The sequence below is a fragment of the Acartia tonsa genome, chromosome 5 (assembly GCF_053477335.1).
Source record: "Acartia tonsa isolate MP-2025a chromosome 5, ASM5347733v1, whole genome shotgun sequence".
In the NCBI taxonomy this organism is placed as follows: domain Eukaryota; kingdom Metazoa; phylum Arthropoda; class Copepoda; order Calanoida; family Acartiidae; genus Acartia; species Acartia tonsa.
The window spans coordinates 674,517-746,605 of record NC_137264.1 but is presented as its reverse complement, the minus strand read 5'-3'; the positions used below and the strand labels follow the sequence as shown (position 1 = coordinate 746,605).

At 36.3% G+C, this 72,089-nt stretch overlaps 3 protein-coding genes and 2 long non-coding RNA genes across 5 annotated transcripts in view; all 5 read right to left on the bottom strand.

The window, feature by feature from the left end:
* LOC145319884 (uncharacterized) overlaps nucleotides 1–3,898 on the bottom strand; it is a 5,100-nt gene extending 1,202 nt beyond the window's left edge. The window contains exons 1-4 of the mRNA XM_080162289.1: nucleotides 3,790–3,898; nucleotides 3,305–3,491; nucleotides 2,745–2,997; nucleotides 2,389–2,523 (exon numbers count right to left, since the gene is read on the bottom strand). Coding sequence (XP_080018415.1) covers nucleotides 2,389–2,523; nucleotides 2,745–2,997; nucleotides 3,305–3,491; nucleotides 3,790–3,898 — 684 coding nt within the window. The remainder of the gene's footprint in view (nucleotides 1–2,388; nucleotides 2,524–2,744; nucleotides 2,998–3,304; nucleotides 3,492–3,789) is intronic.
* Nucleotides 3,899–10,595: 6,697 nt separating this feature from the next.
* LOC145319883 (uncharacterized) lies at nucleotides 10,596–12,025 on the bottom strand. The gene is made up of 3 exons (XR_013880051.1): nucleotides 11,959–12,025; nucleotides 11,103–11,291; nucleotides 10,596–10,682 (listed from the first exon to the last, which is right to left on the bottom strand). It is a non-coding gene; the product is annotated as an uncharacterized LOC145319883 (long non-coding RNA).
* Nucleotides 12,026–29,499: 17,474 nt separating this feature from the next.
* On the bottom strand, nucleotides 29,500–32,466 carry LOC145319882 (uncharacterized). Its single transcript, XM_080162288.1, has 7 exons — nucleotides 32,371–32,466; nucleotides 31,997–32,059; nucleotides 31,530–31,621; nucleotides 30,721–30,806; nucleotides 30,530–30,622; nucleotides 30,144–30,228; nucleotides 29,500–29,625 (listed from the first exon to the last, which is right to left on the bottom strand). Exons 1-7 carry the CDS (start codon nucleotides 32,405–32,407, stop codon nucleotides 29,500–29,502), a joined length of 582 nt encoding a protein of 193 aa, XP_080018414.1. The 5' UTR covers nucleotides 32,408–32,466.
* A 2,001-nt stretch (nucleotides 32,467–34,467) lies between these two features.
* Nucleotides 34,468–36,599, bottom strand: LOC145319881 (uncharacterized). The gene is made up of 4 exons (XR_013880050.1): nucleotides 36,536–36,599; nucleotides 35,441–35,528; nucleotides 35,014–35,074; nucleotides 34,468–34,555 (listed from the first exon to the last, which is right to left on the bottom strand). It is a non-coding gene; the product is annotated as an uncharacterized LOC145319881 (long non-coding RNA).
* Nucleotides 36,600–37,740: 1,141 nt separating this feature from the next.
* On the bottom strand, nucleotides 37,741–61,447 carry LOC145319880 (uncharacterized). Its single transcript, XM_080162286.1, has 19 exons — nucleotides 61,333–61,447; nucleotides 54,719–54,785; nucleotides 51,297–51,372; nucleotides 49,247–49,289; nucleotides 48,877–48,963; nucleotides 48,574–48,679; nucleotides 47,977–48,035; nucleotides 46,986–47,018; nucleotides 46,411–46,486; nucleotides 44,368–44,444; nucleotides 43,485–43,581; nucleotides 42,594–42,645; nucleotides 42,190–42,243; nucleotides 41,645–41,716; nucleotides 40,846–40,905; nucleotides 40,400–40,448; nucleotides 39,215–39,285; nucleotides 38,381–38,467; nucleotides 37,741–37,908 (listed from the first exon to the last, which is right to left on the bottom strand). Exons 1-19 carry the CDS (start codon nucleotides 61,445–61,447, stop codon nucleotides 37,741–37,743), a joined length of 1,449 nt encoding a protein of 482 aa, XP_080018412.1.
* Nucleotides 61,448–72,089: the final 10,642 nt, after the last annotated feature.

Genomic DNA, 72,089 nt, shown 5'->3' with positions numbered 1-72,089 from the left:
GTTCTAGTATCTCTACCAATACTCATACTCTTGTTGTCTCGATATATAAATAGATGGATACCTGTGCAGAACTAGTTCTAGTATCTCTACCAATACTCATACTCTTGTTGTCTCGATATATAAATTGATGGATACCTGTGCAAAACTAGTTCTAGTATATCTACCAATACTCATACTCTTGTTGTCTGGATATATAAATAGATGGATACCTGTGCAGAACTAGTTCTAGTATCTCTACCAATTCTCATACTCTTGTTGTCTGGATATATAAATAGATGGATACCTGTGCAGAACTAGTTCTGGTATATCTACCAATACTAATACTCTTGTTGTCTGGATATATAAATAGATGGATACCTGTGCAGAACTAGTTCTAGTATATCTACCAATACTCATACTCTTGTTGTCTGGATATATAAATATATGGATACCTGTGCAGAACTAGTTCTAGTATCTCTACCAATACTCATACTCTTGTTGTCTGGATATATAAATTGATGGATACCTGTGCAGAACTAGTTCTAGTATCTCTACCAATACTCATACTCTTGTTGTCTCGATATATAAATTGATGGATACCTGTGCAAAACTAGTTCTAGTATATCTACCAATACTCATACTCTTGTTGTCTGGATATATAAATAGATGGATACCTGTGCAGAACTAGTTCTAGTATCTCTACCAATACTCATACTCTTGTTGTCTGGATATATAAATAGATGGATACCTGTGCATAACTAGTTCTATTATCTCTACCAATACTCATACTCTTGTTGTCTGGATATATAAATAGATGGATACCTGTGCAGAGCTAGTTCTAGTATCTCTACCAATACTAATACTCTTGTTGTCTCGATATATAAATTGATGGATACCTGTGCAGAACTAGTTCTAGTATATCTACCAATACTAATATACTATTCTTGTTGTCTGGATATATAAATAGATGGATACCTGTGCAGAAATAGTTCTAGTATATCTACCAATACTCATACTCTTGTTGTCTGGATATATAAATATATGGATACCTGTGCAGAACTAGTTCTAGTATCTCTACCAATACTCATACTCTTGTTGTCTGGATATATAAATTGATGGATACCTGTGCAGAACTAGTTCTAGTATCTCTACCAATACTCATACTCTTGTTGTCTCGATATATAAATTGATGGATACCTGTGCAAAACTAGTTCTAGTATATCTACCAATACTCATACTCTTGTTGTCTGGATATATAAATAGATGGATACCTGTGCAGAACTAGTTCTAGTATCTCTACCAATACTCATACTCTTGTTGTCTGGATATATAAATAGATGGATACCTGTGCATAACTAGTTCTATTATCTCTACCAATACTCATACTCTTGTTGTCTGGATATATAAATAGATGGATACCTGTGCAGAGCTAGTTCTAGTATCTCTACCAATACTAATACTCTTGTTGTCTCGATATATAAATTGATGGATACCTGTGCAAAACTAGTTCTAGTATATCTACCAATATTCATACCCTTGTTGTCTGGATATAATTATATAAATATGGAAACCTGTGCAAAACTAGTTCTGGTATATATACCAATACTCATATTCTTGTTGTCTGGATATATAAATAGATGGATATCTGGCCAGAACTATTTCTAGTATCTCTACCAATAATAATATTCTTGTTGTCTGGATATATAAATAGATGAATACCTGTGCAGAACTAGTTCTAGTATCTCTACCAATACTAATACTCTTGTTGTCTGGATATATAAATAGATGAATACCTGTTCAGAACTAGTTCTAGTATCTCTACCAATACTCATACTCTGGTTGTCTGGATATATAAATAGATGGATACCTGTGCAGAACTAGTTCTAGTATATCTACCAATACTAATACTCATACTCTTGTTGTCTGGATATATAAATAGATGGATACCTGTGCAGAACTGGTTCTAGTATATCTACCAATACTAATATTCTTGTTGTCTGGATATATAAATAGATGAATACCTGTTCAGAACTAGTTCTAGTATCTCTACCAATACTCATACTCTGGTTGTCTGGATATATAAATAGATGGATACCTGTGCAGAACTAGTTCTAGTATATCTACCAATACTAATACTCATACTCTTGTTGCCTGGATATATAAATAGATGGATACCTGTGCAGAACTGGTTCTAGTATATCTACCAATACTAATATTCTTGTTGTCTGGATATATAAATTGATGGATACCTGTGCAGAACTAGTTCTAGTATATCTACCAATACTAATACTAATACTCTTGTTGTCTGGATATATAAATAGATGGATACCTGTGCAGAACTAGTTCTAGTATATCTACCAATACTAATACTAATACTCTTGTTGTCTGGATATATAAATAGATGGATACCTGTGCAGAACTAGTTCTGGTTTCTCTACCAATACTCACACTCCTGCCCCTGTGGTCTGGACAAAATTCTCTGCCAGATTTGCTGGAGAAAGATTCTCTCAGCAGGGACACACTCCGCTTTCTCTCAAAGGGGGTCTAAAGAGTGTATATTTAGATATATTTTGTTGTACCACAACCATCTAATTATTTTAGTATGCTTTAAATTAAAAAAAGCTTATTAAACAGTTTTGAAAGTTTTCCAAATAGCTTAAGATAAAAATGTTTAAAGTCAAAAGTTTGTAAAAATATGGTTTACTAGTGGAAATAAAAAGAAATTTCCATTGTCCTATCTTTGGCCAAATCTTGTAAATCCTAACCTTAATCTTGGGCAGACCATAGATATCCACATCCTTGTCTGGTGTAGCTGACTTGCCCCTGGTGTCTCTAGTGTGGAGACAATGGTCAATAGCTGACTTGCTCCTGGTGTCTCTAGTGTGGAGACAATGGTCAATAGCTGACTTGCCCCTGGTGTCTCTAGTGTGGAGACAATGGTCAATAGCTGACTTGCCCCTGGTGTCTCTTGTGTACAAACATTGGTCACTTAATGAATCTCTTCTGTTTAGTGTGGACCTGTAAGAAAATATAGTTCTCTGTTAAAAAAACACATGAAATTTAATTTATAATTTTTTTAAAAAATTTTTTAGACAAATGTTACTAGTAATAATTTGTAGTTTGTAGTAAGTAAAAAAATCAAGAAAATTCCTAACCCTTGCAGACCTAACCCTAATGGACCTATACCTTTTGTACTCTAACCATTTGGCACAATCCTTTACCCAATATAACTTTACCTAATCTAAACACAAACACTCAATAATCTATCCCCAACTAATTTTAATTTACTTCTATGCTTTTTAACCATTTTGATTGAAACTGTTACCTCTTATTCATAGACCTCCTGGAACCAACAGACTTTTTAGCCTTGGGTGGCTTCTCATTTGAAGGAACTTTGAGAGTATTTGATTTGTTATCATGTTGATGCCCATGAGTATTATTTGTATGATTATTTGTAATAGTTTCATGATGAGAGTTATTTTTGGTAACTGAACTTTCTTTGGATTTTCCTGATCCATACCAAAAAATAAATTTTTTTTTAATATACTACCAGGAGATGATTGGTCAATAAGAAAACAATGGAGGAACAAGATGGCCATAGAATGGGTTAGACAGTGTACAGATTTTGGTTTAAAAAACTCTAACTATCTTCTCCTAGGATAGAGACAACATTTGTAAAATTTTGTCTTTTGTAATATTGTAATGGTTTATATATAATAAAAAGGGTTCTGTTTTTAAATATATCTGACTATGGAGCTATGTAAGCCATAGAGATATTCTATATGCAATATTTTTTGTATTTGGTTCCTGTTTTCATTGGAATTCCATAGGAAGAATGTCCTTCAAGGTTATTAACATCATCATTATCATTTGTTGAGTCTCTAGTTTTTACTTCTTCTGCATTAACATAATTATCCATACTATTATGATCCTATAAAAACACGAACAGAATATTTTCCGTCCGTCTGTGTATTGTACTCTTACAATTAAGCTTCTTATTGGTCAAGGGAAGGTTTATAACTAATTGGGATGTGATACATCCAACCTTCAAAGCAAAATCTCTAAGAAAAATATTTTAAACAAAAATGTAAAGTAGATGGTTGAACCTTTACCCCCCCCCCTCATTACTTTGAATTTGAGCCTTGGGATTTTTAAGGCTGTTTTAAAAGTTAATAATGATAGATTTTAGTTAGGTGAATTATTTGCCTGGCTTTGAACTGCTTTCTTCTCCTAGCCTATTCTCTTTACTTTGAATTGTTTTGGGTATAAAGTCATTCATAGAATATTCACTTTTATATTTGGGTTTTTCTTGGGGCTTGCTTTTGGCAACATTACTGCAGGGAGTTTAATTCAAAAAATAGAATCAATGTAAATGTCCTCATTTAAAAAAAAATTATGACAGTCTAACAGACACAAAAAAACAATTATTATCAAAATTGGTTTTGAGTGCATTGAGACTATAAAAACTACAACAACAAATAACATGACAAATCTTCAAATAAAAGTCATTGGAATTAGATTTAAAAAATAATAAATAAGGAACTGGCCTTATGTTAAAAGACATAGAAACATATTTGTATTATATGAACGAAGAAAGGAATGTATGGACTGACATTAGTTATAGAGTAGCTTGCACTACTAATAATACTTTGTACAAGTATCATGGGTCCAAGAATACAACCCTGTAGCACACCAATGTGCGACCATCATGCAAAAAGGCAGATAGACAGAAAATCTTTTTGGAGAACACTGTGTTATATACAAATGACTAGGAAGCACTTTTAAGAAGTGACAACTATTTTTTTAAAAAAGACATAAAAAGATCATCTCCGATTCTATTTTTCAAATAATCTACCCAAGGTTGCTAGTTTTATGGTTAAGTCCTGTGCGGTTAACATTGGAGTTATCTTTTACATCTATTCTACTTCCTTCATTCTTAACCTTGTCAGAAACAATAGATTTTAGGTAATAACTACAATCAATAAATTTGAAGCTTTTTATTGTGCCTATAAAAAATGACATTATACTGGCCTACCAATGGTTAATTAAAATGTATACTTGCCTGCCATTGTTATTTAAGTCTGTTTATTGGCCTATCAATAGTCATTTGTATTGTATGACGTAATTTTTTATAGGCACCATAAAGAGCTAAATTCATCTCAAAGATGATTGAACAAATAGATATTTTTAAGGCCAAGATCAAATAATTTTTTCTCATATAACTTGCACAAGTTTTATGAGAAATAATTATTGATCTTGGCCTTTATTAAAGAGATATATTTACAATATTCTGATATAGATTCAATTGAAAAAATTTTTTAAAATATTTTATTAATACTTTGCTACTTAAAAATGTTGTCATCCTAGCTTGTTTAATTCAACTTTTCTAATTCAAATCTACTATTCCTTTTTCTCCTCCTCTTTCTTTGGTATATTATTCTTCTGATTAGAAAACAGATCATGGGTTTCTTTAGCTGTTACATCTATAAGAGTTGATGTGTCACCCAGTTTGTCCATTTCTTAGTAAGTAATAGGTTCTCTTGCTGTCTGTCTGTCTGTATGTATGTCAGGTAAGATCTCAAAACTACTGGACCTCAAATTTATAAAAGTTAGATGTTAGTTTGATAAAGTAGTCTTGGGTTATGCAGTTTACTAAATTCCATTTTAAATGCAATCTTGCAACTACCCCTTTATCCCCTTTTTACAGGCACTAAAAAGAGCTTCTGAAAGTTTGGAATCGATAGAACAATTCAAACGTTCTAAACTACCCTAAACATTCAGACAGATCGACACACATAGAAAGTTAAAGAGCAGCTTTGCTACCTAATATTTGACAATTTCAAGGTGATTTACCCTTTAGATTATTATTATGGATTCTTGTTTTGTTGACTATATTCTTTTCTTTAACTGCCATGTCTTCAGCATTAACACAACTTGGTTCAGTAGAATTTCTCTCACCATCCTCAGTTTTATCTGTATGTATAATATAGATAGACACACTAACCCAGAGAGAGAGTGAGGGGGCAATGGGCTGTTTATTACAATGGTCCCCAAAGTTTTATAATAATGTTTTCTTATTTGTTGGCTCAACAACTTTAGGGAATTTTAATTAGTTAATTTATTAAGTTGAGTGTGCAAACAACTAATCTTAATATACAGAAGGGGTGATTTTGTGTATCATCATTGGGGATGTACATCAATTTAATGGCCATTTTCTTATCCCTTTAGATCCCTGCACCAACCATTGACTGTTGCGTAACACTATATATATGATAGCTCATTATCGGGCAGGTAATAGGTTTGAATCTGGGTTCAACACCAAGTCATACGTTTGTAGTTCCTTTATTTAGATGCTATATCAGATTTACGGCATTGACAATATCAATGGTTTTTAGTATGTCTTCCCTTTGGTTTGATCTATAAAAGTATAAATAACATAATGTATAGACAGACAGACAAACAGACAAAGTGTATTACAGAGTAGCTTTGCTTTTTAAAGATTTCTAGTATGTCTTACTTTGGTTTTATATATAAAAATATAAATAGCATAACGGACAGACAGACAGACAAACAGACAAAGTGTATTATAGAGAAGCTTCGCTTCTTGAAGGTTTCTAGTTTGTCTTTCCTTTGGTTTGATATATAAAAGTACTAGCGGCTTCGCCCCTAGCCTCTAGGGGCTGTGCCCCTAAGAGGTTTGATTAAACCAATTTTTTATTATTTTAGATTTGAAAGAAAAATTTTTTCAAAAAATTTCTTTGGGGGGGGGAATTTTTTTTGTTTTTTTTTTGGGGGGGGGGTAGGTATTCGACCCTACTATTTTAATTTTAGTTTTAAAAAGAAATTTTTTTTGTTGTTGGGGGGGGTATTTTCATTTTTGGGGGGGTTGGGGATTCAGAAAGACGAATTGGACGGATAGACAAATTGTAATATAGAGTAGCTTCGCTTCATAAAGATTTCAAGTATGTCTTCCCTTTATATTGACATATAAAAGTATAAAAAACATTACAAACAGACAGAAAGACGAACAGACAAAGTGTATTATAGAGTAGCTTCGCATCTTAAAGATTTCTAGAATATATAAAAGTACAGACAAAATGTACTATATTGTAGCTTCGCTTAAACATACAGACAGAGAGACTAACAGACAAAGTGTATTATAGAGTAGCCTCGCTTCTCAAAGATTTTTAGTCTTCCCTTTGGTTTGATCTATAAAAGTAGAAATAACATTACAAACAGACAGACAGACAGACAAACAGACAAAGTGTATTACAGAGTAGCTTCGCTTCTTAAAGGTTTTTAATGTGTCTTACTTTGGTTTGATATATAAAAGTATAAATAGCATTACAAACGGAAAGAAAGACTAACAGACAAAGTGTATTATAGAGTAGCTTCGCTTCTTAAAGATTTCTAGTATGTCTTTCCTTTGGACTGATCTATAAAAGTATTAATAACATTATGGACAGAAAGACAAACAGACAAAGTGTATTATATAGTAGCTTCGCTTCTTAAAGGTTGCTAGTATGTCTTTCCTTTGGTTTAATATATAAAAGTATAAATACCATTACAGACAGACAGAAAGTCGAACATACAAATTGTATTATATGGTTGCCTCGCTTCTAAAAGGACAAAAAGACGAACAGACAAAGTGTATTATATAGTAGCCTCGCTCTCAAAGATTTTTAGTATGTCTTCCCTTTGGACTGATCTATAAAAGTATGAATAGAATTACAAACAGACAGAAAGACTAACATACAAAGTGTATTATAGAGTAGCTTCGCTTCTCAAAGATTTTTAGTTAGTCTGCCCTTTGGTTTGATCTATAAAAGTATAAATAACATTGAAAACAGACAGAAAGACGAACAGACAAAGTGTATTATAGAGTAGCTTCGCTTCTTAAAGGTTGCTAGTATGTCTTTCCTTAGTTTGATCTATACAAGTATAAATAGCATTACAAACAGACAGAAAGACGAACATACAAAATGTATTATAGAGTAGCCTCGCTTCTCAAAGATTTTTAGTATGTCTTCTCTTTATATTGATCTATAAAAGTATGAATAGAATTACAAACAGACAGAAAGACTAACATACAAATTGTATTATATAGTTGCCTCGCTTCTAAAAGGACAAAAAGACGAACAGACAAAGTGTATTATAGAGTAGCTTCGCTTCATAATGATTTCAAGTATGTCTTCCCTTTATATTGATCTATAAAAGTATAGAAAGCATTACTGTAAGAATGAGAAAAGTCCAGACAAAGTGTATTATATAGTAACTTCGCTTCTTTAAGGTTTCAAGCGTGTCTTTCCTTTGGTTTGATCTATAAAAGAATAAATGCTGGATCCTTTTTTATGGGATGATCGCAGAAATTTCAATAAATCCTCATCACTTGATGATAAAATACTTTTGTAAAGTGAAGCTTTTCTATTATTATTATATATAGTAGGTCTGTATGTCTATTTAAGTCAGATCATATTGTATATTTAGGCATGTTAAAATTGTCCCATCAATTTAAAATTATTGTTCCTGTAACAGATAGGTACGATTTAGCAAGAGCAGCAACTTTATAATCATCACCAGTAAACTCCAATTATGTCCAAGTCCATTCAAAACATGATGCTTTTTTACTTACAGGACAACACATTTTACAAATTAAAATTAATTTAATTAATTAATCTACAAAAATTCTTTAACAGTATCTTGCAAAATTATATAGATCCATAATCTCTATATATATTAGTTATGGTAACTAGGGGTGTATATCAATTTATCATCCATTGTCTAATCCATGGGTTCAAAAGTGCTCATTTTGTTGTTGGTATTTTCAAGTATTTTATTCCTGCTATTATCTTCTTTTTTCTTTTCTTTCACAACTTTTGTAGGAGCCAGTATCTACAAAATACATTTTGTACTCCATTTATAAGCATGTTTCAATTGTCTTATTGGTATTTTCCCTTCATTATTTTTAAATGAAATTTAAAATAGTAGGTGGTTTTTTATCTGTGGTTCCCTAACCCAAAGATACAGATAAACCTAACCTAACTCCCTTGCCTCAATTTTCAATTTATTTCAATAAAAGGGGACGGGAATGGAGATCAGTAATTAAAGAGGATGTTTTGTGTGACAGCACCATCCAATCAATCTCAAATGTTACACAAGGATTTCTATAAAATCTTATGAATAGATTAAGAATTATAATTTTAACATTTTAAATACAATGTCTATTTTAAAATTCCAGATAATTCCTTCGATTGTTGAAATGGTGGGTCCAAAGAAAATTACAGAATAAGCTTACTTGTTGCTTATATGTAATTAAACTCAAGCATTATTTTAAGAGATGCTATGCTTATTCTGAATGGATTCACCAAACTCAAAATTCTTGAGAAATAAAAAAAAATGAAGTAAAAATATTTTTCCTTGTTTAGGTTGAGTTCAGCTGTTGAGAAATCACACTCTCTAATCAATTTTGTGCAATAAACAAGTCATAGAAGCGAGAGGGAGATGACATTGGAGTGTAAATTATATAGGTACCCAAGGTTTTTATTACCAGAGGAGAGGTCATTAGCATATCATCAAAATAGTTTCTTCCTAGGACATATGAGAAGCTACCCTGTAAAAAAGATCCACGCCGGTTCAGCGATTTGTGAGATACTTTGGTACAAACAAACATACAAACAACCTGTTACTTTATTACAAGGATATTGTATAAATTCCTGTTCTTTGCGCGAAGTATCATCATACGAGTTCTCTCCCTCAAAGCTCTCAGTTCCAATTCTTTTTGTGTCAACTGGGCCTCCTACATTTCCAGATAATAGTCATAACAAGACAGACAGACAGATGGACAGACGGACATTTTAAACTTTGTAGGAAAATTATGTAAATCTTAGTGACTAGTAAAAAATGACGACATACAATACAAATGTCCAATGATAGGTCAGTATACATTTTGTCATTGGTCAATTTACAATGTATACTGGCCTATCATTGGTCATTTGTATAGTATGACGTCATTTTTATTATGCATTAAGATTAACATATTTTTTCTCTATAATTTGAATTTTCCGCGATGCTGTGAGTATTGGTTTAAAAAATATGACGTAACAAAAAAAATTAGCCAATGAGAGTCCACTACGCATGCCGCCATTGGTCAATAACGGCCTCTCATTGGCTAATTTTTTTTGTTACGTCATATTTTTTAAACCAATACTCACAGCATCATTTTCCGCCTGTCCATCTGGAATTTGAAGCATATAGTGATTTTTGTTTGTATTTATTTACATTTAATTCAATCCCAAAATGTGCAGAGCTTAATCATATGAATTTATAGCTTACTTATTATACCCTTTTGTGCCAAAAAAATTTACACTTTCTGAGCAATAATATGAACGAATTGTTCTTACACTGTGTCCCCAGGGAGGGCTGGGAAATAGGGCTATTTATTACACAAGTCCCCAAAGTGTAATGATATCTTTTTCTCTTTCGATAGCTTAACAACCTTTGGAACTTTTATTAAATTTTGATCGGTTGGCTCATTAAATTGAGTGTTTTAACGTTTCAACCACTAATTGTATTCTACATAAGAGGTAATTTTGTGTACCATCATTGGATATTTACATTTATATTTTTATATTTATTATCTTTTCCTTTTGTTCACTTTTCTCCTTGAGAATATTCAACTTTTCTTCACGTGACATCATTTTTTCCTAGAAGTATTGATATTAAGTTTTGAATGGCTTTAATTCTTTAAGTACATGTTCTCTCATTCGTTAGTTTGAAAAATGCTTTTATAAGATCCTTAATAGATCATCAAGTGTTTTTTTTTATCATTGATTTTGATTTAAAGAAGAGGTAATTTGAAATCCTAATTTGAGGTGTATATTGCCTCTAGCTAAATTGCTTTTTCAGTATGGCTTTGAAACCGATAAATATCCGCTGGATTTGAACTGGTTCTCAGCAATACTTAAAAATCATGCACAGCACCGTATTACAGATAATTTCCACAAATATTAAAATAAAAATCATGAAATATTAACTAGTTTTAATCTCATATCTACGGAAAGCTGTCTATAATGCAATTCGATAAATAATTCTTATGAATGTTAAAATTGCTTTCATTGATTTACCTGAATTGATTTATTCTTTTCCTTAAGAGCTGTGTACTCGGGTAGAGTAGCTGCTGGCTTACCAACTTTACCATGATTAACATTCTCTTTATTACTATCTTTATTATTTTCTGTTCTTTTCATATTTTCTGTGTTGTTATTAGCTACATTTTCTATCTTCTTGATGTCTTTTATATTCTTGTTTGAATCCTTATTTCAAAGTTATTTTTAAGCAAGTTTCCAATGAACATTAGTTGGATATAGTCCCTTTCGTGACATCGCACCTTAAGGGGCGATTCTTCGTATTTTTTATAGTAGGTTTTCTCCTATTTTTAGCCCCTGCGGGGGGCTCTAACCCTGCGGGGCCAATTACCTAACCCTGTGGGGCAATCACCTAACCCAATATAACCTAATCTAACCTAAAATAAACTATAAAAAGCCATTTTAAAACTACGACAAATCGCCCCTTAAGGTGCGATTTAACGAAAGGGACTATTCCCCATTAGTTTAGTTTGTACCAGCCAATCACAATTTGATAAAAGTCCTTAAAGTGTTTAAGACAATAAATAATAGAACGTTCTTTATAAAACTTTGGGTACTAATACTATTTACAGTCCAAGGTCTCCTCCCTCCCTGAACAAAACCCAAATATGTCCTTTATACTTCCAAAGTTTTTAAACTCTAATTCCAAGAGAGAGAAATGACGTCCAAGCTTTTTATTTATTTGAATGGGGTGATTAAAATCTGGAAATTGTGGGGGAGGGGATAATTCACCTTGGGAAGGGGGATAGGGGCATTTAATCCCCCTTATAATATAAATTTATCTATTAAAATAAAACAGAATAATTTCAAATTGATAAATTTAAAACAACTTTGCCTTTAGAATTTCATTTTTAATGTTTGACTTTTTATTTTCTTCTTCAGTATTTCGTTTTTTCTTGCGATTTTCTAAGATATTATTGTTAATATGGAATATAATCAATAGTCTTCTGATTTTATTTGTAAAGAGCATTTTCTGTCCGTTCGGTCATACTGTATAAGTAAAAATAGTTTTTTAAGGTTTTGTAATTTTAAATGTTTTTTTTAATAGGACAAAAGTATTGATTAATATAACCCACTTGCAATTGACAGAAATTAATAATTTATATCTTAATTTCGTCATTAGGTTGGGACATTTTGTATAAAAATAATACATGGCAATTTTCAACAAATTATGCCTTAAAAACCGGTTTTTCAATAGTACCTATTTTTAAAAAAATGTTATGGAAATCGTTAGAATTGTCATAAACTCTAGTTTTTGGGTGTTTATGAAATATTCCTCTCCTACGTATAGTTTAGTAGCTACGTGGTAAAATGTCCCAACATACTTAAAACTTTTCAACCTTTCTCACATTTTCCAACGTAGCTTCTATACTACATATAACATGAATAAGATACATATATTTCCAAAAACTAAAGTTTATGACAATTCTAACGGTATGCGTAACATTTTTCTACTATTAACACAAGCCGCGCAATTTGATTTCTAAGAATGGGAGGAAAAACTGCTTAAAAATATTGATGTCATACAATACAAATAACCAATGATAGGCAGTATACATTTAAATTGACCAGTGGTAGGCCAGTATGTTGTCATTTTCTTAGACACTGTCATCAGTTTCGAGAAGGGATTTCAGGGAAATAATAAACAATAATTTCCTGAAGATGGTTGCTGAGAATTATTTTGATGTTGGAACAGCCTGGCCCTGTCTTGCAGAGAATCACAACTTGTTTCAACTGGACATCACACAAAATTATTTCATAATTCCCATAATCATAAACAAAATCACCCCTTTCGTAGATGAAAATAATTGGTTAAAAAGTTTGAAAAGAGGGGGGCTACGGTTATATAACTGTATATTCATGGGGGTTCGATGGGGTCTCTAAATATCAGTCAATATCTTTGGAAATATTGACACAGCCAAGTCGCTTCAAAAGAGCAGAGAACAATTTGATAGCAGACATAAAAGGTCTCCACCAATAGGCCTAGGTAGTTTTTTTTGGTGATATATGCATACACTGATGCATATATTAGATTGGAATTAATTAATCAAAGTCCATTACCAGTGATTACAGATTTTAAGCCAATGAATATGTAATTTTTGGGAACCAGCTAAAAAGGTTGATTTTAGCCAAGGAATAGGTAATTTTTGGATGCCAGTTTGATTTTATACAGTTTAAATTCTCCTTCCTTACTGGATTTACAGAGAGAGAGAGCCGACAATGAGCTGTTTATCACAACTGCCCCCAAAGTTTTAAAATAAAGTTTTCTAATTCGTTGGCTTAAAAATTTTGGGGACTTGAATTTTGATTGCTTGGTTTGTTATGATGTGTATTCCTAATTGTAATCTACAAAAAGGGCAATTTTTTTGTGCCATCATTAGGGATGTACATTAATTTATCGGCCATTGTCTTATTCCTTTAGATCCATAAGATTTTCTGCTTAAAAATTATAAATTAAAAATAATTTTTAGGTTCCTTTGTTCTTGATATCCTTCTCTATCTGTTCTCTTTGCCTAGTTATCACAGGTTCTTCTGAAGTTTATAGTTTAACTTTATATAGAACTCCCCCCCCGGCCCCCCCCTCCCGAGGTCTCTAGAGGCACTTGAGGTGGAGAAAAGGGGGGGGAGTAGGGTTTGACTTCGACCCTCCCTTTTTTAGTTTTAAAAATAAAAAGTACTTTTACAGGGAAGGAGGATAAAATATAATTTTTGCTTATAAATAAGATAACACAGTTATAAAACTTTGGGTAATAGTGTACAATGTCCCCTCCCTCCCTAGAAAACGGTTTTATAATCCAGGGATAGGGCAGTTCACGTAAAGAGGTAAGGTAAGAGTAGAGGGTGTCCCATAGAGTAGAAGTTAGCGCACTACGCTCTGGTTGGGAAAATCCGAGTTCAAGTCCCCTCAAAGATATTGCACTTGGATGACAAATGCTGTTGCAATTTGTCAGAATATAATCACGCAACCTTCCCTGTGATGCCCTTAGGTTGTAAGGAGGGAGATTTGTAGGAAGGTAGAATCCTGACTATCAAGCAACTGTAATCGTGCTTTCCCTCTTCCATGCTCCTCATTCATATGAGAGTGCCATTAATTAGGGTGGCTTAATATGGAACACCTGCCAAAACTCTAGGCCATGGTGGTGTAATAATTGAGTAGCTTCCACGAGAATTGCGGGTCAGCTTGTAATGTAACATAGAATCTAGGATTGGTCAAAGGATTCTCACCTCCAATCTTCTTGTTCATCTGAATCCTAACTTTAGAGAATTAAGGCTACATACATACATACATACAGCTAAGAGTAAAAATAAAATATTTTCATTTATTTCTAGTTAAATTTCCTTGAGTAAGGTTAGATATTCTTTCCATTAGCGATGCCTTCTTCTCCTAAAAAAGTAAAATCTAAAAAATCAATATTGCATAAAAGAATTGCACTCTAAAAAATATCCTAAAACCATCCCAAGAACTACACAAAGCTCCGAGATGGAGAACACAATTGTGGGATTGATTAAAGAGAAGCTTTACTCCTCTCTATTATAAACAGACAGCTAAATAAGAATAAGGGTTAAAGGGGTAGCTGTCATGATATTGCAAGCTGCGGCTTGCGAATAACTATGTGCAAAGCCAAGGCTTTTTGGTTGATAATTGAATCTTGCATAGCTAGGTTCGCCCCTGTAGCTGTAGGCTCGAGTCCCTTGGTGTGGACGCCACAGTTACTTTATAAATCCAACCCAGGATAAATATATATTTGAAGTATCAGTTATAATATTAATGCTTGCTTGCATTTTATATATAAACTAGAGTTGGCTTGATATAACTATCTCCCTATTGGCTAGTTTTCTATATGCATATCTATTTCTCAATAAATCTATTTTCCTCACCCGGCATTACTATCTAAAAGAAAGTAAATATTTCATAATTTAAATGATTGTATAAAGATTTTTTAAATTATATTTTTTTCTTTACATTACCATCACTAAAGGGTTAATATGATTACGATTTTAGTTTAGTATTTGAACACACAACTTGTCGCCACAATCGAATTCTTTTAAAACAGAGTTTTCTTAAATTTATTATATTATAAATCTAAATTTTCTTTTTTATGATTAGAAATTAAATACTTCAATATAATGATAATAGCAACATTAATAAAAGTCCGCTAAGTTGTTAAGCAAACGAAAAAGGAAACATTTTTATAAAACTTTGAAGACCAGTGAAATTACCTTTTTATCCGAATGTGGAGAGACAACTTGGCGTAGTGTTGGTGACATAGGTCTGAGGTAGTATCCATATTTTAGACAGAGTTTCCAATGTTTGTAAGGGATAAGGCAATTCAAAGGAGTATTAATTGATTTTTCCTAAATACCCAATAGAATGGCCCAAAAAAAACATGAAGTTGTTACCGGCACAAATGTAGACCTTTTAGTAAAAACTAGACCTCTCTACAATGAAAATTGATCTCGAAATTTCAATCTTAAGCTTTTTATCAAAAAACGGAATATTTTGATGATTTTAACAAGAAATAATTAAAGAACTGCCAACCTAAAATAATGTAACAAGAGTTTAAATATGAAGCAATTATAAAAAGTAGGCAGAACCGCCATTCCTGCCGAATAATTCCGAAAAACGTCTAAAAACATTGTTTTATTTAAATTGATAATTTGTGTAAGAAATTGAACTAAAACAGTAGCTATTAGTCTTATGAGAAGAGAAATTATGAAAAACTCTAAAAAAAAATACATGTTAAAGACATAAAATAGGAAAAAGTGTTTTTAATAAATTTCGTGGCTCAACAGACATTGTCGCCAATAAAGAGACAATTTATTTGAATAAAAAATTAAATGAAGGTAAAAAAACATGTAACATATAACGTATTCTCATATTCAACTTTTAAAAAAAGCATACTAATAAAAAAATTAATATTGCAAAAAATAATTTGATTGTTTTTTATTAAACCAGGAATAAAGAGTATGGCTTATCTTTAATTATTTTTTTTTTACATGATTTTGCAGTATGAATTAGCTTTCCCAAATTATTTTAATTGTACATAAATAAATTTTTATACTTTCTTTCTTCATATGTTTATTCCTGGTGATTTTAATATTTTATTTCAATGTTTGTAAACAAACAGACAGAAAATTTAATGTTTTGCTTTATATCTGGTGTAAGGTTATATTAATTTGGGAAGAAAGAATGAAAATAAAAATGCATTTGACGAGATAGCGATAGATTTTTTCTTAAAATCAATTATAGGGCTAAAATCGACAAACAATACATAACCTATTTTTACATTGCGCACATTGAAAAGCGATTTAGACCTTCATTTGGGCCACACTAATACCCAATGATGATATATAATTATGTTACGTCTTTTGCATATAGACAAAACAATACTGTTCAAAAACCTTGAACATTGCAGGTTTGAAGTAACCAATTAAGATTTAGTATCAAAATAGTGTTATGCCTAAAAAGTTTAAGGGTAAGACAATACATGATTAATTGATGTACATTCCCAATGCAATGATGATATATAATATTGCTTAATATACAGGTAAAAAAAAATACGGGTTGAAAAGTTTGAAAGTTATTGGACTGTCAATTTCACTGGTATCCAAAGTATTATAACTGCGTTGGCTTGAAGATTTGGGGTACTCTTATTGAATATTAATAGGTATGAGTTAAACATTTCAACCATTAATACAACAGAAGGGGAAATTTATATATCATCATAGGGGATAAACATCGAAAACAGTAAAAGTGTCTGGCTATGACGTCAGAAAAATTTACAATTAACCAATGAGAGGCCGCTATATATTTTACCATTGTGAATACTGGCTTCTCATTGGTTAATTGTTAATTTTTTCTGACGTCATAGTCAGACACTTTTATTGTTTTCATAAACATCAATTTAGCGTCCATTGTCTTATCCTTTAAGATCCCTGCTAAAGCTGCAGGTTGGATGACCCCTCTGGCATGGTTAACTCTGGGTAAAATGGAGATTCCTGAGATTTTGTTTGGCAGGAGTGGCCTCTCTGCTCTTGCTACCTGCAATATCAATTATTCCAGTATGGCTTTAAAACCGATTAATAGTCACAGGATAAGAACCGGTTCTAAGCCACACTGAAATATCATGTATTGTATTGTTTTACATCATGGTTTCCAGTAATATAATAATGTAATTCATAATATTAAAAGCAGTTTTGTTACCCAGTGCCTTTGGCATCTTGGGGCTAATAAAACTGGTTTTAATCTTAAAATTGTACATTATTATAATACACTGTGATAAATAATTATTAAAGGATGACAACATCCATAAAAGTGAAACTCAAAAATCAAACGTGAGAACAAATGCACATTAACACTTGTAAAGTGTTAGAACTTAAAAAAACAGAATATTCATCTAAATTAAATTGCATGTAAAAATGTTGCAAAATTGTATTAATACAGGTTACTGTTTATGGACATACTTACATTTTCACAAACAACTTGATTATAAAAAATCACTGCTGAAAACAATGTACCTTGTTGTAATAGGAATCATTGTTCCAAAATCCAGATGTTTTAAGAATGGACATACGGACATTCTTGTAACGATTATAGATTTACAACGCTTTCAATTACAGACAGTCGGACATTTTCAATTTTGAAAAAAAACGAAGTAGCGGGTTTCATCATATTGTCACAGTAGCTTTTGGTTATTTCAGGTTAGGTAAATGTTCATGATTGCCCTGCAGGGTTAGAGCCACCCACAGAGGCCAGAAATAGGAGAAAGGCTACTGTGAAAATACAACGAAACCCGCTACTTCGTTTTCTTTCCATGATTCGTGAAAACTTACTTTGAAATATTTGAATTAGCTTCGATGTTTCAGATATTTCTTCTTGCACCTTTACATTCAAAACAAATTTTTGAATATTTTTTTAATAAATACTAGCGGATACGCCTCCTAGATTCCTTTAACGGCACACGAAGAGGGGAGAGTTGAATTGGATAACCCATTAGAAAAAAGTAGGTAAAAAAAGTTTTAGGTCGGGAATCTTTTTGAGAGCGGAGGTATTTTTTTAATAGGGGCGATTCCTCTTGGGAGGGTTGTGGTAACATCACTCAAAGTAATTAAAAATCTTTACAGGACCTATGAGAAATTTCCTGTAAATGAGAACCATATCGGTTAGGAGATCCTTTGTTACAGATAAACAAACTACAGACATCCTGTTACTTTAATATAAGGATTCCCAATACCAATGAGCAATAAGTGTATAACTTACTTAAAGTGATTGCGAATTTAATTTTTCAAAATGCATTTTTGTTTACCTTTTCGTATTTTTAAAGTAATTTTCAAAGTATAATGCCTTAAAAGTTCAACTAAGTTAGAAAAAAATCAGTTTAAAATGCAAAGAGTATTTCCTCATGAAAATAATGTTAAAATCTGTGCAAGAATTAAATTATGAAATAATAAGCTATTTTTTCGCTCACAGATAAAAACAAAAAAAACAATACTTAGGAAATATTTTTATAATACATCTCTAATAATATTTGTCTTCAAACTTTCTTTAAAATGTAATGAAAAAGTTTGGTTTATTTTAAAAAATTATTAACCGAATTTCGGTATGCTTGAGCTGGTATAAAGACAATAGAAAAAGTGTTTAAATCTATAGAAAGAATGATATTTAAGAATTAAATTGTTTAAAAAGTAAAAATGTATTATATTTGCTATATACTTCAGCAAAAAATTCAATCATTTTATTAAAGTTTTTCCATAAAAACAAACATTATTTTTTTTGTTCCAATGAAAAGTTATTGTAATTTGTCACACACACACACACACACACGCACACACACACACATACCTTACCTATCTTGCCACACACACGCCCACACACACTATCGTAGTATAACACACACACACACTTAACGCCCCACCCACGAACCCACTTGCTACATAAAAACCAGGGAATTGGAGGCATAAGACAATGGCCGATAAATTAATGGATATCCAAAAGGAAAATATACACAAAATTACACTTTTTTAAAACTATATTTAGTGGTTTAAACATTTGGACACACAAAGTAATGAACCAACCAATAAAAATTAAATAAAAGTCCCCAGAGTTATTTATTCAATGAATAAAATGTCATTAACTTTGGGAACTAATGTAATAAACAGCTAAATATCCATTTCCTCCCTGAATACAGAATAGAAAGAATGTCGAGTTTTTAATAAAAAGATTTAACAATATCCTATTTTATAAAGTGGTAAGCTTTTTTTGTCTGTAGCGAAGGTTTTTAGGCTATTTTATTTTTATTAAAAAAGTTGCTAGTGAATTAAATAAAATTAAATATAAAATTACAAGATTAGAATGATAATCTTTTTATACATTAAATAATATTTAATTTAAAACTAACCTAGGTAGAGTTAGGTAGAGAGAGAGAAGGAGTGAGAGAAAGAGAGAGAGAGAGAGAGAGAGAGAGATAGAGATAGATAGATAGAGAGATAGAGAGAGAGAGAGAGAGAGAGAGAGATGGTTAGAGAGACAGATAGATAGAAAGAGAGGTAATAAAATGTCGTGCCGGTAAAAAACATTTAACTTTTCGAACTTCGGCTAATTTTATTTTTTGCTTTTTTTATCATTAAAATGATAATCATGTTGTGTTACTTTTAAACGACATTTAAAAAAATACACAATGCTTTATCTATTTTGAATACAATTCCCTATAAATGCACTGCAATTGTTCGTATTTAATGCATTTATTATTCAGTTTTCATAATAATGATAAGCACGGTATCGTTCTGTTTAGAAAATTTGAAAATTGTTTTTCATCTAATTAAATATTTTTCATTTTTGTAGGCAATATTTTTAAAGATTTATCTTCAATTGTTAGTTATCTACCTATATATATAACGTTATTTGCAAATTCACAGCCACTTTAAACCGTCAATGAGTCAGTCCATCCGTCTGCCTGTCTGTAATAGTGTGGTATCCGCCGAGGATAAATGGCAGACACCGGAGTTCAATTAGATTACGGCAGTGTGACAGACGTGGACACCTTACTATAGAGAAGCTACGCTTCTCTAGCTTTCACTAGATAATGATCAACATCTATTTTCAGTTGTCACTTTATTGAAGGGTTAAGAGATACTGAAGCTATATACAACAAACAATAATTACATGGATAGGAATAAATAATCATAACATGAAAGCATAAATAATACATATACAATGGTCAGTTTGGGCAATAATGATTCCCCCATCCCTGGAAAGGGTGGGGGAGAATTAAGAATACAGTTAACCATAATAAACATGACAGATTTAAATCATTAATTCTAAACGTAGGGAGGGGGTCACTAGACCCCTTTCCCAGGACTCGGGGGAGGGCCATTGACCCTCCACCGAACCCCAGATCAGGGGTGCCATAGACATGGCTCACGGTTGCCGAATACCACAACTCTCCCCTCGGAAGGCTGGGAGGTGGTTTCCCTATCAGACTTCCGACAGTGGTTGAGGCCTTCGGCCCGCTCCTTAGGGCTAAAATATATACAAACGATAATGATTCAATGGAATCCTAGTGGTGAGTATCTTCTTAGGGTTGATGGGCTCCCAATGTGGGATAGAAGGCAGAGGCTGACTTGGGTTGGATACGTTGGTCAGCGCCGGCAGGTATCAGGTTTGCTGGTGGCACAGTTGTTGCTGGAACGGTCAGCAGTGGGGCCTGCGGGTTGTTGTTGGCAGCGGCTGGGGCACTGGCTGCCAGGTTGATTGTCTGAGCAGCGGCCTGTCCTCCTGAGGGGCCGCGGGGTCTGCCAGAGGGCGGTCCTGGCCTACCTGGGCGGTCATGCCCGCTGTCAGTTGATTTCATAGACACCATTTCCTCGGCTGCTTCCCTGCCGATGGGAATGGCATCCCAGTCCACTGAAAAGTCCCGGGACTTGGCATGGTTGAGCCTGGCTCTAGCCAGCGCTTTCCTATATAAAGCTGGATGGTACAGGAACACTTGTGATATCGCATTCAGGGCTGCCCGGACTCCTCCTTGTGCTGCTGCCAGAGAAATGATGGTTAGGTCCCCCAGCAGTTTGAGGATCAGCAACAGCAAGCACAGTATGGCGGCGCCATCTCCCCACTCGTGGATGGCTTGTCTAAATCCTGCCCAGACATCCAGGGCTGCCTCTCCTTCCTCCGCCAGTCGGTCAATGTTGTAGGACACTATCCCATGGTCTCCTGTGGCCGAACAGCTGCCTTGCTGAACGCAGGAGCCATAGGATAGGCCGGTCAGCATGGCACTCTTGTATGCTGGGAACGCCAGCAGTTGTTGCCAGTCGTTCAACTCAGCCTGCGAATACAAACCACCTGAACTGAAGTCATCTAAGGGTTCTGTCAACAACTGCTTAGGCGTATCCAGCGGGGGTGGCCTCTTCTTGGGAGCAGGGGTTAACTCTATCCAGCCTTCCTCCGCGTGCACAGTCAGGGGGTAGGTGGAGGAGCAGGGAATCTTGGTGGCGTGCTCACTGTATACCCGTGTCACAGCGTCTACAAAACCTGTGGGCTCCACTGGCACTTTGTCCCAACACTCCTTGTGTTCGCGGACAACATACTTGTGCCTTTGGCAGGTCAGCTGCAGCAGGATGTCTCCCCTCAGTACCGAGAACGTGCTCCCCTGGACACGCACCGGGTGGGCCGGATCTAGTTGCTGGAGCTTCCAGCAGTTGGCCGCTACTTCTTCCGCTGCAGTGCTTCTCATGCGCGTTTCCAGGGTAAACCCAATATAACCTGCATGGATCTGTGCTTGAAGGGGAACGTCAACATCCCTGGCCGACACTCTGGGCAGCGCAGCCGCGGCTGGGTCAGCTGCCACGAACAACGCTGGGTGGTTGGTGGCATGGGCCTCGAAGTCGCAGTTCACAATTGAGGTGGGGTTGGTCATGTTGATGAAAAACTGGGCCTGATGGTCAACCAGATATGCATCCCTCACCAGGCTGGGCTGGAGGCTGCGGATCAGCCTCAAGGGGCAATCTCTTCCCAGGTGGTCCCACACGTAGGTTGCTTCCCCAGTGATACAGGACAGCTCAGAATGGGGACACTCGAGGGTCAGGTGGTCAGACTGGGACTCCACCCGTCCATCCTCCACCACGTAGGTCTCCTCCTTGACCAGCAGCCGCCGCTCCTGGAGCACTAATTCATTGCGGTATAGCTGGCCCTCAAAGTGGACGTCCTCCCCCTCGCAACCCACCCCCTCGGGGCTGTTGACGAGGGCGCCCACCATGTCGATGGTGAAGAACAGGGGGTGGTTCAGCTGGAACGTCAGTGGCTGGGTCTTGCCTGGCAACGTGTATACTCGGTTCCTGGCCAGGTCTCGGCACGCTTCTGGGTCTATCTTGGTTGGCCTCATGAGGGTGGGGACCGAGGTCACCTTGAGGTGACCCCATACCCCACACCTGAATGTCCACTGGGACACGGTGAGCTGACAGCTGAACCCAGTGGTTTCCCTCACCTTGACTTGCTGCAGGACGTGTATTTCATGGCCCAGGGGCACCTCCTGGTGTAGGGGCTCCGTGTCACACATCTTTTCTTTATTGTAAGACGTGACATGGGTGGGGTTGGCACAGTCCCACCCCACCAGGACGTAGCTGGTTGTAGGCCACACGGCTGCCAGCAGGAGGCCCCACAGGACCATCCACCAATGGGAGAGGCTTCCAGGTAACCATCTTCCTCGTACACGCGGCTGGGGATCTCCGGCTCTGGTCACGGCTGCTTCTTGGGGCTGGACACGGCTGGGCTGCTCCTGGCTAGATACAAATTTCCATTGAGCGTTATCTGTATGCGGCCGAGGCACCCCGATACCCTCCCCAATGACAGACTGGCAAGCGACTGGCACTTGCCTGGGTGTCGGCTCCCCTAGCCCTAAGTGCTCCCTTCCCTGGTCCAAGGCATGCCCAGTGGCATGGGGCTGAAGTGCATGTGGCACAGGCTCGCCCTTACTCAATGCCCTCCCCTGCCCTAGGAACTCAGGTGCATGTGGCACAGGCAAGTCCTTTTTTTCCCAAATTTCAATCTCCCCAGCCTCAGGTGCAGGGGGCACAGGCAAGGCTGGGTGTTTACCATATTTTGGATACAACACATTTAACAAATTCAACTTATCCTGATGGTGAGCAGCTGGGTTCCCTTGGCTGGTAGAGGGCTCTGGATGGCATGTAGCTGGACTCTCCCTGCAGGCTGGTGGCGCTGGCTGGCATGTAGCTGGGCTCTCCCTGCAGACTGGTGGCGCTGGCTGGCTGGGGGTGACGGGTGTCACCCCTTCCTCCGGGACCGCTGGCTCGTTCCAGGACTCAGGTCTCTCGGTGGCGGCGACGGTTGTCGCCCCGGACATCAGGTTGGAGGCTGGCTCGTTCCAGGATCCAGGTATCTCGGTGGCGGCGACGGTTGTCGCCCCAGGCACCAGGTGGGAGGCGCTGGATAGCACCCCCCCATCATCCCAGGTGGCGACGCCGGGTGGCGTCCCATACATCGATGCAGAGGTGCTGGCTAGCACCTCCTGCCTCTCTCGTTCAGCGGCTGCCAGGGCCTCCCCATACACCGTCTCAGGGACGCTGGGCAGCGCCCCTCCACTCTTGCTGGGTAGGCTCAGTCGGGCAGGTTCCATCATGTTGAGGCTGAAAGGCTGGGGCCTCAGCACCTCTGGCTCGGCTATGTTGTTGGGCTGTATCAACTCTGGCCCCAGATGGTTAAGACTGAAGCCTAGGCCAACCCGGTTGGGTTCAGCCGCGCCGCCCAGTACGTTGATCCTAGCTGGGACAGTCCCGAACTGCGGCATCCCATCGGCTCGGTCCGCAGCTCTGGGGGCGGCTGCTTGCGGTGGTGGTGCTGGGGGCGCGCTCCCTTCCATATGGGCCACTCTGCTGGGCTTCCCTGGAGGGGCACCCTTGTCGGCGGTGCGCCTGCGGCTGGCTACCTGGGCCCAGTCAGCTCTACAATCGGCCGCCGTGTGACCGTCATAGTGGCAACGCTCACACTTGGCAGAACGGTCACGGCGTGGCTGGGTGCGCCTCTCCTCTAGGCTAACTTCCACAGGCGTTGGACAGTCTCGAGCTCGGTGGCCTCTCCCCTGGCAGCGGTAGCAGCGGCCTGGAACCTTGTCATCTGGAGCGACCTTCCCCATCTGGTGGAGTCCCGGAGCCAAGGAGCCAATCTCCATTGGCTCCGACTCGTCATATTGGGGCAACTGGATGCAGGCAGATCCAGTCAGCCCGTCGGTCGAGTCCACTAAGCACACACCTTCCTTCAGCTGCTTAGTAACCATGGTCACGGTGAACATGGCCTTGCGAGTGTACTCAGGTACACTCGCAATTTCATGGTTCATCATGAGGCGTTTTACATTGGCGTTACGAATTCCACGATTTAATTCGTCCACCAACAACTCAAGATCCTCATGGTTGTAGGCGTCCCTATACAAGGCGCACTTAGTTGATATGTACGCTTGTATAGGTTCTGTCGAGTGTTGCTTGTAATCCCTAAACGCTTGTTTAAGCGTTTGGGATTCAAAAGCAGGGCGAAATAGCAATTCACACTCGGTCTTGACCTGTTCGTAGGTCAAGGCTTGGCCTGCCTCGCCAAACAGATGGGACGCCATTTCCGCCGCTTGCCCTACCAATGACAGTAGTAGGGCGTTGCGGCGGTTGAGGGAATCATGAGGTGGCACGCGGTAAGCCGCCCATGACATCTCCAGTCGGCGGATATGTGCCGACCAGGATTGCTTGGGCGGCCCTCTAAACTCCGGCAGATTGCTCAGCATCAGCTTGCGGTACTCGGCTGGAGCCGGCTGAGGGTCATCCTGGAGCCATCCTGGGGCTTGGTCACCTCCTGGGACTTGATGCTGGTCCATTGGGTCAACGGTGAAACGGCGGGCACAAAGTTATACAGTACTACAATGAATGGTTTGTCACTTGAGGCTTCCTAGCCTAACAGCCAACACTGTTTGTATCACTAGGTTGGGAGTTTAGTTGCAAAGATATAACTTAGCTGTACTTATCAATAGTTAGGTGTTGAGGTAGATAGATGTTGAGGGTCTGAACTGCTGTCAGGAACTGATTGGGTTTTCCCTTATCACACTAGAGCTAGGAGGAAAGAAACTTGCAATTCTTTATTTGCTAAAAATACCCCTGTTAAATGCTATGGAGTAGCTCCGCTCTGGTGTGAGAGTGTGTGTGTGTGTGTGTGCGTGGAATCTTCTGTCCTTGTAACGCGCGTTCGCGCCGTCAAATCCGCGCACACGGGGAAAACGCGCTCTCACCCCTCAGCTCGCTCTCTCATTGGTCCGCTTCGTCCGTTGGATTTATGATATTTTCCGCACTCTGTTGCGCTACCCGTGAATGGCGCTCTGTGTATCCGATCGCTAGCTCCACACTACAGACGGACTTAGTCTAGTGTGGGTAGGAAGGGGGAAGCGCGTGAGGGGACGGGGGTAACTCCGTCCGTTCCCCCTGTGAGGGAGGGGGGTAACTGTGTGCTGGTGTAATAGGGCCTTTTCTTCTTAATCTTAGGCTTATCTGTTATATCACCCTGATTGTATTTGCCTTCAATGGAGAGGGGCCCCTCCCCTTCCCTTGGAATAAGGGGTGTATTGTTGTTGTGCTGTGGGCTTGAGATTGTTTTGATTATATTACATCTAGCTTTTATTTTTGTCCTTATCACAATTGCATAACAGATTTGTTGACCAACTCTGTTCTATTTTTAGCTGTTATCACAATCCACAGTAATCCAAGCCTGTTCTATTCTTAGATTTATCACAACACAACAATTTGTTTGCCAAGCTTTGCTCATAAATCTATTGTTTGGCCATCACACTAGGGTGGTAATCCCTGCAAATGTGATATAATATCTGTTTTCTAGATGGGTGGCTGCGTTGTAGCTTCTCAGGATACTCGGGGTTGACGTAGTTTTTCTCTGTTCTGGTGCACTACACCCGTATGTTAGCTCGCAGCTTGCAGCTATGTGGCATGTTTCAGCCTATCGGCGGCAGGGAATGTCCCGTCCTGCTAGCGCCACTGGTTCGGATCCTGCTATTTCTTGCAGTAAAGTTGGCCTATTTTCAGCCGTCTACACGTATTTGGCTTGTTTCAGCCGGTCCGCAGGCCTGTTTCAGCCCTTTTGGCGCTCAATTCTCCGTTAGATATCAGCGCTGCTCGCGGTTATTCGTCAGATTTCGCTGTTTCGCTTCCACAACTGCCGGATGCAGAGTTAAACTTTGCTGTCCAGGGTGGGTAATTCAGGTTGCTTGCGTCAGTTTTGCCAGATTCACTGCTGGGAGTACCTTAGCCTCAGATGCGCGTCTGCTCTACACTTGTGGTTCGCCGTAATCTCACACAGCTGTCACCAAAGTTGTGGTATCCGCCGAGGATAAATGGCAGACACCGGAGTTCAATTAGATTACGGCAGTGTGACAGACGTGGACACCTTACTATAGAGAAGCTACGCTTCTCTAGCTTTCACTAGATAATGATCAACATCTATTTTCAGTTGTCACTTTATTGAAGGGTTAAGAGATACTGAAGCTATATACAACAAACAATAATTACATGGATAGGAATAAATAATCATAACATGAAAGCATAAATAATACATATACAATGGTCAGTTTGGGCAATAATGATTCCCCCATCCCTGGAAAGGGTGGGGGAGAATTAAGAATACAGTTAACCATAATAAACATGACAGATTTAAATCATTAATTCTAAACGTAGGGAGGGGGTCACTAGACCCCTTTCCCAGGACTCGGGGGAGGGCCATTGACCCTCCACCGAACCCCAGATCAGGGGTGCCATAGACATGGCTCACGGTTGCCGAATACCACAATAGTTTATCTCAAAATACTTCCTAAACTAGTACCCAAAGTTTTCGTTTTCTTATTCGTTGTTTCAATAACTTTGGGTAATTTTATTGAATTTTAATTTGGTTGTTTTAACTTTTAACCAATTACTTGAATTTACAATAGGGGTAATCTTTTATATCATGATTAATTGGGGATTTACATTAATTCATCTCTATTGTCTTATCCCTTAATATCCATGAATAATACTTGTTTCTATGTGCTTTGCTACTTATGTATATTATAATTCCTGTTTTATTGGCCCTTTTAATATTAAATATTTGTTCCTCGTGTTTGTTGTCACTATCTCCAACTTTTTCAATTTCACCAATTTTCACAATTTCCTTCTATTTCAATATTTAGAGTAAAGATTATTTTATAAGCATAAGAAACAAAGTAAAATAATGTTTGTCTGTTCGTTTGTCCTTTAAGATCTCACAAAACTTCTAAACCAAGTAGGTAGTACAAATAGGGTTTACAACTATACCCCATCATAGTCTAGTGGCTAAGCCACTATAGCTTGAACGGAAGGATGTATGTCTATATGTGATTTTATATCTAATGATCTGAAGAACCACTGGACTGATTAGGTCCTGTGAATATTACTAGGTTTTTTTTAGCAACCCTTTCCAAGAAAATTCGCTCCTTAGATACAATTAACTGAAAGTGACTGTGATAATGTAAATGATGTCACTGTGGGCTAGAATTAAATCAAGACAAAAGTAAGTGCCGAGCCCTGGGACCTATGCATGGTGAAAATAGACATAAAACCATAATGATTCCAGGTAAAACCAAAATATTTCAGCGGGGGCTTTTTGAGAAAATTAGATTTGAAAACTTCAAGTTCAATTTTCACCCCCTAGGAGTTGCCGCATAATCATGACAAGAAAAGCAAATATTATTTATTTTAAATTTTGAACAACTTTGCTTTCATAAAGTTCTTCATAAAACCACTCCTGAAGGGAGTTAATAAATGGCCATTTTTATCACTTGCTTTGCAAAGGTCACGAAAATTCAGCCTAAAATAAATCATATATAGAGAGGTTTTAAGAAGAACTTCATAAAAGCAAAGTTGTTCAAAATTTAAAATAAATAATATTTGCTTTTCTTGACATGATTATGCGGCAACTCCTAGGGGGTGAAAATTGAACTTGAAATTTTCAAATCTAATTTTCTCAAAAAGCCCCCGCTGAAATATTTTGGTTTTACCTGGAATCATCATGGTTTTAAATCTATTTTCACCATACATAGGTCCCAGGGCTCGGCACTTACTTTTGTCTTGATTTAATTCTAGCCCACAGTTATGTATGTCTGATTTTGGGTCAGGACATTCCCTGCTTTTTTTATACTACTTTTGTCAGGGTCTAGAAGATATAGCAGCAATTGTTAAAATTATGAATGTCTTTATAATTACGAATTATAATTGAATTACTAAAGAAACTAATGCAATGGGTCCGAGCAGGGATTTTAAGGAATAAGACAATTGACTACAAATTGATGTTCACACCTAATTGTGATAAACAGAATTTAAACCCTTCTGTAAATTGAAATTTTACAATTACAATTTAACAAAAGTAACCCAAAGTTTTTAAAACAACAAATAAGATAACATTGTTATAAAACTTTGGGTACCAGTGTAATTTACAGTCCAATATCACCTCCCCCAAAAGTAACTTTACAAAGTGTCTCAAAAATCAGCCATGTGACGTCATAAAAATGAGGGATTATCCATCTCTACTTTAGGGCTTTTCTTCCCACTTCTCCTCTCATCTCCCTCATTTTTATGACGTCACATGGCTGATTTTTGAGACACTTTGTAAAGTTATCCTCAAATAGCCACGGAGAGAGTTAATTGAACCAATATTACTTGGAAAGAATGTTAATTAATAATCTTTTTTTCTATTCCTGATTTTGAATACAGTCCTCTAGGTTAATTTTGTCAGATCTATCCACTTCTATAATCAAATAATTCTCAATTTAAATGATAAGTGAATGTTATCTTAGGTATAAGACAATGAATGATACATAATACATAATTCATCAATGATGATGAACAAAATTACCCCATCTGTAGATTAAACCCATCAAATTGATTATTAATATAGTGAAACTTTTAAGCACTCAAAGGGAAATCTAGGATTATCGAGCAGCTAAAATACTCAAACTACACCGCCAATTTTTTAATTTGTCCAACAACTGGTTTAAACGGATAAAAGTGGTAATTAATGTAAATCTTGAGTATTTCAGTCACCTGGTAATTCTAGTTTCCCATTCCTTTTGAGTGGTTAAAGAATCACTTTTATTGCAATAATATATTAACCAACAAACTTTACAAAATTACCCAAACCAGCCAATAAAAGCGCGTAACAATAAAACTTTGGGTACTATTATAATTCCCCTTTCAGCAAGGAGTGTCCCTAACTTTTCAGACGTAAATGTGTAGATTATACGTTCATTATATTATGCCAAATCATCTTAAGAATCACCATAGCAAACTTTAAACAGTATAATATTTTAAGATTTTCTTAATATGTTGCAGGAATAAATTTTGAGAATTTTCCTTTTTTCGGATTGATTTCGGCTGGCGGATTCATTTTTAACTCAAGTTCTTTTTCTTTTTCCAGCTCTCTTTGTTTTTCCATCGCAGTTACCTTGCATTTTTATTTATGTTTTTAATAGTCCTCATAAACAGTATTCTGTTTAAGGGTATGCTTACAATTTTTGGACTTGATTTTAGATATGCTTCGCGTATGATACTGTACTGTGTTGTCCTAGGAATTTAAATTCACAAAATAAGATGAATAGGATAATTATATAAGATAAAATGTTCAAGGAATTATAATGCAAATTTAAAAATAAACAATGACAATTCTAACATGCCCAAATAAATCAAAACAGCTATCTATTACATATGGACGTAGGGTTTGAAAAGCATTGCTTAGAAATAAGAGTTATTACAGCACCCATAACATCTATCAGCTCTGAATTTTAATTCCAGGGTTTAAATCAGAGAAACAAAATAGCCAAAAACCATCCAGGGCTGGTAAATTCAATCAGTTTTTTGATTAGTTAGATCTTATAACAAACAAATCATCACTACTTTATAAAAGTTGTAGGATGTTTTTTTGATAAAATTCTAGTTATTTCGAAAATTCAAAACACAAAAAACCTCATTTATGTCATAACCAAGGTATTTACAGATAATCATTCTCTTCACCAAATCATCAGCCTCCAAAAAGTTCAGATGTGGCTTCCTAATTGATAGATAGTTAGATAGATATATATAGGGCTAGATATACAGATAGTTAGATAGCTAGAAATATAGATTGGAGGATATATAGAAATAAATATGGGAGGATATATAGACGTATAAATAAGTAGATATATAGATAGTTTGTATACTCTTTGCAAAATCAGTTATTTCAGTTATTTAGATAGCTTGGCAGACAACCAACCATTTGATTGAAAACAACCTTTGTTTTAATGTCTTAACACCATACATAGAAACAGTAGATACTTTTATTAAAGTTTGACAAGAACTAGAAATAATGTTACCTAACATGTTTATTAAGAGCAACACAGAGAATGTTCAAGGCCTCTTGGGAGACTTCTAAACAATCAGAGCTCAGTCCAAATTCTGCTGTCCATCTATAAAAAAATTGTTGCATAACATCCATCTAAAACTTTTTTATTTCTCAATTGCTATTACAAATGGCTAAACAGTAACAAGGACAAGAGTAACTAACCTGGCGCTGTTGATTTCATCACAAATATCTTTCTTATCTCCCCATCTTACCACAAAACACAACTCTTGTTCAAAATTTGGAATCCTTAGAATTTTTAATACATTCAATAGTCATATAATATCATAGTCATAAGTAGAGATGATGGTCAAAATATCTTTGCTTTCAAAACAAAAATCTTTTATATTCCTTATTAATACCTCTGAGGGATAATTGATAATATCAATAAAATATTCTTAGTGAATAGTAATGAGATTCAAAAACCCATCACAAGTGGATGGACTGTAATTTTACACTATTAACTAATTACAGTTTCCTGAAAAGAATATCTTGTAATTGAAATATTTTCAGTATATATCTATTTTATATTGAAGGTTGTTTAGTGGTTGATTGTGGTTGATATTCACACTTATCAAATTGCTTTAACAAAAACTATGGATGAATAGTTAAGAGATGCCATTAAATATTGACAGTTAGAGATAACTGAAAACCTATTTTTTGTCGTATATATTAAACAAAAAGACAAGTATGGATATATGATTCATGCTATTAGCTATAGAAAGTTTCCTGGCAAGGATATATGTTCATAGTTCCCTAAAACCCATGTTATAGTATTTATATTATCATTAATCTACAAAACAAAAGATAAGTAGGGGTAGAATCATACTATTAACCGTTGAAAGTTTCCTGTTAAGGATATATGTTAATAGTTCCCTAAAACCCAGAGTATAATATTCATCTAATCATTCACCTATCTAAAATCAAAAGATAAGTAGTGATAGTTTCATGCTATTGACTATTGAAAGTTTCCTGGCTAGAATATCAGGAAGTTGATCTCTGACCCCCCAACTGTTGGTACACGCCAGACAGGTACAGTGGAACCAGTAACTTCGCAACAGCCTGATCTTTCAACAGCTTTTAAATTTTATTTTTCAATGTCTTTCAAAAATCACCCTCTACAGTAAGAAAAAAACAGGTGGTACTTATTACCATGCAAAGTTAGGCCTCTAATCAAAGGTTGTGCAATCAATGAATTGGTCATCTACTACATGTTATTGTGCTGGATAAAAGATGACTCTGATCTACCCTTGATTCATACACTTGACAGTGCAGTAGTAAATACTATATTTAAATTCTTTAGTATGACTTAGCTTAATGTCAAAACAAAAATCCAAAAAAAAAACAATCAAGCTTGGATCCATTACAATGTATTATTTACATCTTATATTTAATTCACTTTACAAAAGTCAACATAATCAATATTTAAAAGCATTCCTGAGCTCTCTCTGTTCCAAGGGAAGATTGTAGAACTCTGGCACATATGATATAGTAACCTCCTCACCTGAAAATTATTTGGTGCCTTCTCATAAATTTATAAAAATTAAATTGAAATAACCAGGGATAATAATATAATTGCAGTGTCAAATCCTGCAAGAATACCCATTACCCAATGTACCTTAATCTAAAGTAAAGCAAAACCAAACCAAGCACTTTTATATTTTAACTTCTGGCTCTAGTACAGACTGAGATACTATTTTTTCCCTTTATCTGACAAAATCTACTTTTGATATAAATCTCAATAGATCTTTTATTATGATGAAAAAAATAATAGGAATTTCTTTTGTACTCTACAGATCTCTAGTTAAAACAAACCTGGATTTATATGAGTGGTAGCCACCAGCAAGTTCATACCTCTGTTCAGTCATAACAATTAATACAACAAGGTTTCAAATAAAATTCAAGGCTAATGAATATGTTTAATCTCTGTCAGTATGTCTTTATGTATGTATGTCCGTCTGTCTGTAAGTGTGTATATCAGTTTATGGCTGTCTTTATGACTGTCTGTCTGCCTGTATGTGTTGTATGTCTATCTATATGTGTTTAACCCTTACAGATCGGGGGGGGGGGGGGGCTCACCCCTCTAGTTTTTTCAATCTCATTTTTTTTGTAGGTAAGATGGAGAGCTGTAACTTCATGACTTTTTAAGTTTAGTAATTATACGTCGGCAAGAGTTAATTTTATTAGGATATCTGGTCTGTGTCGGTCGTGGTGTCCGGTCAAAGTCGGTTGGGCAGCAAAAAAAATTAGAAAAAATTATAAATAAATCTTAATTTCTACATTATGACTTTTGTGTATAAGGTAGAAACCTAAAATTTTTTTGGTGAATACTTAAATATCAATGACCATCTGAGAAAAGTGGTGTTATGACCGTTTGACCGCTCCCTGACCGACTTTATGACCGATTTTTGTCCGGCTTTTACTACAGACATATATCATGAATATCGTGGCTTCTATTACAGCTAGAGACCTATAATTTTTTTTGGTAAATCCTTGAGCAATAATAAACAGATAAAAATATCAATTTGCGCCGCCAATCGCTATTTTACCGCCGTAACCGCCGAAAATGGCGGTTTCCGTTATTTGCCGTTTTTCGGCGATGATCAGAAAAAGTAATTTTTTTTGTTATGAAAAATAAAAGTTCGTCCTAAAATTTGGTCATCCTAGCTGCAAAATTGGCCGCTCTACAGCTGTTTTAAAATTTAGCGGCTGGCCGCTAAAAAGCGGCTAAGGAGCGGTCTGACTGCTATGACTAGAAAAAGTAATTTTCTCTAAAAATACACATGAACCACCAGAAAAAATTTTTACGTCTTTATCTGTACCAGGAGCCGAGATAGAGAGGGGGGCCCTTTGAGCCCCCCCCCCCCCCAATCTATTAAGGTGGGAATTGGGGCCCGATCTGTAAGGGTTAAGTATGTCTATTTATAAGTATTTAGGTATGGCTATAATTACATGTCTTTGTCTTTCTGAATGTTTGTATAATTATATGTATGAGCCCCCCCCCCCCCCCAATCTATTAAGGTGGGAATTGGGGCCCGATCTGTAAGGGTTAAGTATGTCTATTTATAAGTATTTAGGTATGGCTATAATTACATGTCTTTGTCTTTCTGAATGTTTGTATAATTATATGTATGTCGCATGGTTCTATATACATATACTGTTTTCAATAATCAGATATTCAAACAATCATATAAATAGACACAGACAGACATCCTACATTTTGAATAACAAATTCAACATATAACAAAACTATTGTTATTGCCTAACATTGAGCAACATTGCATTGGGATCACAATCATGGTTTATAAGTGAGAAATCAGTGCCTACATATAATAAATTAATTATTAGGTTCAGATTAAAACTAAAAAATATATTTTGCAGTTTACATTTAATATACAGCTAAACTGTGATAATTTTATCACAATTGTTTTTTTTCCAAAGTATATTTTAATTTTTTATACAAATTCCTTTAAAATGTCTTTCTAAATCCTTAATACACCTCCTTCTTTTACAATCAATCAGAACTGTTAAATGTTGCAAAATAGATTAAATTGTTTTTTTTCTACTTTTTAAAACTTTTTTTAAAGCTGTATTATTGAAAATAAAATTGTTACCTATTGCATCGCCACTAGTTACAAATGTCACTTTTTCATCCTGATTTTTGGTTTAATCATAAGCACTTCAAAAAACTGATTGATTGAGAAATATTGTATGTAACAGATAATATAGTAAATGCTCTTAGAGTCAAAGCTATTAAGGTATATGTATGTAAGATAACAATCCTATATATTGTTTTTAAAAGAGTTGTCTAATTTTTATAAGCAACTTAAGTTCCATTAAAGAAATAACGCCCTACATTACAAATGACCAATGATAGGCCAGTATACATAATTTATGAAGTGACAGAACAATTTAACGACTTTTGATTAATTCCTTGATAACCACATTTTTAGTCGGATGGCTGTTGCACAACATTACCAGAATTAGATGGTGTAAAATTCTGAACAAAATATAAATATACATATTTAGTTGGATGACTGTTGCACAACATTACCAGAATTAGATGGTGTAAAATTCTGAACAAAATATAAATATACATTTTTAGTTGGATGACTGTTTCACAACATTACCAGAAATAGATGGTGTAAAATTCTGAACAAAATATACTGTTAAAGGATACACCCAAAGCCTCTAGTGACTCTGTCTTCAAAATGGCAAAGAGGGGAAAAATAGCTTAAAACCATCCCAAGAGTGAATACTGAAAAATAGCCTAAAACTATTAAGCCTAAGAGAAGCGTGCCCAAAATAGAGAATCTAATCGATTCCGTAGTTATTGAGATCTTAAAATACAGATACAAATCTCTTACAACTTAAAGTACTTGTCCCTCTAAACGTAGCTGTCACACAGACGAACATGTCAAATTATAGAGTAGTTTCGCTACTAAAACAAATATTTACCTTAAAATCAAAAGTTCATGGGGATGTAAAGTTTTATCTTTGTTCATTTTTCTTGGAACCACTGAAATTTTAGAATATTAATAAACGTATAAGAAAATAACCTATGATTAATGAAACAAATCAAATGAAATAAACTTCCATAAATTGAAATTATATTCCAATATTGCTTTGAAACTGATTAATATCCCCTGGATCAGAACCAGTTCTCAGCCATTCTAAGAAATCATGTATAGCATCGTATTACAGACATTTTTCATCAAATCTTAAAATTAGAAACATAAAATTAATATCAATTACTTAATACAGAAGGGCCAAAAGTCTGGGTCAACAAATCTGGTTTTAATCTTAATTTTTTTATTTTAAAATCCCCGGAAATCTACCTATAATACGATACTATAAATAACTATTATTAAAATCTGAATCAAACCTTTGTCAAAATATTTTCCAGCCTGGAGGGCTCTGAGAAGATATACGGGGAGGATACACACTCGCAGTAGCTGATCTTCTGTAATATCCTAGATGTATAATACTAGATGATCAATAATCAATAATATTAATCATGTTTTCCTATTGGCTGAATTTCAGGGTATACATCTTTTATATTTATTTGTTCTACAAATTATGTCATTATTTCGCACACCAATAAAAATTTGAGGAATCTTATAAAATATACAGAATTAAATAAATAAATGGATAGATAAATGTATAGTTAGATGGATCGATAAAATGATAAATAGATAGATAAATATATAGGTAAATAGAAAGATGAGTAGATATAAAGATACTGAGAAGGATATACAGTTTGTGGAAGTATTTACAAATCAAAGACAAGACAATACATAAAGCAGACAGATAGACAGACAGAAATACAGACAGATAGACATACAGATAGTCAGACATATAGACAGACAAATAGACAGACAAATATACAGACAGATAGACAGACAGATAGACAGACAGATAGACAGAAAGATAGAAAGAAAGGTAGACAGACAGATATACAGACAAATTGACAGACAGATAGACAGACAGATAGACAGATAGATAGACAGACAGATAGAAAGAAAGGTAGACAGACAGATATACAGACAAATTGACAGACAGATAGACAGACAGATAGACAGATAGATAGACAGACAGATAGACAGATAGATAGACAGACAGATAGATAGACAGACAGATAAACAGACAGACAGACAGATAGACAGATAGACATACAGACAGATAGACAGACAGATAGACAGACAGATAAACATACAGATAGACAGACAGATAGACAGATAGAAAGACAGACAGATAGACAGACAGATAGACAGACAGATAGACAACCAGATAGACAGACATATAGACAGTCAGATAGACAGACAAATCGACAGACAGATAGACAGACAGATAGACAGACAGACAGACAGAAAGACGGATAGAAAGACAGACAGACAGATAGTAAGAAAGTTAAACAGAGAGAGAAACAGACATTTTGACATACAGATAGATAGACAGATAGACAGACAGATAAACTTACCTCTATGTGAGTTTCTAAATTCATAATTTTAGAATATTTCTCCAAATCCTTATCTTTAGTTATATCTATACATCAAAAGAAAACAAAATCAATTTTCTGTCTCTTGAACCATAAAAAAAAACATGTTTTGTATAATTTATCTCTGTTTTTAAGTGGCGAAGCTTTGAAATTACCGTTTTATAGTCAAAAAGGTTATTATTTGTTTGTTATGAAAACAAACAATTTTGCTTTATTAAAATGCTAAAAATGTTCCTATGGCCTACAAAAGTTGCATGGTTGTCATAAATAAGGAAATTACATTTTCTCCCAATAGCGCGTTACCGACTTACTGACAAACGGACATCAAAGAACAAATTATAGAGTAGAGTAGCTTTACTTTAAAAACAGTACTGAGTAGCATACAAGGTTACTATCGACCAAAATTTACACTGACCGACAGGCGGACAGACAAAAACTAATTATAGAAAAAAAAATTGAAAATTTGATCCTTTTTTTCCTTTGAGTAACATACAGGGTTCCACTTGACCAAAAAATATTTCAAATATCTCGGAATTTTCTGATGAAAAATTAAACTTTTGTCATTTTGTTCTAATTAAAATTTTTCTTTGAAAATTTTGGATAAGGCAAAAGAAATAAATAAATGTATATCCCCAATGATTATAAACAAAATTATTTCTTTGTGTAAACATAATGAAAGTACCCAAAATATTTGAGCCAAAACGAATGAATTAACACATAAGAAACGGCTACATTAACATATGCCCGTCATTTATCAATCAAAGAACTTTTTTTTGGACTTTTGAGTATGATTGATTTTGACACGGGGGGGGGGGGTATCCATCCTCCAACCCTTTTTTAATAAAATAATAATTATCTATTTATCTGTATTACATACCCCTTGATTTAGGTTAGATGGGTTAATTTTGTTTATGATAAATGGGAATGTAAATTTAATTTAGTCCATTGTCTTATCCCTTTAAAAACCTCGAGAAGTCCACATTATAATGAATGTATAACAAATAAACATTAAATAATTGCAATTCACATATGCCTTTTCAAATTCAAAGATCTTTGCATTTTTGGATACTGTCATCCTTGTTTACAAAAATTTGGGACAGCGGAAAGGGTCATGTGTGACGTCATAAAAATACGTCGATTATCCATCTCTCTTTTATGGACTTTCTTTCACACTTCTCCTCTCATCCTTACCTTTTAGAAGTATTTTTATGACGCCAAGCACGACACTTTCCGTTGTCCTCAAAAATTGAATATGACAAAAGTTTAATCCCTATGAAAAATTTGATATCTTTCTGCGTTATAAGTCGCATGGCTAGAAAGTATGGATTCATCTCTGCCTTCTCGTTTGGTATCACCTAAATAATATGAAATAAAATAAACTAGTGGCTATGCCCTAGAGGCATCTAGGGGCACCTAAGGGGAGGGGGGCTGGGTTTTCGACCATAAACTTTAAATAGTTTCAAAAAGAAAAGTTTTTAAAAAAATTATGGTGGTTGGAGGATCTCTTGGGAGAGTTAAAGCACCCGCCGTGACAATAATTAAACATCTTCCCTGGACCTATCATAAGATTCACTGTAAATTTGATCCACATCGGTTCAGTGGGTAATGTAATCCTTCGGTTCAAACACACACACTTACTTTATAGGTAAATGTATTACTACCAAAAGTCTGTATATTTTTCCATCTATCCGTCTGAAATGTTTCTTGGCTGCCATTTGAGATACAGGGCTAAATTTTTGTCTATGTTCCAGAATTACCAACTATTAATCTTAATTTACAGAAGGGATTCTATTGTCATTATCATTGGGTATGATCATAAATTTCTACCTCAAATAATCTCATCTCACACTCGTACTGATGATATGCAGCTGAATTTTCACAAACAACAGAACAGTAAACTACACTACAGCAATTCTGAATATAGATATATAGATAGATAGATATGATATAAAGATACATAGATAGATAGATAGATAGATACACTCGTACTGATGGTAGGCAGCAGATGATTCACAAACTACAGAACAGTAAACTACACTACAGCAGTTCTGAATATAGACATATAGATAGATAGATATGATATAAAGATACATAGATAGATAGATAGATAGATAGATAGATAGACAGACAGACAGATAGATAGATAGATAGATAGATAGATAGATAGATAGATAGATAGATAGATAGATAGATAGATAGATAGATAGATAGATAGATAGATAGATAGATAGATAGATAGATAGATAGATAGATAGATAGATAGATAGATAGATAGATAGATAGATAGATAGATAGATAGATAGATAGATAGATAGATAGATAGATAGATAGATAGATAGATAGATAGATAGATAGATAGATAGATAGATAGATAGATAGATAGATAGATAGATAGATAGATAGATAGATAGATAGATAGATAGATAGATAGATAGATAGATAGATAGATAGATAGATAGATAGATAGATAGATAGATAGATAGATAGATAGATAGATAGATAGATAGATAGATAGATAGATAGATAGATAGATAGATAGATAGATAGATAGATAGATATATAGATAGATAGATAGATAGATAGATAGATAGATATATAGGTAGATAGGTAGGTAGATAGATAGATAGATAAATATATATATAGATAGATAGATATTCTCACCTCACAAGGTAGAGGAACCTTAGTGAAATTCTGACAGAAATTACAATAGTTCATTACCATGCTTTTCTCTTCTGTGTAGATAAATAGTTTTGTCTTTAATAGTACTTAAAGCTTTTATTTACATACATTAATTGGCTTTAAGGATGTAAGTACTTTCAATAAATCTTGATTGTTTGGTGCAAGCTAACAGTGTTCAAACATTTCAAACAATAAGTTTTGTCTATATAAGAAGTAATCAACGAAGGTTGGAGGTACCTACCAAAAAAAAAGTTATAAATGAGAACCATATCGGTCCAGTGGGTTAGGTAAACACACACAGACAGAAAGACCGAAAACTTGTAACTTTTATATAAAGATTACAGATACATTTCATAGTTCCCTTGTTTGAGGGAGGAACGACACCAGTACCCGCAGTTCTGTAATAAAGTTGGCTTCAAAATTTTGGGAACTTTTCTTAAATTTTAATAGATTGCTTCATTAACTATTGATATTGGTGTTTAAACGCTTCTACCAACAATTTTAATCTACAGAATTTTTATTTACACTTTTGGTGATGTTCTTCAATTTATCGTCCATTGTCTTATCCCTTTAGATCCTTGATTAAAACTATCTTTTTCCTGGGCTTAGTATGGTGGCCAATGGAGCTTCAGCACCTTTGAGTGTGGTCATACTTGTATCTATTTATTCCGTAAGGGGAGGGGGGGGACTCCCTTCATATTTACAAAAATGTTTTCTATTCACTGGCTAAACAACTTTGGGGACTATTATTGAATTTTGATTCGTCTGTTTTTAAGTTGACTGTCCAAACGTTTTAACAACCTATTGTAATCTACAGAGGTTATTTTTGCTATCATCATTGGAGATGTACATCAAAAAATAGATAGATATACTATAGTATGACACCCCTAGTAGAGCTCCAGGAAGTATTTCTTTCTTGCTTAACACATGTCTTCCCTGAAAAGTATAATAGATAAATATACTAGTATGACACCCCTAGCAGAGCTCCAGGAAGTATTTCTGTCTTGCTCATCACATGTCTTCCCTGAAAAGTATAATATATAGATAGATAGATATACTAGTATGACACACCTAGCAGAGCTCCAGGAAGTATTTCTTTCTTGCTCATAACATATCTTCCCTGAAAAGTATAATATATAGATAGATAGATATACTAGTATGACACACCTAGCAGAGCTCCAGGAAGTATTTCTTTCTTGCTCATAACATGTCTTCCCTGAAAACAATAATAGATAGATAGATACTTAACCCTAAACAGTCGGGCGGGCTCCTTTCCTAACCTGAAATTGACTTGAACACTTTTTTTAATAATTTAATATGAATTTTATTATTTTGTAAACATAAAATGCCTTGTTTAAGGTGAAAAACAAAATTTGCTCTTTATGTGGATGACCCTGCCAGGTTTGCTGGCATCCCAAGCCTGCCAGGATGGAGATCTTCAAGATTAGTTTTGTGGTAATAAGTCACCAAGTTTCAGCACTCTATCTATCACACACAGAAAATGAGAAAGATAGGGAATGTTATACACCCCCCCCCCCCCCCAACCGTCAAGGATTAAAGTTGTACCATTTTTGTTCATGTACATGGCTAGGTCAACCCAAGAAAAAATGTACCTTATCATAATTATATTCTATAGACACGTCCTCAGAAAAACAGTTATACTCACTGTTCATCTAAATTAAACAAAAAAAATAAATAATGAATGATCTTGAATAAAAGTAAAAATTAAGCTGCACATCTTTATTAAGTTATATTTTCCTATTTAAATGCATTAAAGACGAACTGAAAGATATTTATAGACTGAGGAACCTTTTACAAAATTTCAGCTGTACATCTTCTTTAGCAGCATATTAAATCATATTTTCTCTTTTAACGTCAACGTTTCTAACAGACAAATAAAGTACGGACAAGATGCCCATAAAAATCTTTAATAATCCAGAGGTGGATTCTTTTAAAAAATTTGCCCCACTAATCGCTTAGTAGGGCAAAATTGTTTTCGTGAAAAATCCTTCAAAATCACAAAATTATAGAAGGGTTACTAACATAAGATTTTATTTTATTTTTGTAGATTTTTAATGTGATTTTGGTAAATTTTTCAATTTTGCCCAACTAAGCGATTAGTGGGGCAAATTTTTTTTTAAGAATCCACCTCTGTTCTCTACCTTATATAACAACCAAGAAAAAAATGTTACCCCTTGGCACTGAACCCCCCTCCCTTATTTTATTTGAATAAGAGGGGCACTTTACAACTTACCCAATATAACCTAAATTAACCTGACCTAAAAAGAAACAGACAAAAAAATTTCCCCCTCTTACAAGTTTTTTAAATTCATCAAAAAAAATTGGGGGGGGGGATGGGGTTCTTTATGCACAAAAAGACACTTTGAGGAAAACCACCAGCCACTTACTAACCTTTTTAATTGAAGGTGGGTCAGCAATGTAGATCTCAAGATTCTTATCAAACTCCAAACTACTGGCGCAGTCCTAAAATCAGGAATCTTCAGTGATAAGACAATGGATATACATTTCCAATGATGATAATAAACAAAATTAATCCTTTAGATAGATATCAATATAAGTACCCAAAGTTTTTTGCTTACTTGTTTTTAAAACTTTGGGTACTAGAGTAATGTCCGATCCCTCCAGGTAAAGGTCTCGGAAAATGCTTGTCCAAATAGTTTATACTTTTCAGGAATGGTTTATATACGTCTTGGGATGGTTTTAGGCTTTACTCCTGACATTCCACGCCTTCTCAAAGAGGCTAGGGCGAAGAAACTACTCTAAGCAAAATATACAGACAAACTTTTAATTAGTTAGAGAGTTTAACACCATTCCCTTCTAAATAGTTCATCAAGAAGCTTCACTATAAAAGAGAACCATATCATATCAGTCCAGCAGTTAGCGAGATCTTTAGCAACAGACATACAGCCAGAGAGATATTATATATAGATGCTGACCTTAATTATCCCTATAAGTTGGTTGGATTTTTCCTTCTTCTCTTCTCTCACTTCCTATTTATGTATTTTTGTAATAAGATTTTTAATAGCGAATCTACTTATATAATTCATATAAATTGTATTAGTATAGATGAATAAGTCAGACAATTACCTGTCCCAAATGGCTCTTTGATGCCTCTAGGGGTACTTTAAAGAGGGGGGTGTTGATTGGACACTATTTTCAAATATATTTTAGATCGAAAAAATATTATTTGGGAAGGACTTATGTTGTTGTTAATTTGAGGACTTATGAAAAGCTTCACTGTAAAGGAGAACCATATCAGTTTTCTACAGATAAACACATAGATATTCTATTACCTTTAAAAATTAAATCGTTAAAAATCTAATTGATAATTAAAAAACACAATTTCCTGCGAATTTAACCTTGTCAGCTTTGAAATTTCATCCAATAGTTTCCTAAAAAATATATATGTATAAAATTATTCTAGTATGGCTTCGAAACCGATTAATATCCACAGGATTAGAACCGTCTCAGTGATACTGCAAAGCATCGCATTACAGTCAGCTTTCCGCGGAAATTAGAAAAATTTTGTTTAGGATTGTTTCGGGGCTAACAAAACTGATCTTATTCTTAATCTTATTTTTATAGCGAAAAGCTGTCTATAATACGATGCGATAAATACATATCAATATTAGGACAAACCAACGAACATACATTTAGACAGAGATTTACATACGGATAGAATTATGGACGAAGCCCAAAATACATAACTTTTGCACCACGTCGTCTTCCTGTGGCGTCATATTCTCCATCTCTTTTTTAGGGATTTTCTTTCCCACTACTCCTCTCATCTCCCTCATTTTATGACGTCACAGTAAGACGACGTGGTGCAAAAGTTATGTATTTTGGGCTTTGGCGAATTAGGAACAGACAGGCAGACATTATGGGATATTTACTAACTAAAAAACAAACATACAGACATATAAGAGGAATGATTGACACATGGATAGAATTATGAACAGACAGGCAGACATTATGGGATATTTACTTACTAATAAACAAACATACAGACATATAAGAGGAATGATTGACACATGGATAGAATTATGAACAGACAGGCAAACATTATGGGATATTTACTTACTAATAAACAAACATAAATACATATAAGAGGAATGATTGACACATGGATAGATGAACAGACTTATTAACTAATAGACCTACAGACATGCGGACTTTCATTTATTTAACACAGACATACAAAAAGACATTCTGTTACTTTGTGTCTTTTTACCTTATTTTAAAAACTGCAGAATTTTCAGATCTTCTGAGATTGAATCTATGATATTTTTTCTCTAAATTTTCTCCAGCTATCGTTTCGTTCGGTATTCCTTAATTACATAAAAGTTTGATTTTAATAATTCAATAAAATATCAAATTAATGAAAGGCTATATACAAAAAATAACCCTTTTTTGGTGAAATTTAGTTTATTATTTTAAAATTAATATGCTGCTTATTAAGCTCTAATTCTTTACAAGTTTTAATGTTCTTTAATTTAATGCTTTACTTTCATGGATGTTGTCATCCTTATTCTAATTATATTGATATTTAAATGTTCCAATTTTTAAAACATCTACGAATTATAAGCTATCTCTTTCTTTTACAAAATCAAGATTAAACATTTTCAAATTGTATCTTAAACTTTAAACAATCAAGGGGGGGGGGCAGGGTTCGGTAATTTAAGGTGTGGTGATTTATTCATCTTGAGAGGATGTAAAGAACCCTCCCCTAAAACGCTAACATACTGAACATGACCTAAATAAAGCTACCCTGCAAAGGAGAACCATATCAGTTCAACAGTAAGCGAGACAGACAGACAGACTGTCATCCTATTACTTATATAAGGATTATAAAGTGCATACTAACCCAGAGAGATAGGGTACAATGGGCTGTTTATTACACTTGCCCCCAAAGTATTAAAATAATGTTTTCTTATTCGTTCACTTATCAACTTTGGTGAATGTAGTGAATTCAGATAATTTATTAAGTTGAGTGTTCAAACCTTTCAACCACTAATTTTAATCTAAAGAAAGGGTATTTTTGTGGATTATCATTTTAAGGGATGTACATCAATTTATCGGCCATTTCCTTATCCCTTTAGATCCATAATACTGACCTAATTGATGATGTTCAACTAGAAAATCTAGTAGTTCACATTCCAGACATCCTTTCTCAAGACACAATATCAAGTCTCTTAAATTAATAACAAGGATGACAACAACTATATGGTATAGGGTATCTATTTATATATCTATCTATCTATCTACCAACTATCTGATGCTCTACAAGAAAGTCTAGTAGTTCACATTCCAAACAGCCTTTCTCAAGACACAATATCAAGTCTCTTAAATTAATTACAAGGATGACAATAACTATAAGGTATAGGGTATCTATCTATCTATCGATATATCTATCTATCAACTATCTGATGTTCAACTAGAAAATCTAGTAGTTCACATTCCAAGCAGCCTTTCTCAAGACACAATATCAAGTCTCTTAAATTAATTACAAGGTTGGCAACAACTATATGGTATAGGGTATCTATCTATCAACTATCTATCTATCTGATGTTCAACTAGAAAATCTAGGAGTTCACATTCCAAGCAGCCTTTCTCAAGACACAAGATCAAGTCTCTAAAATTAATAACAAGGATGACAACAACTATATGGTATAGGGTATCTATCTATCTATATATCTATCTATCAACTATCTGATGTTCAAGAAGAAAATCTAGTAGTTCACATTCCAGACAGCTATTCTCAAGACACAATATCAAGTCTCTTAAATTAATAACAAGGATGACAACAACTACATATATGGTATAGGGTATCTATTTATCTATCTATCTACTATCTGATGTTCAACTAGAAAATTTAATAGTTCACATTCCAAGCAGCCTTTCTCAAGACACAATATCAAGTCTCTTAAATTAATAATAAGGATGACAACAACTATATGGTATAGGTTATCTATCTATCTATCTATCTATCTATCTATCTGATGTTCAACTAGAAAATCTAGTAGTTCACATTCCAAGCAGCCTTTCTCAAGACACAAGATCAAGTCTTATTAAATAAATTAATAAATTAATTAATAATAAGGATAACAATATCCATAATTGGCGAAGCACAATAAATATGAATGGGAGTATGGCCAAGGTGATTTAAAGAGCACATAAGTATTGGGTAATTTCACAAAAAAATTAAGCTGTCTATCTTTAACAGCAGGCAAGAAAATTATATTTTCTCAATAGCATTACGGACGGACAGACAGACAAAGTGAATTTTAGATTTGCCTCGCTATTAACATGTCATGATATAAAACTTTTGGTAATCTTGGATAACTATCTATCTATGTATCTGTCTGAATCTCTACCTATATGTTTTATTTCTATCTGTATACCTACATGTCTATAAATCTATCCATCTATCTATCTGTCTATCTCTCTATGTATCTATCTACCTATTTATCTATCTATCTACCTGATTGCTAGAATATGATCCTTTGTTTAAATGAGTAGGGCTCTTCTTATCTATCTATCTATCTATGTGTCTATCTATCTATCTATCTATCTATGTATCTATATATCTATCTATCTCTCCATATATCTATATATCTATCTATCTTTCTATCTATCTATCCATATATCTATCTATCTATCTACCTGATTGCTAGAATATGATCCTTTGTTTGAATGAGTAGAGCTCCTCTTATCTACATATAAATCTATCTATCTTTCTTTCTATCTATCTATCCATATCTCTATCTATCTAACTACCTGATTGCAAGATTATGATCCTTTGTTTGAATGAGTAATATAGTAGAGCTCCTCTTATCTATCTATCCATCCATATCTCTATCTATCTATCTATGTGTCTATCTATCTATCTATCTATCTATGTGTCTATCTATCTATCTATCTTTCTATCTATCTATCTATCTATCTATCTATCTATCTATCTATTTATCTATATATCTATCTATCTCTCCATATATCTATATATCTATCTATGTGTCTATCTATCTATCCATATATCTATCTATCTATCTACCTGATTGCTAGATTATGATCCTTTGTTTGAATGAGTAATATCTATCTTATCTATCTATCTGACTATATACCTATCATTCTTTCTATATCTCTATCTATCTATCTACCTGATTGCTAGATTATGATCCTTTGTCTGTATGAGTAGAGCTCCTCTTTTAGCCAACGACACACCAATTCCTTTTCCTAATTATCAATCAGTTGATATTATGTAACTGGACAAATACGATATTATCAACCTCCAGGAGACCAATGACATCAAAAAATACCTATATTGTTGACTAGATTATATGTTAATTTTGACAACATTATCAACCCTCTGATTGCTTGACCTTTTTTTTGTAAGTACAAAAAGTAAAGCTATGCCTGCTTTGGGCCGAGGCATTTGCCCTACATTTAATGTTAATGTCACACATCTGGAATTGTAGCAGTACTCTATTTTAAAACAAGGATGACAACATCCATAAGCAGCACAGCTCATAACTGACGGACAGACAAAGTGAATTATAGAGTAGCTTCGCTACTAAAAAGGATAGTATATATGAAGGCCAATTGGCAGGTGGCTAAAATAACCCCCATTCATCCCCTATACCCCATCCCCTATCTATAACTATAACTATTGGTCGGTTGGTCAGTTGGATGGTCGAATTGGCTACCTAATAACTTAATTTAGTTAATAACATACCTGAGCTGTAAATCAAAGCTTTGTTGTAATGCTCTAAACAATATTTTCATTATTTTAGATAAACAATACATATACGCCCAATAGAGCCGAAGCTGTTGGAAAAAATGGTTAAATATAATGTCCGACTTTATGAAAGAAGGAGAAAGAGAGATAGAAAGGTATTGAGATATATAAGGAAGGAAGAGAAATAGATGGAAAGAGAGAAGGAATAGAGAAAAAAGGAGAGAGAGAGAGAGATATATATAGAGAGAGAGAGAGAGAGAGAGAGAGAGAGAGAGAGAGAGAGAGAGAGAGAGAGAGAGAGAAAAAGAAAGAACGAAGGAAGGAGAGAAAGAACGATAAGAAATAGAGAGAGAGTAAAAGCAAAGAAAGAGAGATAGATGTGAATATTGATTTTTTACCAACAAAGATTAACATAATGAAAAAAACCCAGAGCTTTGCCATAGTTGCCAGATTGGCAATGTTCAAAACCAAGAGAGATAAAGAGAGAGAGAGAGAGCGAGAGAGGGAGAGAGAAGAAGAGAGAGATTGTTAGAGAAAGTGAGAGAGATATGTATAAATGTAGATATATTTTTAATTAAAATAATGAAAAAAACCTAGAGCTTTGCCATAGTTGCCAGATTGGCAATGTTCAAAACAAAGAGAGAGAGAGATAGAAAGGAAAGCTACATACATATATAATATAATATATTTCTGATTAAAATAATGAGAAAGAAAAAACCTAGAGCTTTGCCATAGTTGCCAGATTGGCAATGTTAAAACCATGAGAGAGAAAGAAATCTACATATAAAATTATATTTCTGATTAAAATAATGAAAAAACCTAAAGCTTTGCCATAGTTGCCAGATTGGCAATGTTCAAAACAAAGAGAGAGAAAGAGAGAGAGAGAGAGAGAGAGAGCGAGAGAGAAGAAGAGAGAGATTGTTAGAGAAAGTGAGAGAGCTATGTATAAATGTAGATATATTTTTAATTAAAATAATGAGAAAAAAACCTAGAGCTTTGCCATAGTTGCCAGATTGGCAATGTTCAAAACCAAGCTGAGTTTCTTCCCTAAACAAAATAAACATTTAGAAGATTTGCTACTAATGTAAGTTCGTCCGTCTGTCCGTTAAACAAAAGGCAAATCATAAATTCCTAGCTGGACAACCAAGTATTTATTCTATTACATCCACAATTTTGATACACTTAATTGTCCCTTCAAACAAAAAACTACCCCCTATCAAATAAAGGGAGAGAGTGGTTAGTTTTGGGCTTAGCTTTGAGGGAAACGACCATATTTGTCACAGTAGCTCTTAATAGTGCCAACGGCTTACTATAAAATGACGTCCTAAAAAAATAATGACAAATGACAGGCCAGTACACATTTTAATTAACCGATAGCAGGCCAGTGTACATTTTAATGTAATTGTAGTGTAATTGTAGCAGTCTATAGAGGCCTAGCAAAATGTGGATGTATATCACTGCTTTTGTCCTACATATTCTATTGACGTCAGGAAATACCATATACCCCATCTCTTTTTTAAGGATTTCTTTCCCCCTTCACTTTCCTTCTGCTATGACGTAAATAGATGGTAGGCCAAAATGTTACCTTCTAATTCTGGAGTCTTTGTTTTTGAGTTGCAACGGCCACAGACGATCCACAGTTGTAACCTCGTCAGGAAGAGTATCATACACAAGTTTCAGCCGGTCCAGCTCTAAAATAAGCAGGGATTTTAGGGATAAGTCAATGGATGGTATATTGATATACTTTTTCAATTATGATAAACAAAGATACCCCTTCTGGAGAATAGAATTATTGGTTATAATGTTTTGACAGTTATTGAACTAATCAATAAAAGTACCCAAAGATTTAAAGCTAATGAATAAAACTTTGGGTACTATCTGGACATACCTGTAACAGCCAGAGAAAACTGGTCCAGCTTGTACTTCATGAAGTCCATAGCCTCTATTAGCTGACATTCTATCAAAGTTGGACCTTCAGCACCGTTTTCAAATCATTTAGTACCCTTTCTGAAGATTTTAGTTAATGGTTAAAAAAATTTCTGCAAAGGAGTGAACAAAACTGAAACTTTGTAATACCAACCCAGAGGAAGTACAAGCAAAATATTTTAATCATAAAAGTTCTAAATAAAAATTAACCCCCCAAAACAAAATTTATCTTCAGTGGATTTTTTAAGCACTTAAACAAACAGACACACGTATGAAATATCAACTAAAGTCACATTATAAAGTCAACTATTAAAAATGATTTTCAATTCCTTTGGTTTTCTTTTTTTTCTTTTTGACAACCTTCGTAGTGGATTCCTGTACACAATAAAATTTGAAATTTATAAGTAGCGAAGCTAAAACAAACTTAGTAAATTCATCTAGGAACAGGTCTAACCAACAGTTTAATAAATTAAAAAAATAAGGGCGTTGCTACAAAAGACCAACTCTACAAAAGACCAACACTACAAAAGACCAACAAGTAGTTCCTACAAAAGACCAATTCTACAAAAGACCAACACTACAAAAGACCAACACCTACAAAAGACCAACACCTACAAAAATCGTAATGATGGAAGGTCTAAAGCTGCAAATGGTCTACCATTATTTCTGTATTGATCAAATTTTTAACATGAATCCTATAAATAGATGATAAACGACACAATTACGAGAATAAACAGAAAATATTTTTTTTGGTATCAATGTAATGAAATAGTTGCATAAAAATCTTCTACATTTTAAAGAAAAAATCTTCCAATTTTAATGGTATCCAATATGGCGATAAAAACACAAGGACAAAATTCAAAACCGAAATTTCTTTCTTGAATAACTTAGTCCACATGCTGAATTTTAAAATTCCGTCCGACAGTTTGTCCAAAGTCTGTGTTGGCTATGTAACGGAATAGTTTCGAACCCGATACAACATTGCTTTTAAAAAATCGACCCTTTTGTAGTTGTTTGTCTTATGTAGGTGTTGGTCTTTTGTAGGTGTTGGTCTTTTGTAGTGTTAATCTTTTGTATGTTGGTCTTTTGTAGAGTTGGTCTTTTGTAGGTGTTGGTCTTTTGTAGAGTTGGTCTTTTGTAGCAACGCCAAAATAAGTACTAATTTTATATGTAAATACTAATTAATTTGATCTCAATCATGGAATATAAATCAAAATTTTAACTATGAAAAATTTGTGAAACACAGTAACACTGAAAACTTTCTAGATACCAATGTTTTGGATGTCCCATACAATGTGTTAGAAAGCATATTCATATTTTTTTTGAATTGGTAAAAGAAGTAAATATCTTTTTAAAATGCACAAATATAAAAAGCGAAAATGTTCATAATAAAATGATTTACATTGTATGATTTTAATCACTCTCAGCACTTTCCTACAAAGAGCCTGTTTGAGCACTGAAGATCTCCTTTCCCTCGTGTTTTTGAATTTAATTAAAGATAAATGGAGGGGGTAGTTTTTCTTTTGCTTGTGTGGTAGGGGTGAAGCAGTTCAACCCTACTTAGCGGGTCCGGCAAAAGAGCCCCTAGCCTTAATGATCCTATCAATAAAATACTCCAAGTAGTTACCGTGTTGAAGATTTATTTCGAACTGATTATACATAACAAATTAATGGCTTTATATACAACAGATTACAATATTGGATTAGGTAGAAAATGGGTGTGGAGAGAATGGGGGGCTGCAGGCCAGGTGAATGGCAGACAGGCAGGCCCCTGTGGGGGGATGGCAGACGTCCCCCGGAAAAGGGTAGGTTATCTGGAACATGAGGGGGGGAGGGGTAACCCCCTCCCCACATCAGCGGCTGATAGACTTTGACCGCATTATCTGGCGGTCAAAATAGAAGAAAGGGTTGGCTTAGGAATGTGATGGTTAGTGGATTAACCACCTGTGCGTTTTATCGGGAGCCCCGGAGCGTAGCATGCTCTGGGAAGTGACAGTCTGTCCGACTACCACACTTGCTTACCACTTTACATCAGGTTAGGTGAGATTAAATTGGGTACTGGGTAGTCCCTCCTCAATGTAACATAGGGGTAACCTCCCACCAGGAGGAGGGGCGGGGGTTGGCGGTTATCAGCATGGAGAAAGGGGACAAAAGACTATTTAAAATAACATTTTCTTATCTGTTGGCTTGACAACTTTGGGGACTTTTAAATAAATGTTTTTGGCTGGTTTAGCAAGTTGAGTGACCAAACGTTTCAACCACTAATTGTAATCTACAGAAGTGGTAATTTTGTATATTATACATCAAATTAGCAGCCATTATCTTATCCCTTTGGACCCCTTGGTGCTCAACTGGTACTTTTTGGGAAATCACACCACTTACCTTTTTAGGTGACAGCTTGGGAGGATTGAAAAAATCCTGCAAGAACTGTCGCATGTCTGTCTTAGGCATTTTGGATCTGAAATTATGGTACATAAAAGCCAAGCTCTAAAAGCAGATGGTAGGACAAACGAACATTAACACTTGTGTATTAAGTATATGCGGGTTACTGTTTAGGGACATTTATACATTTTTGGACTTAATTATTGAGATCCTTAATAGGATAATCATATCATACAAAAATTGTTGTCAACGAAGTTACGAATCACCATGTTTTAAATGGACTTTTTTATAATAATTATTTATATAGAGTTGCTATACTTTCTTAATTGTAGATAATTGTTACATAAATCATCATACAAAACTTGAAATCGATAGGACAATTCTAACATGTCTAAATGAACTCCTATCCGTTATCTTATAGCAACATCCATTATTCATACAAATCGTCATACAAAAAAGAAGAAAAAATCTTCAAATAGTTTCAAACTTGAATGCAAAAAAACCCATTAATGTTATACGTTAATGTTTAATCTTTTTAGTGCTCGATGTTAAAATGAAAATTGTCACAGGGAGAGAGAAACTAGCAGTGACCAAACTTTTCAACCAATAATTGTAATCCACAGAAGGGATAATTTTGTTTTACATTATTAGTAATGCACATTAATTTATTATTCATTGTCTTATCCCTTAAGATTTCAGATCCCTGAAATTGTCGTACTAATATTTTTGGGAAAGCTTTATGGAAAAAATAAATTGCAAATTCAGCAATTTTATCAACTTATCATGTATCAAGGCCAACCAGGGGTCTCAAGGGATAAGATAAATAGATGTACATCCCTAATGATTATACACAAAATTACCCTTTCTGTAGATTATAATTAGTGGTAGAAAGGTTTGAATGTTCAAGTTCTTAAGCCAACATAAGAAATCGTTATTATAAAACTTTGGGGACTAGTATATTACTGTACCCATTGTCCCACCCCTCTCTGAGGCTTGCCTATATTTTAAAACAAGGATGACAACATCCATAATTAAGTAGCGATTTTTACAAATCATACAAAAGTATCAGGACGTATCTCTGTCTGTCTGTGTGAAGCTTACAATCTCACTAACCACATGACTGATATGGTTCTCCTTATTTTAAAGTTAGAGCGTTATCCTCTTAGAAATTTAATTTTCAATTTTGAAAATTTGAGCAACCCACCCCCCCCCCCCCCCCCGACAACGACGAACAACTATTTTAGGTTAGGTTAGGTTTTAGGCTAGGGAGCAGAGCGCTGCAGCTAGGCAGGCAAGGGGGCCGAGCGCTGCGGCTAGGCTGGGAAGGAGGCCGAGCGCTGCGGCTAGGCAGGCTAGGGAGCCAAGCGCTGCGGCCCGAGTTTATAGTTCGCTGTCCTGGGTTGGGGGAGGGGGGTGCTACTCAAATTTTCAAAATTGAAAAAATTTTCTAGGAGGATAATACCAAAGTTAGTATGTTTTTCAACCTATTTTTAAAAAATTACACTATTCTAAGACATGAAGATATATTTCGATTTTAGCAATCATTTTTAATTCATTTTGTCTCTTGTCGAAGTGAATCAAGCAATATTAGCTTTGTCGTTTTTTCCTTTACAATAATACTTTTTTATAATTCCTGAGAAGAATTATAACTGTTTTGTGGGAGGGTACGTCCACCCTCCCAAGATAAATGGTCCCCACTCTCTCTTTTCCACCCCTAGTGCCCTAGAGACCTCTAGTGGCGTATCAGAATACATATAAAGTAGAAGCGCTTTTAATATATATAAACAATATCTAGAAGTCTAAAGAAAAATTCCGTGTAAATCAGTCTAAAAATTACTTGGGATTATTTTTTAAGTCTTGATTATAGAGATGTTTCGCTTATATTAACATTTTACCTAGAAATAGTCATAGGTATTCATAAATCAAATATTAAAATTAGTTTTAACTTTAAAAATATTTATTGACTTTTCTGGTAATGATTATAGAGTTGCTACACTTTCTTTATTATACCTATCTGCTACAGGTATCACCATATAATCGTACATAAAAAGTCAAAAAGCTAATCTTAATATATCTATAAATTAACTAAAATACAAATTATACCGTAAAATTGCAGAAGAATCATGATATGGACATACCAAACTTTTAGATGACCTAATTGTTTTAGGAGTAGCCAAATTTCTAAAATCGTACATGATTTTCAAGTTTATATAATCCTCAAATTTTTTATATTGATTGGGCGATTCTAACATAAAACATTTACGATTAGAGCCGTCCATAATGACAGATGGGATGACAAAACTTAATTGTACAAAAACATCTCTTTAACAAATTTGAGGTAGAGAGTCAGGGAGAGAGGGGGGATATTGTTATTGAACTGTTAATTACACTGGTACCCAAAGCTTAATAACAACGTTATCTTATTTGTTGGATGAAAACTTTGGGTACTTTAAATAAAATGATTATTTAGCTAGAAAACTTTTCAACCAATAATCTTAGTTAGTTTTGTTTCATATACTAAATTATATACATAAACTTATCGTCCATTGTCTTATCCCTTTAGATTCCTGAGTAAGCGCAAATAGCTCTGGTAAATGCATAACCTGTGTAAAAATAACATTTTTTTAAGCGAAGCTTATTTACAATTTTTATAAGAGTTTCTGTCCGTCCGTCCGTCCGTTATGTATCGGTCACATAATTTAAGTATGACATATCTATTTTAAACTTGTCTTTATGATTCATGTAACATCTGGGTAACAATTTTAAGTTTTTTAACAACATTTTATACGATATTTTTTATAACGAATATACCTCTATGAAAAAAAAGTTGTATTGCCAAGTTTACATATTAAGATTTATTTTTATTTTAGTCTGTTTAATATCTACCCTACTTACAGAAAAGACAAGAACATTTTACATGTTACTTTTTTTATTAACTAGCGGCTTCACCCCTAGAGGCCTCTACCTGTTAAGGAGAACCCGATCGGTTCAGTGGTTAGCGAGATCATTTGGTACAAAAAAACAAACAAACAGAAAGACAGACAGACATCGTTCTACTTTGTATTATAGATATTACCTATCATAAAAATTTAGCTTTTTAAAGACGGTTTTTATTAAAAAAATATGAAATCCTCTCTAAAAATAAGTGTTGGCATGTCAAAAATACTTACGAAAAAAATACTTCCAGGGATGAAGGGTACATTGGGCTGTTAATTACACAAGTCCCCAAAGTTTTAAAATAACGTTTTCTTATTCGTTGGCTTAACAACTTTGGGGACTTTAATTGAATTGTGTTAGTTCATTAAGTTGAGAGTGACCAAACGCTTCAACCAGTAATTGTAATTTACAGAAGGGGTAATTTTGTGTATTATCATTGAGGATGTAGATCCATTTTTCGGCTATTGTCTTATTCCTTTAAATGCCTGACACATTTCACATATTTTATCTCACAAATCCTTTGACCGCTCGCGAGCGAACGCTCGCTGCATACTAAATTTTTACCACATATATATTTTTTGACGCATTTTTTTCTTTTAATTTTAGAAAATTTGTCAAAGCTAACTTAAAAAAATATGTAAGACAACATCTATAATTGGCAAAGCATAGAAAAGATGCACTAAGTTCAATTAAATAAGCTAACTCTCAATCTTAAAAACGCGTAACAAATTCACTGTAACTCATATAATCATGTCAGTGCTTATAGAGCAAAAATTTTGGCGTTTTTACATTTGCACCAGTATTTTTTTATCAAACAGCAATTGCAGTAAAATTGCTCATGATCTAATTTTGGGCCTAAGTAAAACTTCTCTTAAATAGAGTGATCTTTAGTTATATGTTGAGGTTATAAAAACTATTATTTTATATAAATTAAATTTGTGAGAGGGGAGGGGTAATTACTTTAATTCTCTACTTCTTTATGGTAAGAGGTATGTAAACTATTTTGAAAAAGGGGATTGTCCACAACACTTCCCCGAGAAAAATAGCATAAAACCATAGATTTATCATTTGGAATATATTATAATGAAAAAAATAGATTTAGTTAATATTATTGTTTGCTGTTTTAATGAAACACTTCGGCCTCGGGCGCGCGACATTTTTCCCCTCTCTCTATATTTTTTTTTGCAGTGTTAAACCCCCTTTTTTCAATCGAAACAAGGATGACAACATATATAGAAAAGCGAAGCTCTTAAATAGACGGTATAACTAACGAATATCAATCTAATAAGCTTAAAATAGGTCTAAAGTCTAAAAAAAATTGTATATTAAGTTGTATATTTAATAGTGGTTCAAAGTGACTCAAAAATCAGCCATGTGACGTCATAAATGAAGGAGTTTAGAGGAGAAGTGGGGAAGAAAACCCCCAAAAAGAGATGGATAATCACTCATTTATATGACGTCACATGGCTGATTTTAGTCACTTTGTCCCAATACTAAATTTGAAGGAAAAAAAACAGAATACTTTTTACTTTCATTCTAAGACGCTTTCTAAATCATACCGACTGTTACAGAAATGATGATGCAGAGTATGAAATCGATAGGGCAAATCTAACGCGCACTAATGAACTAAAATGGCAGAAAAGGTTTCTTAACAAAGGACCGACGGACAGACACAAATTATAAAAAAAAAATTAAAATATAAAAATTTTTAAAAAATTCTGGAAGATTATGTACGTGCTAATAAGCACAGCAATAACAAAAAATAAATGATATACAAACAAATAATGGCCACAATACTATATCTATCTATCCGTATTGTATTTATATATATTTGTCTGTCTACCTATCTATCTATCTCTCTTAGGGCGGGTCGATTTGCAAGCTGTTTGGAAATTTTCACATTAGTACATATTGGCAAGGGTTACTATCTATCTATCTATCTATCCATCTATCTATCTATATATCTATCTATACATCTATCTATATATATATATATATATCCATCTATCTATCTATCTATTTTACCATCTATCTATTATCCATATATCTATCCATCTATCTATCTATATATATATATATATATATATATATATATATACATATATATATAGCTATATAGATAGATAGATGGATAGATACATATATAGATAGATGTATAGATAGATAGATAGATAGATAGATAGATAGATAGATAGATAGATAGATAGATAGTAACCCTTGCCAATGTGTACTGATGTGAAAATCCCAAATATATACATATATATATATATATATATATAAGGATTCCCATACTGATGTTCCAGTAAAAAGCTAACGTTAATCTGTCGTTTATGCTACAAAAGAAAAATATCTAATTTATTTTTAAAACTGTTCTCTCTCTAGAACGGTTAGCTTTTTTCATGAATTTAGACATGTTAAATGAATTTTCCTATTGATTTCAAACTTTGCATGATGATTAAAATAAAAATTAGGTAAGACTTAGGAAGCTTATAATCGTTACCAGAAAATCCGTACGTCCATTGACTTTATTGACAACAAACTTTTTGTACAATATAATTATCCTATTCATCTGATTTTTTGTTTTCTAATTCCTATCACAACAAGGTACAATGTTATAAGCGAAGCATTTCAGTCCTAAAACTGTAAGTATGCCCTTAAATGGTATTCTGTAATTAATGGATTTATAAAATCATATTCTGCTTATTCAATTCTGACACTCTACAATGTTCGTTTGTCCTACTGTTTAAGAACTTTTATGGATGTTGTCCCTTAAGTCCACCTCTAGTTTGAGATATTTGACAAATGGTAAAATGTATACTTGCCTATCATTGGTCATTTGTATTGTATGACGTCATTCTTTATAAGGCACTATCAAATGCTTCTTTTCATTTTTTTAGATAGAAAAGAAAGAAAATGAATATGATTATTTTGACCCAGATCAACATAGTTCATTTTTTTAGGATATCCATCCATAATTTTTGTGCTTCGCTACTTATGGATGTTGTCATCCTTGTTAAGTTCTAAAATAGCGTTAGGAGAAATTGTAACCTAGTCAATATAGACTTAGTACCTTAGTACGTAGTTCCAAAACAAGAATGACAAAATCCATAAAAGCAAAGCTCTAAAATCAGAAGGAAGAACAAATGAACAATACCTCTTGTAGTGTGTAAGAACTTAATAATTAGAACATTTATAAATTTGTTGCAAGATTGTATTAAAATACAGGATACTGTGTATGGACATACTTCAATTTTTAAGATTTGATTATAGAGATGCCTTGCTTGTAATAATGGACCTTGTTGTCCCATGAATAAGATGAATAAGTAGTTGTCAAAAACTTTAAAAACCAGCATGTTTTAGATGGCCTTTCTGGTAACGATTATAAAGTTGCCACGCTTTCCAAATCGTACCTACCGGTTACAGGAATCATCATACAACGTTTAAAATCAATAGGACAATACAAACTTATCTAAATCAACGAAACGGACTGATGGTAATAATAGAAAAGCTTCGCTTTTATAAAACATATACTTTGTACACTGTGTTCGCGTGGGATTAAATGTTGTTTTTAAAAGCGAAGATTTTCTATAATTAGGGTCGGTCCGTACGTCCGTCCGTCCGAGATAGATAGCTTTTATTCGTTAATTTAGGCATGTTAGAATTGTCCTATCGATTTTAAACTTTGCATGGTAATTCCTGTAGTAGTTAGGTACGATTTAGAAAGTGTAGCAACTCTATAATCATTACCTGAATGTCCGTACGTCCATTTTAAACATGTTGATTTTTCTACTTTTTTAACAACAAATTTTATGTGATCTGATTATCCGTTTGATCTGATTTTTGGTATATTAATTCCTGGGACAACAAAGAACAATTTTATAAGCGAAGCAACTCTATAATCAAGTCCTAAAAATGTAAGTATGTCCATAAACATTATCCTGTATCAAGCAGTTTTGCAAAAAAATTACTTACACTTTTGCTTCGACTCTTATACTTTTATATTCTGATTATTCAGTATATTCTATACAAGTGTTAATGTCCGTTTGTCCTACCGTTTCAGTGCTTCGCTTTTATGGATGTTGTCATCCTTGTTTTCTTGTCATTATTAGAAAGTTTCTCATTATTTTCTGCTCCTTGTGAACAAAGTGTTTAGAAACGTACCATATGTGGCATCAGAAATTTTTAAGTATTCAAAATGGTTTAACGTTTAAAACAAAAATTATTTGTTGAAATGTTAGTTAAAATGAGTATGACAACATCCATAAAAGCGAAGCTCTGAAATGGTATGCCAATCGAACATTAACCCTTGTAGAGTGTCAGAACTAAATATGCAAAATATGAATGTATAGGTTTTTACAAAATTATACGTAAATATGTTGCAAAACTTCCCAAATATAGAATTCTGTTTAAGGTCATACTAACATTTTTAGAACTTGATTATAGAGATGCTTCGCTTAAAATATTGTACCTTATTGTAATGGGAATCAGCAATCCAAAAATCAGATCAATCGGATGATTTTATAACATAAAAAATGGTTGTTAAAAAGTAAAAAAAATCAACATGTTTAAAATGGACGTACGGACATTCTGGTAACGACTATAGAGTTGCTACGCTTTCTAAATCGTACCTAACTACTACAGGAATCACCATTCAACGTTTAAAATCGATACGAAAATTCTAATATGCCTAAATTAACGAAAAAAGCTATCAGTTCCGGACGGACTGACCGACCCCAATTATAAAAAAGCTTCGCTTAAAAACATGTTGATTTTTAACGTTTTTACTAATAACCTTTTATATGATGAAATTTGCCGATTGGAATACTTATCCCTAGGACAACAGAGTAAAATGATACAAGAACAAAAACCTCCATAAGAAATGTATCAATAAAAAGTTAAAATGATCCATTGTAAAGGATATAATGTTAAAGCCTTAGATAGTGTATATGAGATGTTATACTGTGGTATCCGCCTAGGTTAAATGGCGGACACCCGATTTCAATTGATTACGGCAGTGCGAACAGACGTGGACACATATGTTATAGAGAAGCTACGCTTCTCTAGCAATCACTAAGTAACAAACAGAGTCTATTCAGATGTTCCTTTATTAAAGGTCTAAGGTTTACTAAAGTTGTACAACATAATATAAATACATATGGATTAGGAATAGAGATAGTTAAAGGTAAATCATACAAGTAAAACATAGATAGTTGCAATGGTTAGGTAGATGGCTATCCCTGTCCGGGGGAGGCAGGATAGCCCATGGAACAGCACAATAGGTAGAAAAGCATAGAGGGGTTGAGTGGTAGGTCTGGGTACTAAAAGGGAAGGTTTGATGATTACTGTGACAACAACAGTCTGTGTGGGTGGTGATCCTATTGGGTGAAGGAAGGCTTAGAACCTTTATCCTCAGGGCTGAGGTGGTGCTGATAACTTGGTGGTTGAAGGGGAAGGTTCCGGTGCTTAAGAAGGGAGAGGGAGGGGTAACACCCCTCCCTCCACTTGCAGGACAACTGAGAGATGAAATCAATACCGTTATCTTACATATTTGCAGGTGGCTTTACAATTGTAGAATAACAGGATTTAGCTGGGTGCGTAGCATCACTATAATGTCTTGGTTTCTGCATGGCCCAGAGTTGCCGAATACCACAACTCTCCCCTCAGAAGGCTGGGAGGGGTTGTCTGCACCGCCAGACTTCCGACAGTGGTTGAGGCCTTCAGTTTGTTGTCCTTGTGGAATGGGTCCGCCAGGACACCAGCTGCTGAACGGTGGTAGACTCCAGCCCTCCCCAGGTCGAACGGAATCTGCTATATCTGCTGGAGTAGCTGGTCCTGTTGGATGTTCTGGCCGTTGGATTTGTACTTCTGAGGCCACCCTGGCAACCTCCAGGGGTGGAACAGCACATGAGGGGGCTTGGACCAACAGCCGCCTGGCATACACCTCTTCAGGTTTCTCTACTGGGCTGGTGGTCTCCATCTTGTTGGTCACCTTGCTGCTGGCAGGCTGGTTACTGGATGCAGGCACAGCTTCTTCGCCCTCGGGGCTGGTCAGGTTCATTCGGCTTCCAGGGTCTCTGTCAACGCGGGCAGGTGGTGGTTGCCATACTGTAGGAACGTTGCCTCCCTCAGGCTCATCCTGGACATTGGCAGGGTGGTCCATGGCAGTCAGACCTGCAGGGTAGGGGAAGGTAACAGTCCATCCCCTGTGCCGGAGGCTGTCTTGGATCTGTAAGGTTGGCTCCGCTCTAATTGGCTGGGGGACAGGCCAATCCACGGCCACTGCTGCTGGTGGACTGGAGGCACAAGGCTCCGGATTTCCTCCCCTAGCCTGAAGGTGTCCAGGCACATCGTCTCCATCTTGGGTAGACATAATTGTTGGGGATCCTCTACTTCTATGGTTAGGCTCGGCACTTGGTGCATCTATTTTAGTTACTCCCCAGGCAGCGGCCAAAGCTTCTTCAGGTTGGCTGGTAATGGCTGATATCCTGGTTCCTGGGGCAGATGCAGGGGGCGCAGGCAAGTTTGACCCAGCACAAACTTCCTGGTACCCCAATGCAATACAATTACCCTGGCTTGGTTGAGGGGGGTAGACAGCTGGACGCAGTTGAGGGTGAGGGACAGCTGGACTCTCCCTGCTGGCTGGGGGCTCTGGCTGACTGGGGGTGACGGGTGTCACCCCTTCCTCTGGGGCTGCGGGCTCGTTCCGGGGTCCAGGTCTCTCAGTGGTGGCGACGGTTGTCGCCCCAGGCACCAGCGTGGGGGCGCTGGATAGCACCCCCCAGTCTTCACAGGGGTCCAGGTCTCTCGGTGGCGGCGACGGTTGTCGCCCCAGGCACCAGCGTGGGGCGCTGGATAGCACCCCCCAGTCTTCACAGGTGGCGGCGACAGTTGTCGCCCCAGACATCAGCTTGGTGGTGCAGGGAAGCACCTCTCGTTCTTCCCAGGTGGCGACGCCGGTTGGCGTCCCATACATCGACTCAGACTCGCTGGCTAGCGCCTCTTGCCTCTCCCGCTCGGCGGCCGCCAGGGCCTCCCCGTACACCGTCCCGGTGGCGCTGGGTAGCGCCCCTCGGCTCTCGCTGGGGGTGACAGGGGTTACCTCCTCCTTCGGGGGACGCGGTCTGACGGGTACCGTCATGTTGAGGCCGACCAGGCAGAGGCCGCAGGACTTCTGGCTCCGCAATGTTGGTTGGCTGCACGAACTCTGGTCCCATGTGGTTGAGGCTGAAGTCCAGGCCAACCCGGTTGGGTTCAGCCGCTCCTCCCAGCACGTTGATCCTGGCCACTATGGTCCCAATCTGAGACACAGACTCCTGGGTAGCCGCAGCCCCAGCGGCGGCAGCTGGTTGGGGTGATGGCTGGGCATCTCCCTCCAGGTAGACCTGGGTGTCAGACTGGTTGTATGCAGGTTGTTGGGCTGCCTGGTGTTTCTTCATTGCCTGGTCCCAACCTGTTCTACACTTGGCGGCTGTGTGGCCGTTGAAGCAGCAGCGCTCCTTCGTCCAGCTGGGTCCCATCAGTCCAGCTTCCACAGGGTGTATCAACCTGCCAGGTCTCTCATCCTCCAGTTGGGGCACCAGCTGACAAACAGGGTCTCCCCTACTAGGGATCAGGCAGTGCTGGGCTGCTTGTGGTGGCTCCTTGGTTACATTCAGCCTTCTCCCCATACACACAGGTCCCTTCCATCCAACAGCGGCTCTCCTCTCCTGGGTGGCGAGGCCAGCCTCGGCCTTAGCTTCTGCAGGTGCTTCTCCACATGAGGGATCCTGCCTCCAGTTACTCCAGGTAGTTGGTAGCAAAGGCCGTTGATGGTGCCAGTCGGAAGGTGGGCTATGATCTCTGGGGGGTATCTGTGGCCAATGTGTGGACAGGTACCCACAGTTGAACCGGCAAGGCCCAGAGGATGCCATACTGATGGTAGCCTGAACTGGGTTCTGAACTGCCAGCGGGCTGTTGGTAGCCACCTGAGTTAGGCCAGAGTGGCCAGCTGGTATTGCGTCCCTGCCAGGCTCTGTCAGCTGCTGGTGGGGAGCCCCTGCGGTGATTCTGGTTTTGGCAGGGGGTGGCCTTCTTATTGACTTCCCTAGCTGGAGCTCTGCATCCTGGTGGGCCTCCATCTTCAGCAGCATGGGGGGACTTGGCTGGGTCATGTGCAGTGGTTCAACAGAGTAGAGGCATCTGGTCTTGGAGTGTGGGGGAACAGCCTCACTGCTGCTGGTCAACCCTGCTCCCTCCGTGCTGGGTAAGGCCTTCCACTGCAGCAGGTCACCATTCTCCATCCTTAGGCCGGTCCCCAGTCGTTCCATGCCTGGGGGCTCCCAGGGAGGCTTGGGTGGCGGCTCCCCCACCCCCAGGTACGCGTCGGGCATCTGGGTGAAGAGCCTATTCCCCTGGGACAGCTCCCCATCCTCCAGGTTGGTGAGGCCAGCGCCAGGGAGGACCTTTCCACCCCAGACACAGGTGGTACTGGCCCTAGGGCTGGGCCCCTTTGGAGTCTCAGTTCTGGTGGTAGTGCCCATCTTGGGGCTGGCCACTAAGTCTCTGAAGCTTGTCACCTTCTCATTGGGCTCAGTCGCATCGTTCAACACTCCCGGGAGGACACATACAGGTTCAACAATCCCCAGTCCAGTATCTCCATTTCTCGTGCGTTGAGCACCAACTGTACAGGAGCTGTGCAACGGACATTCAGTCATCCTTCCAGACAAGGGCATCTCAGGGACCAGGGGTCTGTGACCTGGCATGTGTTTTATGTTCACTGTACTCAACACAGTAGGCCCAAGTAATAACAGAAGCAGCACCTTGTATGAAGAAGCAGAGAGTGGTGGTGTACAGATGTTGGTGGTTATGATCCAAATGAAGGCTTCTGTCCACCACAGTGCCAGCAGTATGCCTAGGCACACAGTTAATGCCCAATCAGGAATGTCTTCTATTGCCGCACGTCGGGCTAGGGGCTGACAATTTCTCATCTTGTAGATATAGGAGCAGAGTAGAGTAGCCGCGCCGCAAAGAGGCTCGAGCCGGCTCACCCCTATTATAGATACTATAGCTGTGTAATTAGGGTGGTAGTCCACGTAGCCGTAGGCTCTGTCCTCCTGGCTCAAGAGTTTCGGTGGCTGGAGTGTCCCCATGATAAGTAGCAGGGGGTTGGTCTGTTGGTGCCAGCGGCTTGTTTAACTGTTGAGCCTGAGTTGTTCTCCTTTCCAGTATAGCTCTTAATTTCTGTGATAACCAGCGGATCTTAGCTTAGAGATAAAAGGGAATATGTTAGGTGTCCATAGATGTCTCTAGGAGCGTATCCGCTAGTAGATATATGGATAATGTTAATGTCGTGTGGGTGAGTTGCACCTGGACTGAACAGTCAACTTGTCAACTCAAGGCCAGACTCTTGGTCCTTCACCTCATACCCGTAGTACAGTACATTACAGACAACCAACCCTTTGATTGCACGATCTTTGTCTGGAGATCCTAACTGTGCATGGTAATGAGTTGCGCCTGTTTGGGGCCAAGGCATTCCCCCTACTCTGCATTTTTTATGTCCTGTGCCGAACAATGCAGGTAGGTACCATTATTAACGTCTTTGGTATGACGCGGATTCGAGGTGCATCCTTCCCAACATTTTCCTTGACACTTTAATTAGAACCTGTGGGTCATTTACACGTCAAACTTTAGGGTGGAGAGTTAAGGTTTCGTGATTTTTTGGTCACGGTGTTATTGCGACAATTAATGCAACCAAAGCATGAACATGACGCTGTATCAGCAATGACTGAAGCCACATCAAATCCTAAGGACTTTTCAATGCAACCTAGGATCTAACATGACTCCTAGTCGTTGAACTAACAAACGCCACTAATACACTAGTGAGCTACTACACAATGCTAGTCCACAAGGACTTTTCAATCAACCTATGACCTTACAGCATTTTTCGATCATTAGTGCACCATGCCAAGGACCACCCATGCATACCTGATTTAGGGCTAAGGCTTCCCCCCTACTCTTACTCCAATCTCTAACGCCTGAAAGAGCAGCAGTAGGTACTAATTTTACATCTTTAGTATTGATGCGGTCTGGGGACTCAAACCCGACACCTCCCCAACAGATAGGCGGACGTTAAACCACTGAGCCATATCTGCGGGTAGATATATGGATATGTAGGCTATCTATATATGGCTACACTCCCATATATATATATACGTGTATAGGAATATCCTCAGAGCTAGCTGGCTTTCCTCCTTGCTCCAAAAAAAATCACGCTTCCTCTGTATATAGTTCACAACTATGAGGGTCTATGGTCAAGGTACACACCACCACTGCCCAGTGTTGAGCATCAAGTCAGGCTATTTCCACAGGGTGGGCGTACTTTCATTAAGTTACCATATCAGTCTCCAGTGTTGTATGGTGAGGTTAATATTCACTTACTTGCAACCATGATACAAAAAAAACAACACTATTTATCACTTGGTTGCTGCACAACTTAGTATTGAGTTGTTAACACTTAGGTATTTATATATACATATATTTTGTTCACTAGCCACTCAGCTTTGAAGTAGGGTTGGCAGAGCTAGGAAGATGTTGAGGGTCTGAGCTGGTCTAAGGAACTGATTTAGTTTTCCTTATCACACTGTAGATAGGGAGGGAGGAGCTTGCAAGTTTTTCTTCTAAAAAATATCTCTGTTGTATGCTATAGAGTGGCCCCTCTCCTGTGTGTGTGTGTGTGTGTGAAATCCCCTTTTCTTGCAACGCGCCTACGCGCCGTCAGAGTGTGCACACAGGTAAAACGCGCATCTATCCCTCAATCTGCTCTCTCATTGGTCCGCTTTATCTCCTTTTTCCGTCGAATTTTTGTTCTGCCGCGCAACCCGTGAATTGCGCTCCGTTCTCCCGGTCGCTATCTCCACACCGTGGACGGACTTATCCAAGGGTGGGGAGAAGGGGGAGTGCGTGAGGGGACGGGGTAAAGCTGTCCTTTCCCCCTATGGGGAGGGGGGTGCTGCAGGTTTGAAGTGACTGGGTGGTGAGGTAATAGTGCCTCTTCCTTAATCCCTTGGCTTATTGTTATGTCACCTCAATTGTATTTGCTTCAATTTATGGTGGGCCCCTCCCCTTCCGTCGGGATAAGGGGGGTGTATTTGTCGTGCTGAAGGCTTGGGGTCAGATTGTTTACCAATGCATTGTTATATTACATCTAGGTTCTATTTTTGGCTTTATCACAATACACAACAAATCTGTTTACCAAGCCCTGCCCATAAATGTTATATTACATCTAGGTTCTATTTTTGGCTTTATCACAATACACAACAAATTTGTTTACCAAGCCCTGCCCATAAATCTATTGTTCAGCTTTCACACCAGGGTGGTAATCCATAGAATCTGATATAATATCTGTTTTTCTAAATGGGTGGCTGCGCTGTAGCCTCTCAGGATACTTGGAGTTAACGTAGTTTTTCTTCTGCTTGGTACACTACACTCGTATTTTCGCTCACAGCTCGCAGCTATTTGGCTTGTTTCAGCCAGTCGGCAGCAGGGAATGTCCCGTCCTGCAGCGCCGTGTATCCAAATCCGGTTGGTGGCGGCAGGGAATATCCCTTCCTGCAGCGCCGCGGGTTCGGATCCTGCTATCTCTTGCAGTAAATGTTGGCCTATTTTCAGTCGTTTGCACTTATTTGGCCTGTTTCAGCCCGTCCGCAGGCCTGTTTCAGCCCTTGAGCGCTCAATCCTCCGTTAGATGTCGGCGCTTCTCGCGGTTCTCCGTCAAGTTTCACTGCTCTCCGCAGTCTCTCGTCCGATTTCGCTACTCTCCGCAGCTCGGGTTCCGCCACACTTAGTGGTCTTTAGCTAGGTTTCGCTTCCACAACTGCCGGATACAGGGTTAGACCTTGCTATCCAGGGTGGGTAATTCAGGTTGCTTGTGTCAGTTTTGCCAGTTTCACTGCTGGGAGTACCTTAGCCTCAGCTGCGCGTCTGCTCTACACTTGTGGTTTGCCGTAATCTCACACAGGTGTCACCATAAGTTGTGGTATCCGCCTAGGTTAAATGGCGGACACCCGAGTTCAATTGATTACGGCAGTGCGAACAGACGTGGACACATATGTTATAGAGAAGCTACGCTTCTCTAGCAATCACTAAGTAACAAACAGAGTCTATTCAGATGTTCCTTTATTAAAGGTCTAAGGTTTACTAAAGTTGTACAACATAATATAAATACATATGGATTAGGAATAGAGATAGTTAAAGGTAAATCATACAAGTAAAACATAGATAGTTGCAATGGTTAGGTAGATGGCTATCCCTGCCCGGGGGAGGCAGGATAGCCCATGGAACAGCACAATAGGTAGAAAAGCATAGAGGGGTTGAGTGGTAGGTCTGGGTACTAAAAGGGAAGGTTTGATGATTACTGTGACAACAACAGTCTGTGTGGTTGGTGATCCTATCGGGTGAAGGAAGGCTTAGAACCTTTATCCTCAGGGCTGAGGTGGTGCTGATAACTTGGTGGTTGAAGGGGAAGGTTCCGGTGCTTAAGAAGGGAGAGGGAGGGGTAACACCCCTCCCTCCACTTGCAGGACAACTGAGAGATGAAATCAATACCGTTATCTTACATATTTGCAGGTGGCTTTACAATTGTAGAATAACAGGATTTAGCTGGGTGCGTAGCATCACTATAATGTCTTGGTTTCTGCATGGCCCAGAGTTGCCGAATACCACAATACTATGAAAATATTATCAAATTCATACATTTAAAAAAAAATAGCTTTTCACGTTGAATTTGATTGTTTTTTGTAATTTTTCATCCCCCCCAAAATTATTTTTTTACTTTTTCTTTTAAAATCTAAAATAAGAAGTTTAAATATTAAATTTCACTCTCTCCTCAAGTGCCCCTAGAGGCCTCTAGGGGAGTAGCCGCTAGTCCTTATACTAAAGTAACAAGATGTTTGTTTGTCTGTGTGTTTGTACCGCTGAACCGATCGGGTTCCTTCTCATAGGTCCCGGGAAGGTTTTTAACTATTTTATTGGGGGGTGGGACACCCCTAACCCCCCCAAAAATAAAAAATACCCCCCCCCCAAATTTTTATTTTTTAAATTTTTTAACTAAAATGATTCTTTTTAAATCTAAAATAAGAAATTGGGTTATCAAATTCGACTCCCCCATCCTCAAGTGCCCCTAGAGGCCTCTAGGGGGCGTAGCCGCTAGTGTTGGATATAAGAATAAAATAAAATATCCAACTGTCTCTTAAATAATTATACAAAATTTAATATTTTTATTGTCCCCAACTCAGGGGTTACGTGATAGGCCATTTGAATAAAATTTGTTAAATTAAATTTTATTATTTTTCTTTACTTTAATAGTAGAAATTTAACTCTAATTGATTTGGGTTGTATTTTTTTTGTTTTATTTTATAGTACAAACAAACATTTTTAGTCATAATTATAAATAATTTTTCTCTAATATTTTTTATAAGCTACACTAGATCTTTTCATGAAAATACCCATTCTCGAATTTCATTCTTCTGCTAACCTAAAAAGTTACTATAGGGGCCTAGAAATACATGTACAAAATTTCAGCTCTTTATCTCTACTGGCGACCTAGCGCCAGGCATGTAAAATATCAACAGATAACGGTAGCACGGCGGTTTTAAAAATATCTCAGTAATGTGCAGGTTTTAAGCTCTTCTGCATATTTCAATTTAAACACATAAGGCCAAAGATATTATATCCAAAAAATCTTTTGTCAAAGTCTACTCTACACCTAGCGCCAGTCAGTTTTCTAAAATCATGCATGTTATACCTGTGAAAAATGAAATCGCCAGCGCTAGGTGTAGAGTAGACTTTGACAAAAGATTTTTGGGATATCATATCTTAGGCCTTATGTGTTTAAGTTGAAATATGCAGAACACCTAAATTCACCTTCCAAGCCATTCTCTATGCATTTTAAATTTTTTAATGAAATAACGGGATTTCAAAACTGCCTTTTGAAAAGGCCTAAAAAGTATCTTTTTTTGTCCCTTTTTTCACTGTTTATAGTTACAACTTATTAAGATATTATTCTCAGTTAAAAAAAAATTGGCGCTTCCAGCACCAAAACCGGCAAAAACAGGCAGTTAAACTTCTGTACCCCTACTTAACCCCCTAACAGACCCCCCCTCTATCTCGGCTCCTGTTACAGATAGAGACATAAAACTTTTTTCTGGTGGTTATGTGTATTTTTAGAGAAAATTACTTTTCTAGTAATAGCGGTCAGACCGCTCCTTATCCGCTTTTTAGTGGCCAGCCGCTATATATTAAAACTGCTGTAAAGCAGCCAATTTTGAAGCTAAGAAAACCAAATTCAACAATGAACTATTATTTTTTATAACAAAAAAATACCTTTTCTGACCATTGCCGAAAAACGACAAATAACGGAAACCACCAATTTTAGCGGTAAAATGGCGGCGCTAAATAATATTTTTATCTGTATATAGTTACAATTTATTAAGATATTATTCTCAGTTAAAAAAAAAATTGGCGCTTCCAGCACCAAAACCAGCAAAAACAGGCAGTTAAACTTCTGTACCCCTACTTAACCCCCTAACAGACCCCCCCCCCCTCTATCTCAGCTCCTGTTACAGATAGAGACATAAAACTTTTTTCTGGTGGTTCATGTTTATTTTTAGAGAAAATTACTTTTTCTAGTCATAGCGGTCAGACCGCTCCTTATCCGCTTTTTAGCGACCAGCCGCTAAATATTAAAACTGATGTAGAGCAGCCAATTTTAAAGCTAAGAAAACCAAATTTTATGACAAACTATTATTTTTTATAACAAAAAAAATCCATATTTTTTTATTGTACTACATAAGTTTTGTTGTCCCTCATTTTTATTTTATTTGTCAAAATTTATTCAGAAGGTACCATGTGATCAATCATATACAGGGTGGGCCAGATAAATCCGGACTTTTTCTTATTTTTAAACAAATGAACATAAAATCGTCAATTTCAAAGATTTTATTGAATTTTAAAAACTGGGAAGTAAACTAGGTATATGACTATTAGATTATTCAATAAAATCGCCGCTAGCCTCAATCACCGCCTTTACCCGCCCCCTACACCGGCCCTTGATCCTGGTCACCATGTCCCTGTCCAAGATGGCGAAGTTCTCCTTGATAGTGGCAATGAGGGAGGTCTTTATGGTATAGGCGCGTCTATTAGTTCGTGCTTTAATGGCGCTCCAGGCCAATAAGTCAATTGTATGAAGATCAGGGCTGCTGGGAGGCCACATCTCCTTAGGGACGTGAGTAACAGCAGGATCCAAATATACCCATCTTTCAAGCTACCATTCGACACGGCGGCTCTTATTTTGGCCACAGTTATGCTAGAACAACGTTTTATACCTTTTTGGAAATGGCATGAAGATTAAGCTATGGTTATTATTGCAACACATAGTCTAATACGATTTTTAAGGTTCCAAATGGGCCCATGTAGTCGAGAACCAAGAAATTTTCAAGATTATTGACATTTTTGACACCTTAAAATCTGCCACGTTTCACTTTGCCGGAGTACTACGGACAAACCAGATGTGATAGAGAGCTTTAGTTTTTTCTAGTGCCTTCATTAAGTATCTAACAGTATCTCCAGCAAGTTTTATAAGTCTATCTCAGCTACAGATGGGCTGAGATCAGATTTAGTGGCCTATATTGATAATCTAGGGTAAACTAGCGCTCATTTCGAATCTGCCATGTTGAACATAAGCACTGCCAGCACGGAGTACACATCCTCCATCCTCCAAAAATTTTTATGGGCCAAAAGGTAATTACCTAAGCTTTTTATAGTGTGGTCAAACGTCCTGATTGGTCAAGTAGTTTTGGTGCTATGGCCGTTTGAAAAAAGTCCGGATTTATGTGGCCCACCCTGTATATTTATTCATACTTTTCTACACTTTTTGTGTGTCAAATCAGATTAATTCCTAGATTTTCAAATTCTTACAAAACATAGCAAATTCTTGGAAAACTTAGCTTTTCTGTCCTTCACATAGCTAATTCTTGCAAAACATAGCAAATTCTTACAAAACATAGCAAATTCTATGCTATGTGAAGGAAAGAAAAGCTAAGTTTTCCAAGAATTTGCTATGTTTTGCAAGAATTAGCTATGTGAAGGACAGAAAAGCTAAGTTTTCCAAGAATTTGCTATGTTTTGCAAGAATTTGGTATGTTTTGCAAGAATTTGCTATGTTTTGCAAGAATTTGCTATGTTTTGCAAGAATTTGCTATGTTTTGCAAGAATTTGCTATGTTTTGTAAGAATTTGCTATGTTTTGCAAGAATTTGCTATGTTTTGCAAGAATTTGCTATGTTTTGTAAGAATTTGCTATGTTTTGCAAGAATTAGCTATTTGAAGGACAGAAAAGCTAAGTTTTCCAAGAATTTGCTATGTTTTGCAAGAATTTGCTATGTTTTGCAAGAATTTGCTATGTTTTGCAAGAATTTGCTATGTTTTGTAAGAATTTGCTATGTTTTGCAAGAATTTGCTATGTTTTGCAAGAATTTGCTATGTTTTGTAAGAATTTGCTATGTTTTGCAAGAATTAGCTATTTGAAGGACAGAAAAGCTAAGTTTTGCAAGAATTTGCTATGTTTTGCAAGAATTTGCTATGTTTTGCAAGAATTTGCTATGTTTTGCAAGAATTTGCTATGTTTTGCAAGAATTTGCTATGTTTTGCAAGAATTTGCTATGTGAAGGACAGAAAAGCTAAGTTTTCCAAGAATTTGCTATGTTTTGCAAGAATTTGCTATTTTTTGCAAGAATTTGCTATGTTTTGTAAGAATTTGCTATGTTTTGCAAGAATTTGCTATGTTTTGTAAGAATTTGCTATATTTTGCAAGAATTTGCTATGTGAAGGACAGAAAAGCTAAGTTTTCCAATAATTTGCAATGTTTTGCAAGAATTTGCTAGGTTTTGCAAGAATTTGCTCTGTTTTGCAAGAAATTGCTATTTGTAGCTAGAATTTGCTATGTTTTGCAAGAATTTGCTATGTTTTGCAAGAATTTGCTATGTTTTGCAAGAATTTGCTATGTTTTGCAAGAATTTGCTATGTTTTGCAAGAATTTGCAATGTTTTGCAAGAATTTGCTATGTTTTGCAAGAATTTGCTATGTTTTGCAAGAATTTGCTATGTGAAGGACAGAAAAGCTATGTTTTGTGAGGTTTTGCTATGTGAAGGACAGAAAAGCTAAGTTTTGCAAGATGAAGGACATAAGCAGCCTTACTAATGTAAGAATTTGTCAGTCAAAGGACATAAGTCACCTCCCTTAAGTTAGATTTTGTTAGATGAAGGATATAAGTAGCCTTCCTTAGATCAATTAGATCAATTTCCAGTGACTTCTGTCCTAATTAGGAATGACTTTGTTTTCTTTCCTATTTCTAAATGTTAATTTATTTAATTGCCTGCGTCTGGCATCTGACTTAAATAAAAATCTGTTACATTAGTTTCAACAATTAACTGTGTTGCCCCTTTCTGGACCTTAATCAGCCAATTTTTGTATGAAGTCTTTTATAGTGATCATAAACAGATAAAAATATTAATTAGCGGCCAAAATTGGCGGTTTCCGTTATTTGTCTTTTTTGGCGATGGTCAGAAAAGGTATTTTTTTGTTATAAAAAATAATAGTTCGTCATAAAATTTGGTTTTCTTAGCTTTAAAATTGGCTGCTCTACAGCAGTTTTAACTACTGGCTGCTAAAAAGCGGATAAGGATCGGTCTGACCGCTATGACTAGAAAAAGTAATTTTCTCTAAAAATAAACATGAACCACCAGAAAAAAGTTTTATGTCTCTATCTGTAACAGGAGCCGAGATAGAGAGGGGGGTCTGTTAGGGGGTTAAGTAGGGGTACAGA

What these genes read in the sequence shown, in the direction of transcription:
- LOC145319882 (XM_080162288.1), bottom strand. Translation starts at nt 32,407, where the DNA reads ATGAACTTGCTGGTGGCTACCACTCATATAAATCCAG. An exon ending in TACCACTCATATAAATCCAG is followed by an intron (nt 32,060 to 32,370) that starts GTTTGTTTTAAC and finishes AATAATTTTCAG; the next exon opens with GTGAGGAGGTTACTATATCA. An exon ending in GCTCTTAATAAACATGTTAG is followed by an intron (nt 30,229 to 30,529) that starts GTAACATTATTT and finishes TCTATCAATTAG; the next exon opens with GAAGCCACATCTGAACTTTT.
- LOC145319880 (XM_080162286.1), bottom strand. Translation starts at nt 61,447, where the DNA reads ATGGGACCAGAGTTCGTGCAGCCAACCAACATTGCGGAGCCAGAAGTC. An exon ending in AAAGACTCCAGAATTAGAAG is followed by an intron (nt 48,036 to 48,573) that starts GTAACATTTTGG and finishes TATTTTGTTTAG; the next exon opens with GGAAGAAACTCAGCTTGGTT. An exon ending in GTGAGATGAGATTATTTGAG is followed by an intron (nt 37,909 to 38,380) that starts GTAGAAATTTAT and finishes CATATTATTTAG; the next exon opens with GTGATACCAAACGAGAAGGC.